The sequence below is a fragment of the Malus sylvestris genome, chromosome 1 (assembly GCF_916048215.2).
Source record: "Malus sylvestris chromosome 1, drMalSylv7.2, whole genome shotgun sequence".
Taxonomy (NCBI): Eukaryota; Viridiplantae; Streptophyta; class Magnoliopsida; order Rosales; family Rosaceae; genus Malus; species Malus sylvestris.
This window is the reverse complement of record NC_062260.1, coordinates 3,912,123-3,984,211: the sequence shown is the minus strand read 5'-3', so window position 1 is coordinate 3,984,211 and position 72,089 is coordinate 3,912,123. Positions and strand designations below refer to the sequence as shown.

Here is a 72,089-nt window from a genome sequence, read left to right as displayed (position 1 = left end):
TCGGAGGGCGATGCCTCTTCAATTTTTAAGCACATAATCCTATTGGGAGTCTGGCTCTCGAGATTCGAAGAGTGGTGCCTCTTCGATTTTTAAGAAAGCAATCCTGTTAGGAGTCTGACTCTTGAGATTTGGAGAGCAGTGTCTCTTCAATTTTTAAGAAAGTAATCCTATTGGGAGTCTGGCTCTCGAGATTCGGAGGGTGGTGCCTCTTCGATTTTTGAGCACGTAATCCTATTGGGAGTCTGGCTCTCGAGATTCGGAGAGCTGTGGCTCTTCAATTTTTAAGCAAGCAATCTTGTTGGGAGTGTTTTCTCGAATGTGAGTAAAGGTTGGGCATTTTTGCCAGTCTGCCTTGCCACGGGGCACGGAGGTTGACACACATTGGGACTTTCTAGTTATCAAGCAGTGGTGCTGTTCCTTTACCCTTGTGGGTAATAATAGGGTAGCTGGACCTTCAAAATTTATGTGTCTAACCTTTGTCAGAGATCTTTGGCAAAGTTATCTGTGGTACCCGAGGAGTTGATGTTGCGTGTAGAAAGTGGTGCCCCTTTGAAATCCGGAGAATGATGCCTCTTCGATTTTTGAACCAACGGCCCTGTTGCCCTTTCTTTTATAAGGGCACCAATTGTGTGCAAGAAGTACATTCAGAGAGTTATTGCTTGTAGGAATTTTCCCCTTACTTCAGAGATTTATTGCACCTCATTTCTCCTTCATCATTTCTGAGAATGTATGGCCCATTCGACCGTCATTTCAAATTGAACTTTGGTGAAGAGGCAGCCATGCCTTCTAAAGACAACATATGGCGCCCATCCTTCTTATCCCCTACTGGTTCTCTTACTGTTGGGGACTCTGTGATGAGAAATGATATGACCGCTACGGTGGTGGCCAAGAACCTTCTCACTCCTAAATATAACAGACTACTTTCCAAACGGTCTGATGAGTTGGCTGTTAAGGATTCTCTGGCTCTCAGTGTTCAGTGTGTAGGTTCTGTGTCTAATATGGCCCAATGCCTATTTGCTCGAACTCGCCAAGTTGAATCATTGGCGGCTGAAGTGATAAGTCTCAAACAGGAGATTAGATGGCTCAAGCATAAGAATAAACAGTTGCACAGGCTCACACATGACTATGCTACAAACATGAAGAGGAAGCTCGACCAGCTGCAGGAATCTGATGGTCAGATTTTACTTGATCATCAGAGGTTTGTGGGTTTGTTCCAAAGGTATTTATTGTCTTCGTCTTCTAGGGCTGTACCGCGTAATGAAGCTCCAAATGATCAACCTTCGGTGCCTCCTCCTTCTGGGGTTCTGCCTAGTACTGAGGCTCCGAATAATCACCCTCTGGTGCCTCCTCTTTCTGGGGCTCTGCCGACTGCTGAGACTTCTCTTGAGCAACCTTTGTGAAGGCTCCCTCTTATTTGTTTATTTTGATTCATGTATATGTACATATTTGTAACTTATCGGAGATATCAATAAACAAGCTTTGCTTCATTTCAACGTATTGTGTTAAATACACCAAGGTCTTCTTCACTAAGTTCTTTGAATTTTTCCTTTTGTTGAATCTTGTATGTTGAAGCTTTGTGAGTAAAGCATGTAGGTTTAGGTAGTGCTCCCTTAATTTCCCAAGTGAGGAAAACTTCTCGGTTGGAGACTTGAAAAAATCCAAGTCACTGAGTGGTTGTGAGACTTCCAAGTATCAAGGTGCAGTAGCATATGGTAGGAGTCCCCCAAGTCTCCGATCAAAGGAGTTGACGAAGGAGGTGTCTTGCTATTAGCCAAGTTTCCAAAGTAACAAAACTTCACCATTTTCCTTTCTAAGTGGTAGCCGAAAACTCCTCCTTCATATATATATTTGTTATGAAAGTTGTTAGGCCCAAAGAAGATGAGGCCTAGGCATTTTTTTTTTTTTTTTGAATTTTGGATATTTTTTTTTTTTCGAATTTTCGAATTTTCGAATTTCTGTATTTTCGAATTTCTGAATTTTTAAATTTTCGAATTTCAGAAAAAAAAAAAAAAAATATATATATATATATATATATATATTAAGCTTTATAGGTGAAACTTTGAGGTTGAAGCTTTGTTGCATACCATGAATTGATTTTGCTTCACACTATCTTGATCAAGATAGTGTGAAGCTTTTGCAGGTAAAGCTTTTGTGTTGAAGCTTTGTAGGTGAAGCTTTTGTAGGTGAAGCTTTTGTGGTGGGTGAAGCTTTTGTGGGTGAAGCTTTTGTGGTGGGGGAAGCTTTTATGGGTGAAGCTTTTGTGGGTGAAGCTTTTGTAGGTGAAGCTTTTGTGGTAGGTGAAGCTTTTGTGAGTGAAGCTTTTGTAGGTGGGTGAAGCGTTTGTGGGTGAAGCTTTTTGAAGGAAATTGTGAGATTTCATGTGGGATTTCTAGTGACTAGCATGCATATACAATTCAAAATTTATATACGAAAGCAACGGAAGCATGTTATCAAATAATATCAAAGCTATAGTCATGCAAATCCCCTTCAAGATGCATAGGTTTATGTAAGATGCATCAAAAACAATTTATTGAAGAACAAAGTGTAGGAGTTGTTTTATACCTCTTGATCTAGACTTTAAACCAAGGATGGACCACCTCCAAGCCCTTTGTTGTTGGAACTCCTTGAGCCTAGCCTCCCTCCTTGCCTCCTCCACTTTGTTAGAATGAGTGCTCCTTGGTTCTCCTTAAGTCTCCAAAGTTGAAGACCTCTAAAGATCCTCACCCACTAGAGTAGTGAGAAGGATGAAGGAATAACCAAAAGGGTGAGAAGATGATTAGCTAAACCCCCCTTTGGTGGCCGGCCCTTTGAGTGTTGAGAGAGATATTTTCTTTTTCTCTTTTGTTGTTTTAACACTTCAAAAAACCCTAATGAAACTTTGTTAAGTTCCTTTTATAACCAAAAAGAAACAAGTCAACATTTGACTCTCTCTCTCCCTCCTTTGGCCGGCCCCTTTAGTGTTGTTTGGGCTTTGGGCTTTTATTATTTCAAGTCATCATATGCTTGAATAAAAGCCCAATGGGTTTAGGCCTAATGGGCCCAATTAGACCCGAACTTTCCTTTAAGCCCAAAACGATCTTTTATCGCTTTTATGATTTCTTTAGACAATCTAATTAATCACAACACTTAATTAATCCAATTAATTATTTCCATCATCCATTAGTTACTCACTACAAGAGTGTATTGGTGAACAATCATTTTAGGTTCTAATTAGCAAGGCAGTGAGGTGATTGGCACCAATCCAATTGATTATTTTTAATCCAATCACTTAGTGAATTAAAACTTACTTTTAATTCACCTTCTTCTTTGACGACTACATTTAATCATCTAGAAGAACTCACAAGTCATGAGTGACATCTAACCATATATCATGGCTACCCAAGTTAATGTAGAATTTGTTCGAAGAACCTATTCAGTTGGAATTACAATGTAATTCGATCCTTCTCTAAAACAATACTCTCAATCACATTACTAGGGTATGGATATATTATGTCAAACCCCTAATGTGATTATTCCTTCTTATATGATTCATTTGAGTCGTATAGGAACGCTTTCCTTTATTACGCTCGATACTTCGGCCGAAGATTCCCGAATCATATCTTAAAGTATTCATCCTCTCTTAACGAGGATTAGAGATTCCTTGTTGTGCATTCACTTGCCTCCATGGCTAAGTGGCTTAACCCCAACTATGTCGTGGACACCCGCGGATGGAGTGACTTTGACATAATCAAAGATCAAGTACCTAACCACAAGACAACTATGATGCCTCAGGTCAAGGGACTACTTACATTATTCCAACCATTAGAGTTACTTGCTTGACATGTGAGTAGACCTCCATGCAAGTACTCTCGTTCGATTGTGTTCAGTGAACTCATTCCCTTAATGAGCACCTACATACCTGTCTTAGTGTCACTACACGAATGGGACGAGACTTTCCATCCTTCCAATTGAAGCGGACATAGTATGTACCGGTCTATGCATTGTCAGTATCCCTCCGACAATCCTATGACCAGGAACCTTTTGGACATGATGGTTATGTGAAGAAGGTCTCTGTAGTCTAACATCATTAGATTACTTCTTCCATCAATCCATTGTCCATGGATTCACCATTTAGGACATATATCGTGTGTTGAGATAGTCCTAATTAGTATCTTTGCCATTTGATGTACAAGAATCATCTATACATCCATTCATTGTCCTGAAAGGTTTCTTCCAAAGATTGACTTTTAGGGCATATTTCCAACAATCTCCCACTTGCACTAAAGTCAATCACTAGTGTATCTCATAGATACTAGTTGAGTGAGCTTATGCTCGTAGGTTTACTTGGTTATGTATTAATCCTTTTAATTTATAAAAGGGATTTACTTATCAAATGTTTCTAAAACATTTGATGATGTCTCTTTCTTGTGTTCAAATACTTTGATGAGACCTTGATTTCATGGCTTGAGCTATCGCCCCATTACGTCGTAGTGTCCAACTAACGACCTTATGGTTTGGATTCAATCATTGGTTCTATAAGAACCCCTTCTATTCAAAACACCTTTTGAAGCAGTTTATAAAACAATATATCGCCATATATTTCGTTTGTATACTTTATACATACTTTGCTCCAACCTTGAGACCATTGTGGTACAATACTAACAATACATTCATATGATTAGTACTTCATCCATTATGAAGTTCCATTTGTTAAAATGGGTTATTTTTCACTTTGGTTAATAACCTAAGTGAATGCACGCTTCCAGAGTCCCACTCTGATGTTCCTTTCTTAAAGGCAATAATACTCTATCAGTTGCTATGGTTCTGATCCTGGGCTATAGTAATATCTTAAAGTGACAACCCCTGTGGCTTTTCACCTTTGGATATCATCTCACAAGTCCATACATGTGTCCCTTTTGTGATTTTATGACACATTCATTATAAGGGTTACGAAAGTGATTTTCTATCATATAGGAAAACACCTTCTCAAATCTTCAACATTTGAGATTTAATTTCCCCAAATAACATCCTTGAGATAGCCTTGCTATATCAATAAGTCCAATTTCAAGTCTATACTTTAAAATTGACCGTGTCACGTTTTGTCATTTTTTTCGAGTAACATCTATGTTTTATCAAGTCTATCAAATAGACTTTATTCATATCTTGTTGCTCAAATTATGACATCATTCCCACTGGCCTTGTTGTAACTTAGCATTCATTCAAAAACTTAACACTTATATTTTCTTGATTTGAATGCATATTGCTCCCACTAACTTGTCTTGGATCTATTGACAATCATTGAGATCCATTAGCTTATTGATGATGTCTTAACAATTTTGAAACTATCAACAACGCTAGCTAACACTTGGCTAAGTGAAGTGAAGTGAGGATAAGCATTTGGCTTGTAAGTCATCCTCATAGTGTCTATCATAATTTTGACACTCCTCCTTTGAAGCTAGTTTCGTAAGAGGTACATGAGGAGGGGATTGCTTAAGCACATACAATATGTCTTTCACCTTTGAGACATTCTCAATGTGACGATACCAAGCAAGGAAACGTTGGCCCCTAAGGCCCCTTTTGTCAAGTATAATGGTGGGTGTAATTTTAGGCATGTCGTTAACTACATAACATAACAGAACGTATTAGATTGTTGATTTTAAAACTACTTGATTGGGTCTTAAATCAAATAGTACCACCCACTATTTTTGGCAAATTCCACATCCCTCAATGGAATTCGAGAGTTATGTTGAACTCTTAGCGGGGTATGGGAGGCTCACCATTACCAAGCCCACCTCACGATGATACGATGTTGGTTAGCAAAAATAATGATGAGAGAATAATGCTTTAGTCATTTACAACTCTTGTAATTACCCATCTAGTTTGGCCTCTAAAGAATGATGCCTCACAATGATATGATGTTGGCACCATTGCACTTAGTTAAGTTATTCCCACCATGCTAGTTCGTGTAGGGGTTCAAGAATAGCCTCACAATGATATGATGTCGGCCATCCTCGTTGCCTACCTCACCACATCATGTATGTTCATATGCACTCCTCTTGAATGTAAGCACAAACTTTGAACTTCCCCATGATAGGGTGAAGCCGGTGTAGGAGTCACGAACGATTGGAGCCCATCATGGTGGAAGGCCTACGAAGAGATGTTCAAAGCATCTCTCGCTTATCAACTTAATATTCGTTTTGTTGAGGGAGTAGTGTTGGGCTACATCAATTTTATTTTAATCTTATTAAAAGAACTTTGACGTATCACAACCATTGGTCCAAGTTAATATGAATTAGTAGTATATAATACTCCCACTATTTCGATGAAACAAGCAAGACTATATGGAACTACTAACGAATGCATTGCATCCTCATATGGACTATATAGTCATATTAGGTCTTAGGATGATTATGAACCGTTTGATTTGATACAACACGAGCCTTGTGTTGGACCTTGAGTCTAAGGTAGATAGTTGTTGATTTTAGTTACGCGTTTAATCTAATTAAACCGTTATTTCCTATTGGGCGTTGGACCCAACTATTCCAATTTGCATACAAATAAACAAATAAGAATACTTGAAATAAAGAGAAGGGTTTATGCCCTTTTACAACACATTAGATGGACTTATGTCCATTTACAACAAATTTGAACTAATCAAATTACATTCAAATCTAAACTACTTAACCCAAGCATTCATAATGTAAAGCGGCCAATCACACAGCTCAATTATCGAGGCCTTTGGTTCATAATCACCCTTTTCTTAATCAATCAAATTAACTAAGAAAGCAACTTAAACAATTGGTTTTCGGATTCATAGAATTGATTTAAATAGAACTAAATGAAATGAAAATCCAATTCTCATTCAAGAGACAAAACCATTTTGTTCTCATCATCTTTTGGGCCGAAAAACAATGACCACAACAATTGGGCCATAAGGTTAAAACATAAACTTTTGGGGTCCTTTGTAAAAACACAAGAGTCCACAACTTCATGTAATTACAACTAGAACCCAAAAATTTCAACAATAATAAAAACTTCATTAAAGGAGCAAAACAATTTGTCCTTTAGCGTTTTTGGGCCTTAACGTAAAAACGCAAACTTTTGGGTCAAAGTGCAAATACACAAAAGTATCAAAACTTTATGTAATTGCATGAAAGCCCCAAAAGTACCCCCACTAAGGGGTGGCCGGTTTTGGTAGTGAAAAAGGAGGGGGGGAAAGGTTTTTGGTGAAAAATTCAAAATTTGAAAGTGTTTGGTGCAAGTGGATAGGTAGGTGAGGAAAAGGTTTATTGGGATGGGTTGTAAGAAAATGTTTTGTCAAACAATAAAGACATAAATCATCCATCACCAATTAATTATAAACCAAAACTTTATGAAAAACACCAAACATTTTGAATCAAAACTCCAAACCTTTTTGTTCTTGGTAAGAACATCAAGAATATTGAAGAACACACATGAAAACTCATAAGAGCTCCATGAATGTTTTCACACAATAAAACTCAAATTTTCACTACACAAAAGAGGGTTAACATCCTAGGGTACTTAGGGGTTCCAAAAGTCACTTTAAAACTTTTTTAACAAGACAAACATGAACCCAAAAATCCACCCTTTGGATTTGGCCGAATTTCCCAACATACATGGCACCAAATTTTAGTTCCAATATTCATGCTTAAATGAACTACATCTACAACATTTGAGATGCTAAATTTTCAAGCAAAATTTATATTCAAAAGCAAGAATAAAGCTTGTAACATTTACAACATTTAAATCACAAACCATGAAAAACACAAAACCCAAAAGGATTCACCAAAAACTAGACCTAGGCTCTTGATACCACTTAAAGGAAAAATTTTGTCCTAGCTAAGAACATGTGAGAATATTTGAACACATATGCAAACTATTAACACATTAAAGTAGGCATGCATTCAAAAACAATTCTAAAACCCATGACTTTCAAAACCTAGTGAATGGTGAACCACAAGACTCTTTAACAACATTAAAGAGAAAGAAGGTTTTAGAGATTCATTACCCTTGAAGCTCATCCTTGTTTACACAAGGGATTCACCCAAGTGGAGGGCCTTCAAGTCACCTCCTAGCTCCTTGGATCTTCCTTGTGATTTTCTTCCTTTTGATGCTCCTTTGCTCCTTGAGGATGAGAGGAAAGGATCTCCAAAACACCAAAGATTTGGTGTCTCTAAGTCTCCACACCAAGGATGAGGTGTGAAGATGAAATGGATGACTTAGAGAAGAAAAGATTGCTAGCTATATCTTCCCTATGTGGCCGGCCTCCTTGTAGAGAAAAAGAGAGAAAATGTTTCTCTTCTTTGTCTCAAGAAAACCCTAATGAGAAAAAGCTATAAAGATGCTTATATATCTCTTTTCTTAGGTGAGTGGCAAACTTGCAATTAAGCAAAACTTCACACTCCCCTCACTATGGCCAGCCTCTTTTAAGTGATTGGGCTTATTGCCCATTTTGTTTTAGTTGTCATACAACTTAAACATAATGGGCCTTGTGGACCAAAACACTTTTGGGCCCCGAAACCCAAAACCAACTTAAAAGCCCAATACGAACCTTTCATAAAATTAATTAACTAATTAATTAATCTTGACCATTCTCAATTAAACCATATAATCGCTTATCCATCTCATTTATATTTCTTCACTTTCACCCTTACTCGGTGTACGATCCATTAGGTTCCAATTAGCGAGGCAGTGGGCGATTGTTACTCTTAACGATCGATTGTGAATTGAAACTACATTTCAATTCGCCCTTTGATTATGATTAGTGTTTGCTAATCTTCAGGGCTTCCACAAGCCATGAGTGACACCTAGCAGCATGTCATGGCTACCCAAGCTAAATAGAATTGGTTGGAGAACCTATCCAGTTACAATTACAATGCAATACGGTCCTTCTCTAATACAATACTCTTAATCACATTGTTTGAGTGATAGTTTGTATCATGTCTACTATCCAATGTGATACTTCTCTGTATGATTCAATTGAATATGATTTGGAACATACTTCCTAAGTCATATTCGTATGCTTTGGCCAAAGACTCCCGAATCATATCTTAGAGTATTCTCCTTCCACCATGGAAGGTTAGAGATCCCTTGTTGTGCATTCATATGCCTACATGACTAGATAGCTTGACCCAACAATGCCGTGGACACTCTCGATGGAATGCCTTTGACATGATCAAAGATCAAGGACCTAACCATTAGACATCTATGATGCCTTAGGTCAAAGGACTACTTTGTATATTGCAACTAACGAGTTCTTACATGACATGTATGTTCGAACTCTCTTTTGATCATTGTTCAGTGTACTTGATTACTCTTTCAAGCACCTATGTGTTTGTCTTAGTGTCCAACACTAAATGACTTGAGACTAGTCATACTCACGCTTGAGTTGACATAACACATACTAACCTTAGCGGATTGTCAATGCCCAATTGGCAATCCTATGGCTAGGAACGTTTTAGGAATGAACATAAGAGAAAGGTCTCGTTAATCTAACTTACTTAAATCACTTCTCTCTTAGATCAAATACATTCCTTGGATTCCCTTATTGCTTAAACACATGATACAATAAATAGTGATTAACAATAAGCTTTGCCCTTCATTAAACATATAATAGTTTAATACAATAAGTATTCCAAAAGCTATTACATCAAATGAGTGGCTTTGTGGGCATACTTCCAACAATCTCCCACTTGCACTCAAAGCCACCTTCCCATGTATCTAATACCCATCTTTTCCATATGGCGGTCAAGTTGGATTTGAGACATTGGCTTTGTCAGTGGATCTGCTACGTTATCGGCTGAGTCAACCTTGAGGATGTTGACTTTCCCCTCGGCAGCATATCTTCTAATGATATTAAAGCGCCTGTCAAAATGCTTGTTCTTTTGATGAGATCTGGGTTCCTTGGCTTGAGCTATCGCCCCACTATTATCACAGTACAAAGTTACTGGTGATGGAATGGTTGGAACCACTCCAAGTTCAGTAATGAACTTCTTCATCCAGAACGCTTCTTTGCCGGCTTCATCTATAGTGACATATTCAGCCTCTATCATGGAATCAGTAATTACATCTTGTTTCTTGCTTTTCCAGCTGACAGCCCCACCATTTAGAGTGAATATGTATCCGGAGTTGGAACTTCTATCATCGACGTCAGATTGGAAATCTGCGTCTGTATAAGCTTCTACTCGCAACTCTGTTGCTCCTCCATAAACGAGGAACATGTCCTTAGTTCTTCTTAAGTACTTAAGGACCGTCTTGACAGCTGCCCAGTGTTCTGATCCTGGGTTAGATTGATATCGACTAGTAATGCTCACAACATACGCGATATTAGGCCTTGTACATATCATGGCATACATGAGACTTCCTATGGCGGAAGCATAAAGAATAGCACTCATCTGCCGTATCTCTTCAGGAGTCTTAGGTCCCATTGACTTAAAAAGGTGAATTTCATGTCTCACATGAAGAAGACCTTTCTTAGATTGTTCCATCTGGAACCTACTTAGCACCTTATCTATGTACATAGATTGGGATAATCCAATTAATTTTATGGATCTATCACGATAGAGCTTTATCCGAAGTAGATGCATCTCCCAAATCTTTCATGTGGAAGGTTTTGGACAACCACACTTTTACAGAAGAAAGTATTGCAGTGTCATTCCCGAATAGTAATATGTCATCTACATATAACACTAGGAATACAACTGCATCCCCAACGACCTTTTGATAAACACAATTGTCGTCTTCATTTTGAGTAAAACCAAACGTTTTGATTTCAGTATCAAAACAAATGTTCCAGCTCCTGGAGGCTTGCTTAAGTCCATAAATGGACCTTTGAAGCTTGCATACCTTAGTCATTTCAGACTTGGACACGAAACCTTCGGGTTGAGTCATATAGAGCTTTTCTTCTAGGTAGCCGTTCAGAAAGGCCGTATTCACGTCTATTTGCCATATCTCATAATCATGGTACGCAGCTATAGCAAGCAAAATCCGAATGGACTTAATCATGGCTACAAGAGAGAAGGTTTCTTCATAGTCAATCCCTTCTCTTTGCCTGTAACCCTTGGCTACGAGTCTAGCCTTATAAGTCTCCACGTTCCCTTCAGCGCCTATCTTCCTCTTGAAGACCCATTTGTTTCCAACAGGTACTATACCTTCTGGAGGGTCTACAAGAGTCCAGACCTAATTTTGATACATGGAATCCATCTCGGATTTCATGGCCTCTTGCCATCTTTTTGAATCAATGTCGGACATTGCTTCAGTGTAGTTTCTAGGGTCTTCCTTTGTGTCATTGTCACCTAGAAGGTGCAATTCCCCAAAGTCATTATCTAAGCCATACCTCTTAAGTGGCTTGCTAACCCTTTCAGATTTACGTGGAGCTAGGGTTCAGGAACAGGGTTGTCAACTTGTCGAGTGCTTGTTTGTGGTTCATCATTAATCTCATTAATTTCCATCGTTTTACTTATAGTTCCTTTGAGAACAAATTCTTCCTTTAGAAACTTAGCAGTTCTGGCGACAAAAACCTTTTGGTCGTCAGGATGGTAGAACTCATATCCCATAGTTTCTCTAGGATATCCCATAAAATAGCACCTAACTGATCTCGCTTCAAGCTTAGTAGCTTCAAGCTTCTTGACATATGCTTCACAACCCCAAATCTTAATATGATTAAGACTTGGCTTTCTTCCATGCCATATCTCATAGGGCGTCTGTGAAACTGACTTGGAAGGTACTCTATTAAGCAAGTAAGCTACTGTATATAGAGCGTATCCCCAGAATGTTACTGGTAGATCTGCGGAACTCATCATAGAACGAACCATGTTCATCAAGGTTCGATTTCTCCTTTCAGAAACTCCATTAAGTTGTGGAGTTCCCGGTGGAGTCCACTGTGATATTATTCCACTCTTTGAGATAATCTAGGAACTCGCTACTTAGATACTCTCCCCCTCGATCTGATCTTAGGATCTTTATCTGTTTCCTAGTTTGCTTCTCAACTTCATTCTTGAATTCTTTAAACCTTTCAAAGGATTCTGACTTGTACTTCATAAGATACACATAGCCAAACCGAGAGTGATCGTCGGTGAATGTGATATAGTAGGTGAAGCCTCCTCTCGACGTAGTAGACATAGGTCCACATACGTCAATGTGGATTAACCCTAGAATTTCAGTGGCACGCTCTCCTTTCCCAGTGAATGGAGATTTGGTCATCTTCCCTTGAGTGATAGTGTGTATCATGTCTACTATCCAATGTGATACTTCTCTGTATGATTCAATTGAATATGATTTGGAACATACTTCCTAAGTCATATTCGTATGCTTTGGCCAAAGACTCCCGAATCATATCTTAGAGTATTCTCCTTCCACCATGGAAGGTTAGAGATCCCTTGTTGTGCATTCATATGCCTACATGACTAGATAGCTTGACCCCAACAATGCCGTGGACACTCTCGATGGAATGCCTTTGACATGATCAAAGATCAAGGACCTAACCATTAGACATCTATGATGCCTCAGGACAAATGACTACTTTGCATATTGCAACTAACGAGTTCTTACATGACATGTATGTTCGAACTCTCTTTTGATCGTTGTTCAGTGTACTCGATTACTCTTTCAAGCACCTATGTGTTTGTCTTAGTGTCCAACACTAAATGACTTGAGACTAGTCATACTCACGCTTGAGTTGACATAACACATACTAACCTTAGTGGATTGTCAATGCCCAATTGGCAATCCTATGGCTAGGAACGTTTTAGGAATGAACATAAGAGAAAGGTCTCGTTAATCTAACTTACTTAAATCACTTCTCTCTTAGATCAAATACATTCCTTGGATTCCCTTATTGCTTAAACACATGATACAATAAATAGTGATTAACAATAAGCTTTGCCCTTCATTAAACATATAATAGTTTAATACAATAAGTATTCCAAAAGCTATTACATCAAATGAGTGGCTTTGTGGGCATACTTCCAACACCCTGCCGCCCTCATTTTGTCTCCAACGAGAGAGCTGGCTGGTCAAATTCATGAGGAAGCTAAGAAGTTTGGTTATCAGAGTAGGGTGAAGATTGTTGCTGCTTATGGTGGAGCTTCAATTTCTCAGCAGGAAATGTGTCGTCTCCTATAACAATCCATCGGAGAAGATAAGCACTCCATCTTCTACAAATTATTTCTGTTTATTTAAATATCTTATTATTATTTATATTATTTATTACATATTTGCCCGGTGAAGATGCCTATTACATATTTTATATTATTTATGTTGGATAAGCACTCCATCTCCTACATGATTGCTGACACTTCACGCACAAATTATTTCTATTTATTTAAATATCTTATTATTATTTAATATTATTTATTACATGATTGCTGACACTTCACAAAAGCTTTCACTATTGCTAATGGAGTAATAAAGTTGAAAGCGGAGCTTATCTCCACGGATTGAGTATCTTTACTTATAGTGAATATATCCCAACTTTTGCTTTAAATCTTCCCCACAAATAGCATGATGATACCTTTACTTTTTTATTTTTTTTTATTTTTTATTTCCTGAAAGTGGATGTCAGTTGGCAGTCGAAAATATACAGCGAGTCTGCACGGTGTCTTTATATCACACACACTAGGAACAGCATTACAGGTTACATACTAGTTGTTCACGCGCTGCTTAATTATGTTATAATATCATTAGTCTTTGTATCTTATTAATGGTTTATCACATGACTATTTTCCATAACAAGCAACAAGTCTGACCAAATTGGATGTCAACAACTTGAATAAAAATATAATATATATATATTACTCATCACCTAGTGACACATATTTAACCCAAGTACATGTGCAATATTTATTCAAGGCCTAGAATATTGTGACTGCCTTTAAACTATGTCACTTGTACAATATGTGATTTACCACACGACTGAATAAATTATTTATTTATAGAAGGCACATAGTACAATATTTTACCTTGACAAACTTTGTCAATTTGATTTATTTATTATACGGTCATACTTATACTGTCATTTATTGTCAGGAATTATTGAGCAACTAGATCCACTGATCAACATTGTTGCTGATTAATGAAGTCTACTAACTCATAGATTGATGAGCCACGTGCTCATGGTGATCTCTTGTCTGACCGGACACCCACTTGCTTGGACATTCGCTTATTGGGACACCTATGTGCCTGGACCTAACTTGATGACCTTACATATGACCCCGACTCAAGATCCGACACATAAACCCAATATGCGAACCGACAAGCGGACCCGAGTCATGTTGAGAATCAACTCATAATGAGTGCATGTCGACATAAAATAAATACTTGCAATGAGGAATACCACAAGCCGAGCCACCTCGCAGCGAGCATAGCCTCTAGTCGAGCCGCCTCACAACGAGCATCGCCTCCATCTGAGCAAATGCCACGCCGCGAGTATAGCCTCTAACCGAGCAGCCTCGCAACGAGCATAGCCTCCAGCCGAGTAGTCTCGTAACGTGTGATACCTCTAGCCGAGTATTTCTTTATGTTGAGCATTGCCTTAGGTTGAGTACTGGTTCAAGACATCTAGCCACTTCGGCCCGTACATGGATTGGATTTGAAGTCTCCAGCCAAAAGACTCTCTTGACTGAAGACTTGGGGGACTACTGTTGGTACCACACATATTGGGCCTCAGACCTTGACACATTAGGCCTCAACATTTGGGCCTCATTACCCAGCCCATAATTATGAAAAGGAGAAGCCCCTTATTCTATAAAAGGGGACTCCTCCCCCCTCACAAATGGGACTGGGTGAATCCAACAGAGGGCAATACCCTTACAAACACAACAACACTCTCTTCCTCTGGGCGACTCCCCTTGAGCTTGTAATCCATACATACAGTTACAGAGAAATACAATCAACATCAGTGTGGACGTAGCCCAAACATTAGGGTGAACCACGATACATCTTTGTGTTCTTAGGCGTTTGCATGATTCACGGTCGGATTTACATTGTTCCAAGACCTTCCGGTTTTGTGCATCAACAACTTTAAACATTCTATAACAATAGAATGTATATGGGAGACATAGTCTATATACATGGGATGGAAATCTATAATGATAGATTTCAAGATATAATTGGATTATCTCAATCGCTATTGATAGACGACAGATGTAGGAAGTTTCTCGAATAATAAACTTCAAATGAAAGGACAATTCTAATTAAACTGGGAAATTGCTCTTCTAATAGGGAATGTACCCTTTTGACTCCCAAAGAAGCATAATGCGTAAATAGAATTCTTTATGCTTACGCAGAAAGGTGATTTATGTATTTCATATTGTATGAAAAACTTTGACATGAGTTGTACCAAGAACGGTACAAGATGATATCAGTGCAAGCCCAATATCAGAACCATGGCAACTGTCAAGTAAGTCCTTAAGTATTTAAGAAATACTAAAGGATAGATTCCTCAAGATTGAGGAAGAATTAGAGTAACACAATGGAAGCATAAATGTATTAGATTATGAATCTAATGTCGTATCCATCATTGGATGTCTCATCATTATAAATGAAGAGATAATTGGATATCTCTTTATTATGACTAAAGAGATATTTGGGTGGAAACATTACAAGTATTGACTTTAGTGTGTTCCATCATGCAAAATATATATCGCCATATAGAAGCTTACAAACAATGTTGTTTAGATGGGAAAGTTCATTTATGAACTCTCCATTCGGTTCCAACCAAAAAGTGTCTCTAGTGTATCGACACTACGACACTAATGGGTCGATAGCTCAAGCCAAGGAATCAAGGTCTGATCAAGATCCAAACTCAAATGAGAGATTGAACCACATGATTGACGGTAACGTCGTTATTCTCAAGGTTGCTTCTATGGATAACATATAGATCTCCATTGTCTAGGCCTACTACTCAGCCATTTTTTAAACGAATTCAGAAGAGGTATCATCACTGATGACCAAGCTGATTGGCTCTAGTGCAAGTGGGAGATTGTTGGAAATGTGCCATAAATCCAATCATATGATGATACATTACGGACATTTCACTTGTTAAACTAATCTAGTTTAATATAAAGGGCAAAGATTATTGTTTGAAGTCATCTCATATAAATGTTATATGCTTAAACGATAAGTCCAAGGAATATGTAATTTGGAGAATGTGATCTAAAGAAGTCAGATTCATGAGACCATTCTCTTTCGTATACATATCCTAAACGTTCCTGATCATAGGATTGCCAATTGGGCATTGATAGTCCATTAAGATCAGTACATGCTATGTCTTCTCTTAGGGAGAGTGATTGGTCTCGAGTCATTGGTATGACTGACACCAAGACAAGCATGTAGGTGCTCAATAGAGAATGAGTCCAGTGAATGCGATCAACAAGGAGTTCTCATACTTATGTCAAATGAGAACTCATGGTTGGGATAATGAAAAGTAGTCTTTTGACCTGAGGCATCATAGTTGTCTTGTGGTTAGGTCCTTGATCTTTGACTATGTCAAAGTCACTCCGTCAGAGGGTGTCTATGGCATAGTTGGGGTTAAGCCACTTAGCCATGGAGGCAAGTGAATGCACAACAAGGGATCTCTAACCTTCAAACCGTTTAAGAGAAAATACTCTATGATATGATTAAGAATCTCTGGCCAGAGTATGAATGAGATTTAGGAAGTCGTTCCAAGTCACATTCAAGGTAATCATATAAGTAAGAGAATCACATTGGATAGTAGACATGAATAAACTATCAAACCAAACAATGTGGTTAAGAGTATTGTATTAGAGAAATATCGTATTGCATTGTAATCCTAAACTATATAGGTTCTCCACCTATTCTGATTAGCTTGGGTAGCCATGACATACTACTACGTGTCACTCATGGTTTGTGGAAGTCCTAAAAGTGTATAATCACTGAATGGAGAATTGAAAGTATGTTTCAATTCACAATCGATTTGAAGAGTTCTAATTGTCCACTGCCTCACTAAAAGGAACCTAATGGATCGTACACCATGTAAGGTAGAGATTGAAGAAACAACAGAGATGAATAAGGATAATTAAATGGTTTGATTATTTATGGCTTGGATTAATTAATATGTTAATTAATCAAACAAATAAGTTCGTTATAGACCTCAGGTGAGTTTTGGGCCACAAGACCCATTTGGGATTTGAATGTCAAGCCCATTAACTCAAGTTGTATGACAACTTGAATACAAAAAGGGCTTGAAAGCCCAATAAACCCTTAAGGCCGGCCACATTAAAGAATGAAAGGTTTTTGTTCTTTTGTCATTTAAGTGAAGGGACTATATAAAGAACTTTATAACCAAAATTCATTTAGGGTTTTCTTTGAGGAAATTGGAGAGAACATGATGCGTAAATTAACTAAACACACAAATTAAACCCTCTTGTTGACAATTGTAGTATGGATAAGTAGGGATCGTTCTGGACCGGGGATTAGGAGGGATTGCTAATCTACTTCTAAACTGACTCAAATAACTAAAAACAAGTTACAAACACTTAACAAGACTCAAAGAATGCAAAACTAAATTTTAAAACACTAAAACAAACCAAAAGACTCAAAACAGCACAAAAACACTCAAAACTGCTTTAAAAACACTTTCTGGGCAGTTTTGAACTCGAACCCTAATTTGGACGAAATTGAGTTATAACTTGAACCAAAACACTTAAAAACACAAACTAAAGTACTTTCTAACTAATATGACTCAATAAAGTCAAGGGGGTTTTGATTTTGGACGAAATTAAACCTGCAAAACAGATTGTAAATTGAAAACAGATTCTAGACGAATTTGGATCAAACTATGGATGATGGGCTAGCTAGAGGGTTCTTCTCCACACATGACACACTTGCATACAAACCAATTTTCAGTTGTTCGTTCAATAAATCATGAAACTAAACACCCCAGGTTAATTAGGTCCGCTTAAATTAACCTTCAAGTTCTCCTTAAGTTATTGAATTGGATGGGAAAGCGCATACAACAACTCAACACATTCTTCAAAAGTCCTTTACGTGAAAAGCACAATAAAGATACAATCAAAGATCATTAAGCAACATGAGAACTATAAGTATTGACGAGGCACTCGTTACTATGATGAGCATGAAACTTATGCCAAGAATTCATTTAACGCGATCGTTTATAAGCGACCTCCACTACTTGTGAATATAAGTTTGTAACTATTAGGTGAAACTCCCTTATATTCTAGCATCATATTCATGCATGAAAACTAAGCGTGCACTCTTAACAAACATACACGAATACGTTATCAATCAAGCAGTTAAACGAATTGAATTCACAACTTATGAAATCACAACCAAAAGTAATCAATTCATATTGCAAGCATGAACATGGTTTCGAATTACCCCCTAACTAAGAAGGGCTTAGTTCCTCATAAACGCAAAACAAAGATACATAAATTTAGACGTTGAAAACAAAGAATGAAAACATCTAGAAACGCTCCAACAATCCAACGTCTTGAATGGCAAGCACGTCCAAGGGTCTCCTTCTTTCTTCTTTGCTGCGACACAAAGGTGTTTGGTGATGATTTGTGGTGAATTGTGGTGGTGGATGGGTGTAGGTAGGTTATGGTGAAGGGTGGAATGGCTGATTAGAAGAGAAGAGAGTTGCAGCATAAAGGGGTTTATTTATAGGGATGGGAAAGTCCTAACCCTAATTAATTTAAGGAAACATAATTTCAGCCCAAATCCATAAGAAAAAGGCTAAGGAAAATCAGAAATCAAGAGGGGAAAAGGAATGTGGGGTGCGGCAAAGCAAGGGAGAAAGGGAAAGAGAATATGTGGCAGATTTTGGAAGAGAAAGGGAAAGGGAATTGCGGCAAGGAAGGATCCTTGCAGATTTGGTGTGGCATGGACTTTAGGGAAGGTTTAGGGCTTCTAGAAGCATTTATTTAGTGTCCTAAAATATTTAGGAAGCCTCCTTGCAGCTGGAACATAGGTGAATTAGGATTAGGAAAGTTTAGAGCCAAAGATGGAAACCTTCACAAATGGAAACCTCCAAGAATAGAAACTTCCAACTTTAGAAACTTTGGCTTCCAATTTTGAACACTTCGTTCTTTATTTGTCTTGAATCCAATTCTTTACATCATCATTCAATCCTATGCTCATTTGATCTTCAATTTCGTCCATCTTCTTACCTCCAAGCATATGCAATCCATTTGATGCCCAAAAACTGCTCCAAAAGGCTCCAAAATGCACATGTATGCATACTTTGTCCTTAAAACCTGAAATTGCATGAAAATAGCTTAAAATACTAAAATTACTAAGTACTAGCAACGTAAATGCAAGGAAACAGGCTAATTAAGTCGCATAAATATGCTCCTATCAGAACACAAGCTCTCTTTTCTTCTAAGAGGCTGGCCACCCTAGAGGAAATTAGCTAGCAATCTTACTTCCTCTAGGTCACTCATCTCTTCATCAATGCTCTCCTTGGTGTGGAGACTTAGAGGTTCTCTATTTTGGGAACTTGGAGAATCCATTCTACCATCCTCATCCAATAAATCCATGGAGCTAAGAAGTAAGGAATGAAGGCCCTATCTCTTGGGTGATTAGCATTTGCTTATGCATAGAGGAATCAACAAAAGTATAATATTTCTCAACTCACTTTGTTCTTGAGTTGAGTCTTGGTTCACCACACTCACTAGGCCTTGAATTTCATAGTCAAGTTTTGTTTTGCGTGCATACAAGCATGATTCCGTCTTTTAATTGTTAATTGCATGCATAGATGTTGCTCAAATGAACTAGTTATCACAAATATTTCTTTCCGAAAAAATGTGATTGTTAGGGTACAAAGGTAAATAGTGGTAGGCGGCGACAACGGTGATGGTGAGAGTTGTGGTGGCATTAGTGGCAACAATGGTTATGGTTGTGGTGGTGGTCACAAAGATGGTGGTAGTAATGACGGTAGTGATGTTAGGTGATGGCGATCAGTTTATTCTCAAGGGATAAAATGTGCGGCGATGGCGATCAGTTTGTTCTCAAGGGATAAAATGTGCATGGAAGAATAAATAATGTCATATTTAAAAAGTAATGATAATATTACAAGAATTAAAAATATTTATTAAAAGCTTAACTCTGCTTCTTATGTTTGGAGGCCATTACTTTTAAAGTAAACAAGATATTTGAGTCTTACCAAACACTTATTATTGTTTGGCTTCAAGTGATGCATCTTTTGGTGAAAAAAAAAAAGTAAGATTAAACGGGGCCTTTGAACCAAGGCAAAATAAAAATTAAAACAGATGGTGCCATGAAATAACAAGGATAAACTCAAAAGTAAAATCTTCCATTGAAACAAATTACAAAGAAAGATGTTTAACAAGTTAGGGAGCCGCTACTTGCAGTCCTTAAAAATCTGATCACGCACTTCTCCCTAATGGAAAAAATTGAGGGAACAGCAGGATGCTATTTCGCAGTGCTAATAACAATTCCCTTAAGTTATACTCCGAAAAGATAAAACTCTTTTCATTTGCTTAACTACCAAGAAAAATTTACCTTGGCCTAGTCTATAATTCTATATCCAAGGGCCAAATAATGGGCCAGCTCTATATGGAATTACAATGAAAGGCTCAAAGGAAAAACTAGAAGAAAATTGGAACGACAAGTAAAAGGTTGAAAGAGGAAAAACAAAGAAGAATTAGGAGCAAAATAAAATCCCAATTCGGATTGCTAGATGGAAGCCGTTAACGTCTATAACGTCTAAAACAACGGCTCAGAGAAAATGTTGAGTAGGGTACTCTTGCTCGTATCCGTTATAGTCATAATATAGCCTCTCCCCTTTAGCAATATCACGAGTAGCAACCAAAAAGACCCGACATTCACCATTAACACTGTATCTCACGCATTTACAATTCTGCTTCTTTTTTCCTTCCCTGCACAAAAGTTGTTACATTTTAAGCACAGCGGATGCAGACACGCTCAATCCAATACATCCGAACACAGAAATATATAGTTTTATCATATGAAGTTCATTGGAGGCCACAAACAACTAGTAGAAAGAAAAAGTTATTAGGCTTACAAGGTATGATTGTTGATGCCGTTGATAAATCGAGCAATGTTTCCGCGTTTATCCGGGCAGATGACAAGACTTTTAGATGGTTCAGTTGCTAACAGAAGGGTCATCATACTGTCACAATCGTCATTTTCCCGATGCTTAATGTAATCAACATCACCCGTGTATTCAGCAATAAAAGTCATATCCTTCATCTGCTCATCAGCCTCTACTGTAAAACTACATAAAAATAAATGAATAAATTCAACACGAATCTAATCAATATGCAGGTACCATATATAATTCGGGGGTTAATTACAGTAATGTTCTCTGAACTTGATCCTGTGTTTGATTTTCATCTCTGAATTTTGTGTGGCATTTTGGTCATTTATGTTAAATCCATCCATTTTCTGTTAAATTTAGGAGGAAATAGGACTTTTTGCATCCAAAAACTTTAATAAAACAGAAAAGAACAAAAATTTCAAGTCCTTCCTAAGCTCCTATGTGGGAAAGATCCAGATATACCCCCTCTCAGTAATTGGGAAATTGATTGAAATTATCATTTTACAAATCCCAATTGCTGAATTAATCAAAATCAAATATTGACGACATACTGAAAAAATTGACAGCATATCAAGAAAAAATTGACAATGGATCGATCAAATACGAAAAAGTGATCATTCAACAATTCGGATTTGTACGTTGATCATTTCAACTACTTTCACAATACATTTTCCCTGAAGTTAAAAGAAAATGGATGGAGTTAATAAAAAGGACCAAAATGCTACTCAAGAGTGAGTTTGAGGACGATATACAACAAAATAAAGGATCAAGGACGAAAATGAAACACGATTACAAGTTTAGGGACCATTGCAGTAATTGACCCTATAGTTCAATGCACCACAAAACTAATAAAGGCCTTCAGTCTTCAGATGAATAAAAAGGTTATATAAGAGGGCATTGTAATATCATTTAAGATATTGTTACCCTTCACATGAATTAAAGATTAATGCTGTAAGAGGAAGGCACCACAAAGTACTATGAGATAAGTTACCCTTCGTGTGAATCAAAAGCTACTTTAAGAGGAGGGCATTCGCCTCTTTTGCACATGGTTCTGCAAAGCTCCAATGTCTCGGTATCTTCCTTGGAAAGAATCTAATAGAAAGAATGCCAGTACTTAAATCACATGATGGAGTTGATAATCAGTTGGCCCTACAAATGGCTATATATCTCGAGAATAAGAGATAGAAAACCTGCATGCCACCATCTTCAAACTTGGACTGATTAGCAGATCTTGGAGCCATTCCGGGCATGTAAGCGAGATCATCACTGAATTCCATGTGCAATGCTGTTAAAGCAGAAGCCAGGGAACCCATTTGTTTCAGCCTTTGAGCAGGATCTTCTGATGAAACAAATGGAAGTATTCTTCTTCTTCTCTTCTGCAACACTAATGATCCTGAACGCCTCCGGCGTTTTCTGGCATCTATTCAAACAATAACAACCAAGTCAGCAAACAAAATAAGCACAGTAATCAATTTTAAAATTTATTGCATGATGCAAGAGAGAAACAACCTAACATCTTTGATCTATGTGACAGCATACCACATAAGACAATTCACTGAAAAAGTCAAATATTGTACACGGCATAACCTATAAAATATAAGAGTACAAAAGTTACAACGCTTCCTATTAGGGCGTTGCCTCCAAAATTTTAGTAGCGTGATTTGAACATAAGAATAAATAAACCTGGCAATAAAAGAAATGCATGTTCAATAGCCCTGAATAGCTCATAGAAGAATACTATACGACAATTCACTGAAAAAGTCAAATATTGTACACGGCATAACCTATAAAATATAAGAGTACAAAAGTTACAATGCTTCCTATTAGGGCGTTGCCTCCAAAATTTGAGTAGCGTGATTTGAACATAAGAATAAATAAACCTGGCAATAAAAGAAATGCATGTTCAATAGCCCTGAATAGCTCATAGAAGAATACTATACAATTAAGAGTAGAGAATGGAGATGGCTAGCAAACAGAACTGTCCTTCTAGGTTACCTGGATGCGTGTTTTAAATATGTATGTGTTGTTAGAGTAACAAGTTAAGGTTGTGCGTGACAATGTTTCTGTATCAGAACACCATTCACTTCAATCATAGCCCATTTTCATAAGTCAATTTCATTCCTAATTTGGCCTTTTTGTTACAAACGGTACAGAAACCTTAATCATGCACAAACAGAAAAGCCCACCAACTCTGCACTTCCTTTCTCACTAAGTGGAATGATCTCATTCAGCATTTCATACCCTGCACTAATAAACTAGTGAACTGCAATTTGTCAAATATATTTTAACATTCCACGAGTGCCAATTATTATTATTATTCAACACTCATAGGCACATAATGGTATTTTTTTTTTCCACTCCTATATATTGCTTCACAGTTATAAAGATACGCTGTAATGATCTTAATTATTCTCTTTTCGCGTCCTATTTTGGAAGAACATGGGAATAGATTCTACTATTAGATCAGAACAAAGAAAAGAGGGCTTTAAGAGAAACAATAAACCACTAGATTTCTAATGTGCTGGATACACCGAGGGAACTTAATCGCTATATGATATTAAAATGTTTCAATATGTTTGGTACAACAATCTTACATACTTAATAGGGCTTTTCCATTCTCTCCTATAAGTGCTTAATTTTTTTTCAATAGGTAATTGTTAAATACAAGTGAGTAAGCAACCATGAACAAGGATATTGGATAAACATCATTAAAAACATACGGTTTCCTTTTGGATAAAGTGGGGATATGTGATACGTCCTCAATACAACATGGAGACTTCCAGCATAATTGAGTAATATTTTTTAACACAAAATGGACTAAAATTATATAATTAACATATTATTCTGGTCCATTTTAACAAAAAAATGGACCAATGATATGGAATCTGCACTGTAATATGTTCACCGCAGAGTGGAAGTTTTGAAAAAGTAGCATCAGCAAGTTACATGAAATTTAATACAGAGGCCAGACAAAGTATCATATATGACAGAAAGCTACAAGAATGTTTTATTTCCTTGCTAAATTGTTCTGGATGGAGATAGCACACAAAGGAAAGCATTCCTTTTTGTCTTTTATATATCAAGTAAGGACTGTCTTACATAGAGCAGTTCATACATTGGTTAATAGTTATGCGTGAGTAAAAGAAACTTATATAGTGAATATGGCAGATTGTTGCTAAATGGAAAATTTCAGTTTCTAATCCAAGATCACACAACTAACCTCTAAACTTAAGATGAAAATATATCTGATAATGTTTTAAGCAGCACACCTTATGTCTTCGCACTACATCAGTATGTATGCATAAACAAGTACTCTAATTATTGTAGTTATGACTTTGAGCAAAATCTTAGCCAATATTACACATGCTAAAAGTCTTAACTCCAAACTAATACTATTGAGTTCATGCATTGTTAGTAGTTTTACATAAACCTGACAATCGAGATACTACCAGAACATGGATTTATTGCTTAGTTATTAATGAACTAACATTAGAGAATCTACATTTGGACAATAATGACTTTTATCGGACTTGTTAAGGGGTGATAACGAATAGACATTATGTGATACCAAAAACATCCATGGCATGTTTACCTCTTTGAAATGGGAGAAGTCGTGAATGGGAAGAGAAAGAAGGAATTGGTGTGGGATCAACTAACGCCTTAGCTGATATGATTCCTACTTTGTCAGGCATTAGATTAAGGAATTTAATGTGGAACCCACATTTTCTTTTCAGTTCCATATGTTATAGTAAAGTAAACACAGTGGAAGTCAGTAATTAGAATAATTTCAATACCCATGCTCTGGTAAACGCATGTATGCCAAGAATCGGGATAATTTCAATACCCATTCCATCAAAGTACACATACCATTAATACATCATTGAGAAATGTTATGACGTTTTTGTTAGAATCAGTATAACAGAATAGTTAACTGGCGTTCTAACGAGTTAAGCTTTTCATCACTGGTATACCAAGAAAGCTTTTCTAATTATTCAACTCTAAACTCAATCTCATTTACGATCTTCATCGTGTCCTCACATTCTAATTTTGAACTCCCTATCATAGAAACATTATGAATCCAATGTCTTCCCTTGTCCTTAATTGTCATGAAGCTTTGAACATCATTAACAAATATAATGATCACGAAACGGAAACCTATGGGAATCGCAACCACGAAAACCACAATCGCCATTGAGTACCATATAATGTACCGGAATTTACCTTGAGGAGAAGCACATTCGTCTTTGGGGTATCGATCACTGCATTTCTGAATCCGGAAAAAATCAACAATTTTTTTCTGCGAGAAACCTGAACCAAAACCAAAAAAAAATGAAAATTTATAAATAAGAACATGAATGCAATTGTAACTCCACAAAAAGAAAAAATTAAAAAAATAAAAATAAAAATCCCCTACTTCTTACTCGTCTGTGTCCGGAGCAGGCAGGGCAGAGCCATGATCCAATAGGGACAATGGCGACGATAGGCCTGAGGCATTTCATGTGGAAGCCTCTATCGCATTTATCGCAAAGAAGCAGCTCGTCGGATCGGTCACCCGACCCACAATGCTCGCAGGTAACGTCGCCATAATCACCTCTCTCCACCACCGTGAATTTAGCCTTCGCCATTATCTCCGCCATGGACTTCATCTTCTTCTTCGGCGGCGACCCAGGCGGCGAAGGCTGGCGCGGCGCCGATGTCCTCCGGTTGAAGCGGATAAAAAGGTGAGCTGGAGCAGCTGCCGCAGCCGCCGAGGAGGTGGTGGCCGGAGCCATTACGAATTCAGGTAAATGCTAATTTTTGTTGATTGAAGGCAAGGAATTAATTAAAAATAAGAATGACGGAGGAGGAGGAGAAGGCGGAGGCGGAGGAGGAAGAGGAAGATTTTGGTTGTTGGTATTACGGAATGCTGGTCTCTCCTCTCGCGGGGTTTAGGAAGAAGGGGTAGGAAGGTACTGTTGATGATGACGTAGGCAGGCTACGCTAATGTGATCTGAGTGCGTGAACGGTAATTAAAGTGCGCACCTTCGGGAGTCGTCTTTCGCTATCCTTACATGGTCACATTTAGAGCAGTTCCAGCGTGGCAACCCCCTCTCTCCCCCCGGGGCAATAAACTATGCTATCCACCCAATGAACAATAAATGTCAGTACATGCCCTTAATGAACAGTAATCATAACCGTTGCACTCTCCCCCGGAGCAATACACTATGCTATCCATCCAGTAAACAGTAAATGTCCTTAATGAACAGTAACCGTCACCATTGCACTTCAATAGCCATAGCAATAGGTAATAAAATATTAGTATTTTTTTTATTTATAAAATAATACAAAATAATTTTATTTGTAATTTCGGATAAGATTTTTAATCGTTCTCGTTGCGCCACATGTCATAATCCGAAAAAGACAATTATTGGTGATGGATTTCCGATAAGATTTTTAATCGTTCTCGTTGCGCCACGTGTCATAATCCGAAAAAGACAATTATTGGTGATGGATTTCCGATAAGATTTTTAATCGTTCTCGTTGCGCCACGTGTCATTATCCGAAAATACAATTATTGGTGATTGATCACGTCGCGCTACGTGTCATAATCTGTTTACAATCTTTGAGGGTAGATTTCCGTCATATTTTTAACGAATGACGGCATGCCACGTGGCATTATCTACAACTTAATTCTTTCTGAATCCTCCATATAATCCACCATACATCCTCACAAATCTCACACCAATTTTCTCAAGATCTCTATCATTATTCATAGTTTATGCTTCATTCTTCACCAAATTCTCTATCATTATTCATAGTTTCTGCTTCATTTTTAAAAACAATTTTTTTACAAATCTCACACCATCCATCCTCACAAATCTCACACCAAATTCTCATTATTCATAATGAAAAGGTATTTATAGAAAGGTAAAAACAATTTTTTTTTTTTTTAAATCAAATTTTTTTTTTGGATTTTTTACAAATTTTTTAAAATTTTTATTGAACTAATTAATCTCTACCATTGGATTTTAAAAAAATTGAATTCCAACACTCCAGATTGTGCCATTTGTCACAACGGTAACTTTTCTTAATTTGAAAACTTTTTATTTATTTATTTATAAAGCAGAATAATATCAACCGTTGATCTCATATCCAACAGTTGATATTAAATAAGATTTTTTTTATTACCGTTGTAAATTGGAAGATCCAACAGTTGATATTAAATAAGATTTTTTTTTATTACCGTTGCAAATCGGACGGTCCAATTTAAAGAACCGTTGAGATCGAACGGACCGTGGGAAGCCATGTGGCTTCCCAACGGTAACATTGGCAGACTGCGACGCGGGCCCAAAGTCTGAAAAGTTGTCGGTTGACGCACCCCCACGCGCTGGTGAGGCACACATGCCTGACAGAAAAAAATAAAAACTTGGGCCGATGCCAGGATGACGTTAGACCTGGCGTCACATCCACTCAGGCTCTCGGGCTGGCAATTCCTCACAGGCCTGGTGCTCGGGCCCGCACTGTCCCTCGAGCTCCCAACGTTGGAGTGTGTCACTCTGGCTCTCCGGCCCTGTTTGGTCCACTATCCCCCAAGCAAACTCCCACGGTGGAGTTGCTCTTAGGGTGAATACTATCCGGTTCGGCTTGGTTTTTCTCTCAAATCATAATTGGAATTAAAAAATATCAATGATTCAGTTTGATGCGTTTTTACTTAAATTTATTATTAAAATTATACGGTTCGGTTCACATCGATTTCGGTTTGATTCATGTATGTTTATGACTCTAACTAAAAAATATATACATTTCGAGTCTTCTACTTCCAATACCAACACATTCAACCACAAATTCAAGCAAATTATCTAGTTAAGTGTAAATAAATATTAAATTATAAATTTAGACACCAAAATATTAAAAAAAATCGTCTAAGTTACCACATTAATAATGTTTTTGCTTTAATATGATAGCACAACTTGATCAAATCCCAATTACTCACTGGGGAATCTGTTTCCTCTCATCCCCTAAAACCAACAAGAATTGCTAATTACAACTTACAACGCAACAGCCAAACAAAGATCCCCCTAAATGTGATATATACTGACCCAGCACCCACTACATACTTAAAGAATAGGCCCTAATCAATCCATTAATTTATAAAAAAATAATAATAATAAAACAATAATTTATATTAAAAGCAGTTTGGGCTGGTTTCTCCGATTCTTAGTTTTCCCAAACCGGAATCAGAACCCGTTTGAAACGATCTGGTTCGGTTTTTTGTCCTGATTTTGATTTTGATTTTTTTTGTCAACGCAGTTTTTTTCGGTTTTTTTATCGCGGTTTTCTGGTTTGGCAGTTTTATGGCCACCCCTTATTACATTGTAGCCGTTTGTAATTGTAGTGACTGAATTTATGTGAAATTTTTGTTAAAAGAGAGAAAACAAAAATGTAATCTAATACAAATTTCAATTGTTGAATTAATTAAAAATTAAATACTTTTACATATTTATAAGAAAGTAATAATTTAATCAGAACTTCTTTTTTCTCTCAAAGCTAAGAGTTATTCTCACTTCTTGTGTGAGGCTTCCAAACCCAAGAAAACCCAGTGGCACCGGCCCTAGCTTCGGTCGAGGTCAGTTGCCATTTCCTTCATGCTTTCTTTCTCTTTTGTTTTCCTTGCTTCTACTGTTTTTTCTCCCAAATTACTACTCGAATTTGTTATATTCCTCTGCCCCCAATGGTATTACTCTTCCTGGCTCTTCCTTGCTCCGATCTTCAGCCATGAATCCTACTGAGAGTGTGCGTAGAGTTCCAGTGTATCCACCGGCTCGGGTGTTTCCAACACCACCACTTTCTCTTTGTTGTCTACCAGTTCCAGCAGTGTCATTCGTGGGTTTCCACGAGCTTCATACTAATAGTTGGCTTCTCTCGCTTAGTTGGCGGCTATCCCTAGCTTATGGTTGTGCTCAAATAGCAAATCAGGGTTGGATGTGGCATCTATTGAGGCAGCGCTCGGCGGTGGACAAGGAAACAGACGAATGGACTTGAACTGGATTGGTGGAGAAAGTTGTGGAAAGTTATGGAAGCTTCTGGTTTCGAAGGCTTGGTGTCAAGTTTGAGCCTAACTGTTTTTGGGCTAATTTTGTGTTTTCTAGTGTTTTAGGCCTATTTTTGTTTGTTAATATGTAGTCTTTGGGCCTTGGTTTGCTTGTATGTTTGTGTTTTTTTTTTTTTTTTATGTTTAATAAAATATCCTTTTACCCAAAAAAAAAAAGTAATAATTTATTGATAATACGTTGATGATCTATAAGATTGGAATTTGATCATTTGAGCTACAGAAATTTAAAAATTAATCATTTCAACCATCTTCACAAAACATTTCCCTCATTTGAACACAATATAATTCAAAGACATCATTTGAACACAATATGATTCGAAGACATTTTATGTTTATTGGAAATAGGGGTGCAAATGAGCTAAACCATGACGAGTATTATGGTGCTCAAGCTCAGCTCAGTATTAAGGCATGCCTAAGCTTGACTTGAATGATATTTTCAAGCTTGAGCTTGGCTTGTTTGGAGGCCTGAAATCCATCTTTTGTTTGGCTAGACGTAATCAAAATTGAAAACTAATATAGGTAAATAAATAAATAACATAATAATTATTGCAGGACATTTATGTCCACTCACTAATTGGTGTAACCATTAGGCAATTGATTCCTCTATTTAATAGGTCATTGATTCCTTAACTAATTAGAAATTGATTATCCGAATTGAATTAGGCATATGTGTATAATTTTATTGTATAGTCACATCACTAAATAGAGGTGGCTATGCCCCACAGTGTAACAGATTCGAAATTCTCTAATAAGAATTCCCTCATTCTCTCTCAAATTATTTTCCTCTACAACATGTAATCAACACTTTTACGCTTGACGGAATCAAAATTACAACAATATTCCCCCAGAAACCCTAGATTTTTTTTTTTTGCAGCCCATTAGCCGCAAGGAAGAAAAATCATAAAATACTTCCAAGTTGTCGTAAAAAGCCCTATTCCAACAAACGAGTTCATTGTGAAAGGGCATTTTTACTGCAGAAGGCCAGCCTCTTCAAAATACCTATGTTGCTACAGTCCTTAGCCGCAAAAGCACTTTGGTTTTTTTTTTTTTTGGTAGAAAGTGGAAATGCATTCCAAAACACAGCAAAAGCTGAAGTACAACTGGAAAGCCCTACAAGGCTAACAGGATAAACACAACAAAAGGAGTAGCGAATACAAGTAGACACTAATATAACAAACCAAGCATCATTCCCTACTCCAATAAGCCACCTACAAAGGAGGACAACGCAATCCATCCTTGTTTAAGATTCTAACCAACGAAGATGGAGGTCTGTCAATCCTACATTCCTCGCTCATCTTCGTACCCACATAGGTTGCGACGAAATTTGCCGCTTCATTCGCTGATCTTGGCACCCAAGACCATTTACAAATCTTCCCAACATCTTTAATGCAACTGACAATGGGAAAAAATTCCCAGCTACAATTTTCCTTTTCTGCATTAAGAGCCGAAATTACCTGCTTTGAGTCGAACTCTACAATTATCCAAGGATAATTCCTTTGCTTTGCACTTAGACAACCTTGAAGCACCGCCTTAGCCTCCGCTATCCAAGCAGCGCATACTTTCTTCCTTTCTATGCTCTTACATCTTCCTTATGAGTGTCTAATCACAATTCCCACATAACCTTCATTACACCTAAGTTTCCAACTTGCATCAACATTCACTTTTATCATTTGCGAAGAGGGAGGAGACCAAGGTATCATTTTGCTATGATTTTCCAGACCCAGGGATTGTTGGATTCTTGTCAATTCCTTCGCCGTTCGGAAAATCGAACAGTCACAATTGATAGCATGAATGGTTTGAGAAGGAGATTGATTTTGATGATTAAAAACTGCTTTACATCGAGCTTTCCATATATGCCAACACGTGAAAGCCATTAAAGATATAGATCTCTTTCTATCCTCTTTTGTTGCATAGCTCCCTTTCATCATTTCCTTCAACCAATCCTTAATATTTGTCACTAAACATCTATCGATATTATAGCCAAGTCGACCCCCAAACCAAACCGGCTCCACCCATGGGCACATAAGGAGCATGTGCTCCACAGTCTCCTCATATTCATTACAAATTGAGCAAACCGATGATGGAGCACATTTTTTCTTGAATAAATTAGCCTGCGTTGCAACTACCCATTTCACTACTCTCCAAATAAAATTCCTAATATTTGGCGAGGCCTCAAGACTCCAAATCCCCTTCCACACTAACGGATCAATCGTGCACGAATAAGATGGCCGCTGCACCTGGCTCTTTCATTTCTTACTTCGAATCCATCTGTAACCAGACTTCACAGAATAATTTCCTTTCTTTTCCATTGGCCAAATCATATGTCATTAGATTCAGAATCTCTTACATTTGTTGCTTCAATTGCCAAACACTCCTCCTCTGAAATTAAATTCTGAATAGAGTTTAAGCACCAATTTCTAGTGTCCTCCTGAATAATTGAAGCCACATTCTAATTTTTATCAACACACACTCCATCTAGAAGACTCGGATGTCCTATTGTAGTCTCCGACAACCATTTATCAACCCATAACTTGGGTCCACTCAGGACCTGCCAATGGGCACCCTCCCTAAGTAACTCCCTACCTTCCAATAAGCTTGACCAAATCCAAGATGCTCACCCTCCCTTTCTTGCCTCAAAAAAAATGAAACATGAGGAAAATATCTCGCCTTTAGCACTTTAACCCATAAAGCATCAGGTTCATGAATAAGTCTCCAACATTGTTTTGCTAGTAAGGCAAGATTGAAATCTTTTAGATTTCTAAAACCCATTCCCCCTCACCTTTAGTATATCTCATTTCTTCCCAGCAAATCCAATGTATTCGTCTTTTCTTCTCTTTCTAGCGCCACCAAAATTTTGCAAGCGCTGCATCAATTTCTTTGCATAAATTGTTAGGAAATTTGAAGACGGACATAGGATAAGACGAGACAGCTTGCGCCACCGCTTTAATTAAGATTGCTCTGCCAGCCTGAAAGAGCCACCACTTCTTCCATCCTTGAATCTTCCTCAAAATCCTTTCTTTAACATACCCCAAAGTTTCATCTTTTGAGCATCCCCAAAGAGCCGGAACACCCAAATAACGGCCAGGATCATCAACATTAGGCATTCTCAAAATCCTACACAATTCCTCCCAGACCGTCTTTGGTGTATTAGCTCCAAAATAGATAATTGACTTTTGCAAATTAACTTCTTGCCCAAATGCTTTACAATAAGCATCAAGAATCTTGACTACATTTTGACAGTTACTTCTTCTTGCTTTCAGAAAAATCAACGTATCATTTGCAAATAATAAATGAGAGAGGCAATGCCCATTAGCACAGAGCTTCACCCCTTCAATGTATCCCATATCAGAGGCCTTTCTCAGTAATAGAGATAATATTTCACTCACAATAAGAAAAACATATGGCGAGAGAGGATCACCTTGCCTTAACCCTCAGGATGGTCTGAACCTCCTCACAGGTTGCCCATTAATTAACACCAAAAACTCCACAATTGTAACACAGCTCATCACCAAATCCACCCATTTACTGTCAAACCCCATTTTCACCATTACTGCCATAAGGATATCCCATTCTACCCGGTCATAAGCTTTGTTCATGTCCAATTTGATTCCAAGCTCGTAACTCTTCTTCACCTTCCTAAGCTTTAAGAAATGAAAAACTTCATGAGCTATAATGATATTATCTTGAATTTGCCTACCTTCCACAAAGGCATTTTGACTTGTAGAGATTATTTTCACATGTAAAGGCTTTAGTCTATTAGCCGAAATTTTTTAGAGAACTTTATAAGAAAAGTTACACAGACTGATTGGGCGGAAATGGCTTACCAACTCCGGATTCTGAGTTTTGGGAATTAGCACAATATTTGTTAAGTTGAGCCTTCGTAGGCTTATTCTTCCATTCATAAAATCAGCTTTCATCCCATTCACCTCCTGCGAAATAATATCCCAAAACGAATGATAGAACACACCTTGAAACCCATCAGGGCCTGGAACTTTCAAAGTGCCCATTTGAAAAACTACATCTTTAATTTCCTCTTCTTCAATATTTCTGTTAAGAATCTCATTCGTCTCCGACGTAACAATCGTGCTAACACAATCAAGAATATCTCCTCAATCACGTTGTCCGCCAGTAGAGAAAAGTTTCCGGAAGTGATCCTCCACCATTCTTCTTATCCATGTTTGATTATCAGCCCACTGTCCCTCACTATTACAAATCTTCACAATTCTGTTATATCTCCTTCTTTGTACAGTTGACTGATGGAAAAAGGCAATGTTAGCATCTCCCGCTTGCAGCCACCTTATATGAGATCGTTGTTGCCAGAATAATTCCTCTTGCTCTTCTAATTTATTGATTTTCTCTGGATGGCCTTCATCTCCTCCACATTATTCTCCCACTTGATTTGCAAACTCCCAAGTTTCTCATTAAGCATATTAATCTCTTGTCTTCTTTCCTTAAATCTCCCCTTACTCCACTCCTTCAATTGCTCCTACATATCTTTAGCTTCCTCAGCCAAGTGTTCAGCCAATCTCCATCTATTTGATTACTCTAACTTTTCTGAACCACTTCCTTACAACCTTCTTCTTTAGCCTAAAAAACCTCAAAACGAAACAGCCAATGCCCCTTTACCATCACCTGCTCCGTGTTTACAATTAAAGGACAATGATCAGAACCTCTAACCGTGCCATAAACCACCATCATGTTAGGCCATTGAAGTTGCCACATGCCATTGACTAAACATCTAGCAAGTCTCTCTTGTATGAGTCTATTATTTCTTGTTGCTCTCTAAGTGAACCTTGGGCCACTAAACCCCAGATCAAGAAGCTCCATTCTTTCGATGGATTCCTGCATAAATTTGGATTTAATACATGATCATTCATGTACTCCAACTTTCTCATGCTCCCAGATTACCTCATTCAAATCTCCCCCACAAAACTATGGCATGTTTGTAGGCTCCAACATCTCAATCGCCCACTGCCAAAATCTTGATTTTTCTTCTTTAGGGGTTCCATACATCCATGTAGCTTGAAACCAATCACATTCTCCCACAATACGCACTCTTGTATGTATTATATTATTTGTGGAAAATAAAACATTCACCTCAATTGGATCGTTCCCCATAGACATAGTCCTCTAGCTATCCCAATCGGTAGGACATCAACACCTTGTCTGAAACTCATCCTCCTCTTAACATCTTCCATTCCATGGCTTTTCATTTTTGTTTCTGAAAGAAAAATGATGCGAAAATTAACTTAACACACAAATTTAACCCTCTTTTGACAATTGTAGTATAAGTATAAGTAAGGATCATTCTGGACCGGGGATTAGGAGGGCTTGCTAATAATCTCTAAACTAACTCAAAAACATAAAACTAAATTTAAAAACACTTAACAAGACTCACAAGACTCAAAGCAAACTTAAAATACTCAAAACAGCTTAAAACAACCAAATAAACTTAAACTAGACACTAGGAATGACTTTGGACGAAAATTGATTTTTACTTGAATCAAAACATTTAAAACACAAATTAAAACAGATTTGAAACACTTTGAAACAAGAAACAAAAAGGGGGGTTTTGATTTGGAGGAAGTTGTAACAAACAAACAAGTATGAAAAACTAGACAGATTGTAAAATAAATTGAGAAATAAGATGATGGATGGGATAGCTAGAGGCTTTTTCTCCACACATGATATGTATGCAAATAACTTGATTTCTAGTTACTACTTCATTGAATTATGAACGACAATGCTCCAAATTAACCGTGACATTACTAGTTAACTCTCAGATTTTCCTTGTTTTATTGGATTGGATGACATCATTCGACAACCCAAAACATTCTTCAAAAGTTCCCTACATGACATCATAATAGAGATACAATCAAAGATCATTACGTTTAAGGAAAATCATAAGCATTGACAAAGCACTTGCAACTATGACATCATGTCGCTTATGCTAAGAATTAAACTTAACGCGATCGTTTATAAGCGACCTTCACTACATGTGAATATAAGTTTGTAACGATTATGTGAAACTTTCTTATATTCTAGCAACGGATTTATGCATGCCAATTAAGTGTCGACCCTTAATTAACAAATACAAATAAGTTATCAATCAAATAGTTAAGCCAATTGCATTCACAATTCAAGAGTTCATAACTGGAATTTATCAAATTATATTGCACACATAATCATGGCTTTGAAATCACCCCTAGCCAAGAGGGGTTTAGCCACTCATATTTACAACAAAATGAAAGGAAATGAATTTAAACATTAGAAACAAAAGAAAGAAAACACCTAAACGCTCCAACGATCCAAGTTGGACAGCAAGCACGTCCAAGCATTTTCCTTCCTATCCTTTGCTACGACACAAGGTGTTGGTGAATGTTTGAAGGTTTGTTTGTATGGAGGAATGGATGTGAAGATGAATGGATGTGTTTGGATGAAGGTTGTGTTGAAATGGGAGTGAATGATCTAACCAAGTATCAACTCCATTTATGTTACACACACTTCCTTTTATAGAGGAAGTGCATGGCAATGGAAGGGAACATGGAGTGGTGTAGCAATTGAGTGCAATGATTCAATGTAATGATGCATGAATCTGAAATGATGGAGGGAACAAGGAATGGTGTAGCAATTGAGTGCAATGATTCAATGTAATGATGCATGAAATCTGAAATAATGAAGGGGACAAGGGTGATTATGCATGGCATGGGTGGAAAGGTGAGTAAGTGGTGAATCAATGAGTGCAAGGAGGTGAAAGGATATTGTGCACATGGTAGACAAAGGAAAGGAAGTGGAATGATGCAACAAATGAGTCAATGGAGGGAACATGGATGATGATGCACGGCATAGGAATCCAAAGGGAGTGCAATGGTGGTGCACGACAATGATGGAAAGGTGAATTGTGGAGTGACACCCCTTTGTGGCTGAGCTCTTTATCATTTTCACATTAATTCTTCTTTATCTTTAACACATTCCTAGCCTCTTTAGTTTTCAATTTTGTCCATCCACCTTGCTCCATGCATGTGCTATTCATTCCAAGCCCAAAACTGCTCCAAAATGCACAAAAATGCATTTTATTGCTTTATAAGGCCCATGGACCTACAAACACACGAAAATAGCTTAAAATATATAATTAACTAAGAAATAACAACATAAATGCATGAGAACAAGCTAACTCAGTCGCATAAATATGCTCCTATCAAAAAACCATAGAGGGTCTATATTTACGTATATACCCATGTAGGGCTCGAACTACAGTGTCCGACCCAAGACCATGACAGTTCCAAAGTATGTAGATCATGGCGACCTTGCAGCTGTTTCAGGCCAGCCGCCACCGCCTTCAATATTTACCCCAATATCACCCAATCTGACATGAACCTTATGAAGGTTCTCCGCTTGATTCATATTCCATTCCCCTTCCAAGTAACCTTCTCGTATGCTCAACCCTGCAGTTCTCGCTCTTCTACCCCTCCCTCGCCTTTTTGCCAAGCCTCTTTCTCCCATTTTTTTCTTCTTTGTAGGCGACTGGTAAGTATTGATCCCTCTGCCCTCAGCTTTCCTTTTTAAACCGAACCCACCAAATACAATTTCTAGCACCAACTAACCCAAGTGAGCTCAATATGCACTTCATGGTGAGGAAGCTACTAAACACAATCCTAGATGATGAAGCCAATGAGTACCAGAAAGCAAACACCCTTATTTTTATTCGAAATCACATGGCAGAATCCCTGCAAATAGAATTCCTAGCTAAGGAGGACCCGAAGTCGAAGCCTTAGTGCACTTTGATTAACAGAAGCTGATATTCAACGCCTCAAGTAAGAAACGATTGGCATAATCTCCGCTTCCAAGACTTAAACTATCGTTGAGTATGTCTCCGAAGTCGGTTGATTCTAAAGTTTTGTGGTTAAGAACTCATTGATTCTAACCTATTAGAGAAGACCTATTCCACCTTTAAAGAATCGAATATTGTCTCTAACAGCAGTACCGAGAGCAAAGGTAACAAAGGTTCTCAAACCTCACATCGGTTCTCCTTCTAGCTGAGAAAAACAACTTGCTGATGCAAAATTATAAATCTCGACCTACTGGTTCCAATGTTGTTCCATTGCCACAAGTTAATGTGAATGTTTCCAAGAGAAGGAAAAGGAACCGTGTTAGTAGAATGGTCATTCGTCCCAGGTCAGAAGAACAACAAGGGGAAAGGTAAGTTGGTTCAAACTAAGGGTACTGACCTTGCAAGAATTATAGGAACATTAACGATAAGGCTAATAGTCCCGAACCAATAAACAAGTCAATTATTTGCTTCTTTTGTGGTGGAATTGATCACTAGGCTCACACATGTCGATGTTGTTGATTGATATCACAACCGTAGTCAGAGAGAAATCAACCGAAGTTGTCCAAAATGACATGGCTTGAGTCGTTTTGAATTTCATGGAGCAAGATGACTACTAATGGATGTGATTGGCATGTAGCCAACTTAGAATTTTCCTTAATGTCTTCAGATAATTTCTTTTTTATTTTCGGATTATTGGGCCATTTTGAGCAAACTATTGGTTTTTTAACCCCTTTATGGTTATTGTTTTACTTCTTTTGGATTTCAGTTCTTGAATAATTTAAGTCAACAAAGTTTACCCTGAAAACTTGTTGTGTGACTTAACTTAAAATTTTCATATGCATATGTTCCATGAAGTTGATCGACTGGTAGACAATGCTATCACAAACATTGTTTAACATAACCACATTTATTCCCTCAACTTCATGCCTACTGAATCCTCGACAATAGCAATCCATGGCCCGACACTATTGATAAAAGGGCATGTCAAAAGCCAATTCGTGTTGCCCAATGGTACTTTGCTTACTAGTAATGAGGCCTTATATTCTCCTCGTTCTGAACAAACGTTCTTGAGTTTTAAATACATTTGAGCTGACAAATTCTATTGTGAAATCATGGAAGAAAATGATGTTGAATTGTGAAACTAGGCTTGGACTTGAATTCGTAAGGTCAAAAGGATGAGAATGGTGGTGGTTTAGGGGTTTTTCTATGTTTGTGGATGGGTCTAGAAAGGAGAGACGATGTCAAGCAGAAGAGTGATGTTGAGAGAGAGAGAAAAAGGGAGAGAGAGAGAGTGATAAAATAATGTTCAGCAGAGAAAGGAAAGAAGAAGATGAAATGGACATATTGATTTTAAGCACAGTTGTCACATCTTGGCCCGGCCCCCCACACATCCCGGGCTCGACTCCACCATAGCACAATATTGTTCGCTTTGGGCCCCGACCACGCCCTTACGGTTTTGTTTCTGGGAACTCACACGAGAACTTCCCAGTGGGTCACCCATCTTGGAAATGCTCTCGCCTGAACTCGCTTAACTTCGGAGTTCTGATGAAACCCGAAGCCAATGAGCTCCCAAAAAGCCTCGTGCTAGGTAGAGATGGGAATATACATATAAGGCTTACAGGATCCTCACTCCTGGGCGATGTGGAATCTTACAACAGTGCCCCAGAAAAATGGTGGATCCAAATTCACATTGATTTATCAAACATGATAATATCCGAATAATAGAAATTAAGCAGGGGGTGAAGTAAACTGTGCTTATGAACAATAAAATAGTTGATTTTGAGATTTAGTTAAGATTGAATTTTGTAGTAAATAATCTACAACCACATCATTTGGTTTGGAAATTTGATTTAAAATTTTTGTCTTCCTATCATTAACCATGTTAATCATATATTGAATTCTTCATCTACAGAGGAGTCGAATATAAAACGTTTCCCTCTAAATTAAACAATAGCACCAAGTGGATTATAAAAAATGACTAGGATGATCTCTCCTCCTTTTTCCATCTCCTCCTCTCATAATCTCTATTTTGTCTTTCTCTTTTTATAAAAAAAATTAATATAAACTGTTGACATGATTTAATCATGACCGTTCAAATAGGTGGAGAAGGAAGGGGAGAGAAAAAAAAGAAAGAAATGAGATAATCCATTCTCCTAAAAAAAAAAAACTTGTAAACACATGATTTTGACTTATGTGTATGGGACATAAAAGAATAATTTATTCAATTCCCAGTCAACACCTGTGGCTAGCTACCCATGGTCAATAGTGCAGTGCAGGCCAAGTCATTGGAAAAAACACAAAACGAAAGAATTGTCTTCGTTCCTATTAATTAGATTTAGCTGCCCTACAGTCATTGATTATTCAGCCCAACCCACTCCGCCAGTTGCTCTCTCCCTCTCCAAAATTCATACTCCCACAGAATTGAAGAAGAGAGAGAAAATATGAACCCAGCGCCACCAGCAAGGCCTCCTCCAACACCCAAAAAGGAGGTACAACTCCAAGGTCCACGCCCTTCCCCTCTCAGAGTCAACAAGGACTCCGTCAAGATCAAGAAGCCACCGCCACACCCCCACCCACATCCACACCCAGCATACACCCAGCATCCCCATCCACCTCCACAGCCGGTGGTGATCTACTCAGTCTCTCCCAAAGTTATCCACGCCACAGAAAACGAGTTTATGTCCTTAGTCCAACGCCTCACCGGCCCTTCCACCTCTCCGCCCTCCTCCTCCGCCGACGGCCTCTCACCGGCTGCAAGGCTCGCCTCCGTACACAAGACAAGCCCTAATTCTTCAACCTCGGATTACAACAAGGTCGTGGCCGGCGCCGCCACCACTAGTACTAGCATTGACGACGACTTCATGACAAGTATTTTCAATAATCTTGAAGCTCAAGGAGGCGGAGGAGGAGGAGGGTCAGTGCAACTTGACGAAATGGGTCAATTTCCGGGCATATTGTCTCCGGCGCCAGCGTCTCTGCCGGCGGTCCCAAGTGGGTTATTCTCACATCAACATCAGCATGACGTCATAAGCAGCCCAATGTTTAATAATTGGATGGGGATGGCCAATAGCCCTGGGCCGGCTTCTGCTTTGGTTTCTCCCAGCCCCTGCTCATGGGACCTCTTCAACCATTTCTTACACTACGTTTGATAATTCAACAATTTGCTGCCCGGTCCTCAGTTTCGTTGCATTTTTACATTTTAGCAATTGTAATTAATTTGTTACTCTCAGCCCCAGTCTTTGTAATCATTTTGTAATTCAGATGGAGTTTTACAAATTTACTCTAATGATAATTATTCATTTGAATTTCGCTATTTGGATTAGTTTAAACAAAAATATCGCTGAAGTGGTTGGTTAGGGCATTCGTCTTGGACTGTTCAACCCAGTTGCATATGGCTTGTAAAAGGACAGATATATGCCTACATTGTCATATGATCACTACAGTTCACTGTTCGGAATCCGTATCTACCAACAGCTCTACAAAACCTCAAAAACGATGAGGCCAAATGGAAATTTCAAAATTCAAAATTCATTTACCCTTACAATGCTGAAGACCGTTCATCAAATAAAGAAAAAGATGCCGAACGCTGGTGGTACGTTGTATCCTTTGACGTCATACTGTTCTTCCCATGCTGGTCACTCTCGAATCATTTTGAACTCGCATTCTGACATTTTTCGGACTTAGAGCTTCAGCGGTAAACATCCTCCTTATAAATTAAGGTGCCAACCTTCTCCCCCTTTATGGCTTTTGAGATGTTACCAGGTTTGTTCAGATTGAACACAACAACTGCATCATGGGAAAGAAACAACAGCATGTTCAGCTCACAAGTATGGTTGCAAAATTTTAGATGCTTGTCTAAACATACCAGGAATTTTGTTTGTCTGGCATAAGGTAATGGCGGTCATGTCCATCACCAAAAGATCTTTCGCCATCACCTCTTGATATGTTAAATTCTCAAGAAGACGGGCATTCGGGTCACACCTTGGATCGTTGTCATAAACCCCGTCAACATTTGTAGCTTTCAACACTACCTCTGCATTGACTACGCCCACAATTGAAAGCAAAATGATAAGTTTGAAACAAAAGAAAATACTTCTGTAGCTTTTAGCCCTCTGCATTGACTGGATAAACGATTGATATTTGCCACCATAGACAAGTTGCAATTCAGTAAATTTAGGACTAGATAAATACGAGAAGACTTGATATTAATCAGTACATTTGGGAATATTCAGGACTACTTACTTTCTGCACCACGAAGCGCTGCAGCAGTATCAGTGGTGAAGAACGGATTTCCAGTTCCAGCCGCAAAGATTACTACTCTCCCCTTTTCCAAATGCCTTATAGCTCTTCGACGTATATAAGGCTCTGCAACCTCAGACATTCGAAAGGCAGTCTGCACTCGAGTAGGGATGCCGATACTTTCCATTGTTGCTTGAAGAAATATTGAGTTCATGACAGTTGCCAACATCCTGAAAAAATGATATGAACCAGATCAAGTAATCACCCAATGAAAGGAATTATGTAAAAATGCAACTGGAAAAAAGTCTACACAGGTGACATCAAACAACACTAAGGAATTTACCCGATGTAATCAGCAGATGATTGGTCAAGACCGCCGCTTCCCACCCAGGAAGATCCACGGAAGATATTTCCCCCGCCAACTACAATTGCAACCTGAAATACTTAACTAAGATTACTAAACCATACAGAACACAGTAAACTATGTTTTGGATCATGAGCAAACAAATCTCACTAGTACAATCTGTTGAGCACTTTACGGAGATTACTAAAACATTCAAACTATTCCTGTTCATGCTATCCCTGCATTCTGTTGGATATTTAAATAATAAAAATAACCTACAGTCCCATTCTTATCATGAAGCATTTCCCAGACTGCACGTTCATCCTCACATAGATAATTCTTGAATCCCCAAATTTCACTACGTTTAACTTTATAAACAGGTTACAGTAATGACCAACATCACAGGTAAACAATATAATGAGAAGAATACGACCTCTGTGTGTGTGCCCTTGCCTTCATGTACATAAAAGGAAAAGGTCATGTAAAGTACAGTTCTTTAATGTCAAGTGTTGAGCATTACCTCAATGCCAAGGCGAGTCACAGATGCAACCTCCCTTGCAATTTCCATTGTTACCTAATATTATCAACGGGCCAAACTGTTCATGTTTCAGAAACCAATAAGAGAAGGATAATTATCATAGGATGATTTAAGAATTTATGAGACCTTTGGGTCAATAGTCTGTGTATGATCTCCGGCAAGTGCCTCTCCGCTAACTTTAAGCAAAACCCTTCGCCACTTATAAGATGGTCCAGACGAGCCATTCCCATTCATTGTCACCCCAAAGGGAGCCATAGATGATATTTGAGTATGACTGTTCAAAAGATATGAAGTTAAAATGGTAGATATTAGAGCAATGGTATCCAAGCCAACACTACCAAACGCTACTACTAGATGAAAAAAAGGCATTGCCATTTTCTCACACAATTCGACAACCAAGGAAAGACAATTTTCTTACACCCCTTGATATCTATCCCAAGAACAACAAGATATGAAAAAGCAAAAATGATTAAATCATCCAGGGGAAGATCCAGGGTTGAAGAACAGACTGATTATTATATATCCTGCAAGATTGGATATTTGACAACAAAATCAAGTGTAACTGAGGAGCATGCGAGTTAATTAAGGAACCACCAAGTGAAACTGAAATCGCTGCACCCTGCACCCAACAGTCTGTTGATACTTACTAAACCCTACCAGTAGTTTACTACAAGTAACTTTTAGCTAGAGTCAGTTTTTTTTGGTCGAAAGCTAGAGTCAGTTGATAGTTACATTCAAGGACCCTTCATTCCGACAACAAAACTGAAATTAAGCGGCTACCCATAACAATTTACAGTAATAAAAAATACAGGAAAGTCATGTTCTTGTAGCGGCATACCTGCGGTGATTCACGGAGTCGGAACCGGAGCCCATTTCAGAAGATGAGCAGGTAACCGCCGCCAACCGCCCACGTGGAGGCTGTTTACTCACCGGCACACCATTGTAAGCGCGCTTCAAACAAGTCAGAGGCGGACATGAAAAAGAAGAGGAGGAGGTGGAAGAGGAGACAGAGACAAAGGAGGAGGGCGAAATTGCCGCCATGAATAACTGAAAGTCAAAGTAACTTAATTTAGTTCTCCTAGCGCCAAGCTGTAGCTGCTGCTTGACCAAACCAAGCAAGATAACATGCCTCTCTCCCTTCCCTCTCGAATCCGGATCCTCGCCGGTTCCTTTTTGTGAGGATTTCGGAAATCCTTAATCATGTTCGGTTATCTTTATCGTACGGTCAAAAATTATTTTAAATATATTTATTTAAAATTAAACACAAACATTACTTGATAAAAACTAACCACACAATGTACAATAAATGAACACAATTCATAAATCCCCAAGATCCACACCAAAAGATGCAGAGAGGATCCTATTGATTTTGGCAAAAGTCCTACCTCAATAAAAAAAAAAGAAAACTAATAAAAATGATTTGAAAACTTAAAGTTTTAACGATAAGGACAAAATAAAGGTAAATGAATAGTATTAGAATTGACTTTTTAATATAAAAATATGATTTTTTATTAAAAAGTACCGGAAACTTTTAATTAAAGTTATCTAAAAAAATGTTTTGAAATTCCACGAAACATACCTCATTTTCCTTATTACTATATTGCCCTTTGAATAAGTAATTTACCCTTTGTAGGCCTATGCAACCAACAAAAACTTCCACCTTTGGATGAATAAAACTCAGTTCGTTATTGACGTTATTAACCTATTAGAATACAATTAATTAATCCGAAATCATTTTTGTAATTGTAGCCTGTCATATAGGAATGTAATTTCTAATTGTAATTAGTGAATGATTCCTATTTTTAATATGAATTTATATAATTCTATATTAAAATATTTTCTACACATCAATACAAGAAGTTATAATTCTATATGATGTTACTCGTCTAGATTTCCTTAGGTCCTAGGGTTTTCTCTCATCTCCTCCTTTCGTTGCCGTCCCAACCAACAAAACAAAACAAAAACATTTTTGTCGTCCCATGTCCATTCCGCTCATGGCGTCCTGTTCTTCCTCTCTTTGCGGCCAAAACAATGCGAACTTCGTCAAACTTTTCTACCTCCAATCATATTGTTTGGGTTCATCAACTCAAAAACCTATTTTTTTTGGTTAACTGATAAAGTGGTTAACATATATTTCCCATAACCAAGAACTAACTTACTGTGGTATCCCGTGAGCCCAAAGAATCCTCTCAATTCTTTCACATTGGCAAGAATTCACCAATCCTAACTGGCTTGAATCTTTGCAGGATCAACAGCTACCCCATCTCTAGAAACAATCTCTACTTTGGCCAAATATACACTTTTTCTTGTTCACATATAATTGGTTCTCATGGAGTAACTTGAGGGCCTTGTACAAATGAGACAAGTGATCCTCCCAAGTTTTTTTATAAACCAAGATGTCATAAAAAAATACTAGTATAAACTGCCTGAGGAAGGGTCTAAAAATGTCATTCATTAAGTTTTGGAAGTGGCAAGAGCATTAGTGAGTCGAAAGGGCATGACTAGAAACTCACAATGTCTCTTACGAGTCATTTCAACATATGCATGATTCAATTTAATCTCATGATATCTTGATCTTAAGTCAAGCTTAGAGAAAAATTGTACTTCAAACAATTCATCAAATAGGTCATCAATCAAATGTTCCCTATTTCTTCTTCACCAACGACACATAAAATGAAAATGAGTCATGGCTAAGCCTGATGAAACCAGATTGCAAAAGCTCTTGCACTGCCTTCTCAATTTCAGTATTTTGAGCTGGACCATAATGGTAGGGCTTGATACTAGGTGGCTTTGCTCTAGGAACCAATGGAGTTTTATGGTCATATATATGCTCTTTGAGGAGTACCTCAGAGGGAAGTACAAATATCTCCTCCAAGTCGCCCAATAGACCTTGCAATTCAGAGAGTTGTTGAGAATTCTGTTGTGCCATACGTTGGGCCTCACTGCTTGGCCCATGATGTACGTAAGCGGGGAGACTCAAAAGTACTCGGGATCCCAACAGCTGTGTTAGAGTGAAGCCGTAGGTGTTCATACTACTTGTCTTAAGATGAAAGAGTTATAACTGCTGTTCTTAGTTTGAGACGACATATATAAGTTGTATTTCAGATGTAGCTAATATTTTGAATGCTCATCTCTTCTTTCCGAACATCCCTCCGGGGTATATTTTATTTGGTTGGGATGGATTATCAACGCGAGGCGTCTTCAAAATGGTCACGAGTATCGGTTGCCTTTGCAAGCTCTTTTGTTGTTTTCTTACATGTAGTTTGAAATGCAGGAGCCATGGCTGCTTCACGACTTCGATGAGGATTTTTATGGGGAGGAACTGCATCGTATTATAGTCGGCTGCATACCTCAATTTGTCGTCCCTGTCCTGTCATCGATCTCTTTCTAATATTTGGGTGTGAAATGAAACAGGCCACTTTCTCATCTCTTGGGAGCTTGATAGAAAAGATTCACCAGGACAGACGAATTGTTGAGTAAGCTGTTGATCTTGCATTGTTCTCAAAATACAAGGACGATAAATAGCTCAAAAGCTGTAGGTAAGGATGCTTTTGAAGCGCGTTTTCTATACATGATTGGCTAAAACAATAATTGAAATTGTACAATATGAGTATTCATTTCTGCTCTGCGAAAACGACTCTAGTCCTATTCTGGCTGGGACGACTGTGTAATTGTACGTATTTCCTATGTTGTCGGCGCCAAATTAATATTCACAAAAAAATGTAAAGATTGAAAAACTACATAATTAAGCCACCTACATCTTCATGGGCACTGCCACGGACGCTCGACTGACATGAAAAAACATGGAAATGTAGGGACTTAACTCTTGTTGCGTTGTGTTGCGTTGCGTGTTGATTCAGTGAGGTTGGAGCCAGTGCAGGGTGATCCAAACCAACTCTTACAATCTGACTGGCAATCCGTAGTTATGGAATGTCCTGATTGTTCCGTCACATCCAGCTGTTGCAATGACAAGCCCCCATGGTTCTGATTCAGCGGTGTGATTGAGTGCTCTATTGTGTTGCTGCTGCTGACGATGGTGAACTTGACGTTGCCGGTGACACTGACCATTTTCATCTCGTATGACCGGTAAATCCCATAAAGGCAGAGGAAGTTTCTCTTCGGGCCAAGTTGCAGAGCCACCCCTGCACGGACCATTTAAGAAAAACCAATTTCCAAGAGAAAAACATTCTGAATCTCTGCTTCCTGGAGCAGCCTCCAGATGGCCTGGTGTTTCCAAGCTCCTTTGTTCTCTTCTCATGCCTGGCCAAGGTACCGCGACAGACACACCTTCACATAAGAAATGCTCACAGGATTGAACAGATTTTGTTTGTTTGGATGATGATGAGACACACGGCTCGTCATAGTCCCACAAATAAACATGTGAGTCCTCTCCAACTGAAATTATATGTTTCCCGCTTGATGTAAAAGAAGCTGACGTCTGACTTCCCGACTTTGCAAGACCTGTTACATTCAGAAAAATCTAGTTATTCAATGAATGCTTTCATTAACCGAGAACAAACACAATGTACTAGTAAGATGCAAATTTGAGCATATGCTGCAAGAGAATGGGGCATCATATCATCTACCCAAATCAAGATATGGTAAGCATCCACACCTTTGTATTTCCTTGTAAGTTCTACTCCGTCAAATATACGGACTTTCGAGTCTTCTGATGTTATCATAACTCTCTGCGACTTTTCCTGGCAAAACTGGGCAGAAAATAAATCCTAATGAATGAATGAATCAGAAAAATAACATCTTATACAAGCGTGGCGGAAAAGAAAATTTTGAAAGAGCTTTGAGTGCAAAACCTTGATGCCAGTGATTTGGTTGCCAGAGGTTTTCTTCCTACCATGAATACGCATTCGCACAACCAGCTGAAGATAGTCCCCTGTCCAACCACAAAATGGGTTTAACAACTCCCCAGGTGAGGAAAATGCAAACACTTGAATATCAACACGAAGATAACAGGAATTTTATGTACCTGATGCTTCATAGAAGTGGCAAGTGCCTGTAACGGAACCAACCACGAAACCCTACTTGCGCAGCAGAAAACCATATGGTTAGCATCATAGAGGAGAGAACTCTCAAGTTTGTAATCTTAGTAGCAGTGTAATAAAATCATGGCTAATCAGGTATTAAGAATCATACTTTTCCATCTGGTTGATAACATATAGCAGTTATAACATCTCGAACATCAGCCCAGTCAGCAACTCGGTTATCAGAGAGTCCCCAAACTCGAACTTTCCCATCTATCGATCCACTTATGAAATAATTGTTGTTGACAGGATTGAACTGAATGCACGTCACTGGTACCATTTAAACATTTGAACAATTACATTTCAGATTATCATATCATATACAAATTTGAGGGAAAATAAAAACAGAACTAGGATATTTATTTTTATCCTTACCATAGTCATTGTGATCGAAAACATTTAGGCAGTCACCGCAACTAACATCCCACAGACGAACAGTTTTATCCATGGACGAAGAAAGAAGATACTGCAATGAGCATATATATAAATTAACATCAGTCACAAGCTGCAAAGTTGTGAAGATGATTATATATCAGTCAACGAAATAGGTAACGTTACGATATACTCACATTTGAACTCGACCAAGCCAGGTCTAACACATCACTGGAATGGCCATGAAACTCTTGCAGCGGTGACTCCTGAATTCGAAAACCCTTTTCAGGAAAGATCACGCGATAACCGGACTTTATTTTCTTAAGTTTGCCATCAAAGTTCCCTTGAGGTGTTAAGTAGGTACAAGAAACATCTGTTAATGTAACACGCCAGATGCATACAATCCCATCTTCACCGCCAGTTGCGAGATACTGGCCATCGAGACTAAACTTCATCACCCCAATGAACCCCTTGTGCGCATGAATTTCTTGCCCGCTGCATAGTGCAGTGAACTCCATGCACTTCTTACCATTCTGCTTGACCATCATCCTATTTTGTTTCGGTATTTCAGTATCTGGTTTCGATACCTCTGACACAACTTTACCTCCTCTTCTCTTCCTCTTGTTTATAAACTGTTTCCACCAAACTTTCGTCTTCTTTTCACCCTCCTGTGAATTCCAACATTCTTTTTCCGGAGCCTCAGCTTCTCTCCGAGCAGAACCCGTAGCAGAAGGTGAAGCAATATGAACTGCATCGTGAGTCCAGGCCAAATTTGAGCTACCTTGTATGTTACTATCCAATGTATTGTACATAAAGTTTGCTTGATGACGACTAGAAGACGAAATGCAAGAGCTTGGGGAAGCTCCACTGCATTCCGAAACTCTTTCCAATCCCATATCCACAGAAGCAAACTTTGCAGAATCAAACTCAACTAAATCCATTTTTCGCAGAAAACTCTCCCGTCTCTCCTTAACACTTGGTGGCTCATTCATCCAAATTTTGTACTCCTCACTCGCTATGAGTGATCGTGCAGGTGACAAGTCCTCCGAGTCGAAGAACACATCATTTTCTTCATCATAAGATTGATCAGAGCTCAGCATGTCTGTCACTTGAGGCCAAAGTTCCACATTTCCTCCAGACCCTCCTCCTTCACTCGAAGTTGCAGGCAACCTTCTTTAGTAAATAATAATCCGCAGCAAAGTCCCCAGTTCACGGACCGAGTTTTTCTCGTTAACTATGCAGACAGGATGAAGCATCCACATTCCAAAGCAAAGCAATTCAACTGAATGATATTAAAAACACAAGCATGGATAAGTACGAGGAACCGAACTTGACGACTCCAAAATAGCAAACAAAATATCAACACTAAATTTAAATGAATTAATTTGGCTAATTCTTTATAGTTACTGTTATAATAATATTAGTGGACTTGAATACACCCAAAACTAAACTAATAAAATAAAATAGAAAGACGGAAATAACCAAAGGCCCTGAAATGACGGAGTTAGAATACCAAAGAACATCCGATAACTATTTCGTTCTCAGTTTTTAATTTTCGTCGTTTGGTAATGAAAACAAAAATTTTAACTAAAAGCCAATATTGAAAACTTGTGACTTTTTCCTTTTCGGTTTAGAAAAAAACACAGCTGATTTTTACACACTCTGTTTAGCTTCTTACATGCCCTTTTAATTTTCGGTGACTTAACAAGGCCAGTGTAAGAAACTATAAAATGTAAGCGTTTATGATTTTTTTGTCAAAAAACGACAAAACAAAAACTGACTACTAAAAACGACGTACTAAATTAGTAATAGTTTATTGAGATACAGAATAAGGGTCAGAACGTAGAAACAAGCGTAACAATAGTATTAGTATAGTATAATAATTAGTATTACCTCCTCCAGCTCCAGTGGTGTGTTTGAATGCAATGGAAGCAAAGCAAGATGAATTGAGATATTGTTGAATATGACCGACCCCCCTGTAATTGTGGAGTCGCTGCTGCAAACATTTCAACAACTCAGCTAACACTGCTTTATTTGTATCCAACCCAATACTCTGAACTCACACACTCAAACTACAAATAGAAAATGGCGGAGGAAGGAAAGGAAACAGCTGCAAATTCTTACTCTCTGAGTTACCAGATGTTTGAATTTTGAGGCCTCGAGATCCCAACTCTTTTAAAACTCGCAACCAATCTCTCCCAATACTATTTTCTCTTGTTTGTGCTTCTGTGGGCTGCAGCCACTCTACTGCTCCTGTCTATTATACTTTTACTGGTGGTGCTGCTGCTGCTGCTCTCTCCTTTTTCTTTCTGCTTTTTTTACACCCAGCAATTTCTGCAATTGCAGAATTTTTTCGTTTAAAATTCACAAACCCCAGAAATCAATTTAAAAAATTTAACTGTAAATTTTCACATTTATATAGATAGAGATGCTACATAAAAACCCAATTAAGTAATATAAAATAAATTAAAAACCCAATTAAGCACGATGAATTAAATTCAAAATCCAAGCTTTTTGATCTTTTGAGTATTTATTCTTATGGTCCTAATAGCGTATTATTTGTGTTTATTTGCTTAAGTTCCAAAGAGTGTCAAATGTATGCTTGTTTGTTTCCATAAATGGCAAAAATAGTCCAAATACACTCTATAAAGAAAAATTGTGTAATTTTTGCACACGCAATAAGCTATTGATCTTTTGAGTAATCATTCTTATGATCTTAGTAACGTATTATATGTATTTATTTTTTTAAATTTCAAAAAATGTCAAACACACATGCTCGTTTATTTCTATGAATACCTAAAATAATCAGAATACATTTTAAATAAAAAATGTCAAACACACATGCTCGTTTATTTCTATGAATACTTGGCAAACGGGTTGTGTCTGTCGTGTTCGTGTCGTTTTCGTGTAACACCGGTTATCTTAACGGGTTGTATTGTGTCACACCTGTTATCTTAACAGGTCGGGTCACTTTACCCAACGGGTAAAGTGACCCGACCCGTTATGAACTGTTAAGAAAAATATATTTTTTTCTTAAATTTGCACATACCACACTTTGCCACATAAATATTACTTCAAAACATTAAAACACATAATTTAATATATATATATATATAATTATATTATATAATTATTTTAGTTTTTAGGGGTATAAAATTATTAAATTAATGTATATAATTATTATAGTTTATTCATACTTTCATTAAGTATAACATAAGATTTTGTGGTATCCACTAGTGTAATTTTTTAAATTGAATATCGAATTCATTCATTGTATTCATATAGGGTCAATGAGTATAGCTGTAAAAAATCATCAAAATCGGAGTTAAAATAACCGTTAAATTGTGATTTTTCATTTTATAACCGTTGAAAAGTTTTGTCTCGTTACTTGATCTCTGAATGTTTGTTATTTGCAATTTTTGGTGTATGCGATCTTGAAGTATATACAAACATGTTTGATGGTTGGATCGTTGAAACTAGTTTCGTAAAATGCGTATCTCATCAAAACAATAGATTCACTAACACTTAAGAATTTATTCATACTTTCATTAAGTATAACATAAGATTTTGTGGTATCCACTAGTGTAAATATTTTAAATTGAAGATCGAATTCATTCATTGTATTCATATAGGGTCAAGGAGTATAGTTGTAAAAAATCATCAAAATCGGAGTTAAAATAACCATTAAATCGTGATTTTTCTTTTTATAACTGTCGAAACGTTTTGTCCCGTTATTTGATCTCTATATGTTTGTTTTTTTACAATTTTTGGTGTATGCGATCGGGAAGTATTTACAAACATGTTTGACGGTTGGATCATTGAAGCTAGTTTTGTAGAATACGTATCCCATCAAAACAATAGATTCATTAACATTTAAGAGTTTATTCATACTTTCATTAAGTATTACAAGATTTTGTGGTATCCACTAGTGTTAATATTTTAAATTGAAGATCGAATTCATTCATTGTATTCATATAGGGTCAATGAGTGTAGCTGTAAAAAATCATAAAAATCGGAGTTAAAATAACCGTTAAATCGTGAGTTTTCGTTTTATAACCATCTAAAAGTTTTGTTCAGTTACTTAATCTCTGAATGTTTCTTTTTTTTTCAATTTTTGGCGTATGCGATCTCGAAGTATATACAAACATGTTTGACGGTTGGATCGTTGAAACTAGTTTCGTAGAATGCGTATCGCATCAAAACAATATATTCACTAACACTTAAGACTTTATTCATACTTTCATTAAGTATAACATAAGATTTTGTGGTAACCACTAGTGTAAATATTTTAAATTGAAGATCGAATTCATTCATTGTATTCATATAGGGTCAAGGAGTGTAATTATAAAAAATCATCAAAATCGGAGTTCAAATAACCGTTAAATCGTGATTTTTCGTTTTATAACCGTCGAAAAGTTTTGTTCGGTTACTTGATCTCTGAATATTTGTTTTTTGCGATTCATTAATGATGCAATCTCGAAGCATATACAAACAAGTTTGATGGTTGGATCGTTGAAATTAGTTTCGTATAATTCGTATCCCATCAAGTTCAATGGTATATATATATTTATTAAGTATATTTAAATCTATTTATTTTGTACGTATAATTATTATAGTTTTTTGGAGTATAAAATTTAATTTAAAAAAAATATATATAATTATTATAGTTAATATTTTGGGGGTATAATTATTATAGTATATATAATTATTATAGTTAATTTAATATATATATAGGGTTATAAAATTATTAAATTAATATTCTGTTTATCGTGTATCGTGTTACCCACGTGTATACCCGAACCAACCGGTTATCTTAACAGGTGCTTATCGGGTTACCCGATAACGACCCGATTCGTTATCGTGTCGACCCAAACACCTGTTAATTTCGTATCGTGTCGTGTCGGGTTATCGGGTCGTATCAGAAATTGCCAGACCTAAATTTGAGTAAGAAATAAAGAGAAACAACAAACCAAAACGTGTCAGCGTGTAGAGGATATACTCTCTAATACCAGTGACCCTATAAGAAAAATACAAAGTTTGACCACTAAAAAATTAAGGAAACTTTAATAAAAAGCTTCCGGTACTATTTATTTAATGAAAAATCACATTTTTACACTGAAAAATCAATTATGGTACTATTCATTTTACTATTTATCTTGTTCTTATCGTTAAAACTCAAAATTTTTAAATCATTTTTATTAGTTTTTTTTTATAAATAAATTGATGAAATTATAAATAGAAAATTACAAGCTGTGACTGCGACAAGTATGTTGAGTGGGTAGCCACTCTAGTAACTGCTTGATAAAATGGCAGAGGTATAGCTGAATAGCTAGCTCCCTCCCTAGAGACATCGATTGCTCACAACACTGACACCTGTCTACCACCCACCGCATGTTACAACTCACAATTCTATACCACCACCAAAATAACTCGATCAGTGTTTGATACCAATTTATTGTGCACTATGTTTGTTTGATCTCTTGAATTATTATTTCAATCGAAAATGGCTATATGAACTAATTTTTTTGGTAAGTTTAACTCTTGAATTATTTGAAATCAGTTAATTAACTCTTTATTGATAGATTTGATGAAATTTCGTCTACTTTGTCGTCAAATATTATGCATGATTTTACTCTTAAAAATGAATAACGTGCTGATCACAAGTCAGTATATGATTGCGGACAAAATTTGACATTAAAGGGTTAATTGACTAATTTTAAATAGATCATGGGATAATTTACCAAAAAAATAGTTCATATATTCAATTTCAACTAAGGTAATTGTTTCTGAGGTCAAACGGTAGTTTACCCTAACACACACATACAACCCAATAAGTTGGTCAATGGTTAGATTGTCGACATCCATTATAGATTGGGCCACACAAGGTATCCCTCAAATATGATTATTGAGGTGTTCCTCAAATAAATTTATATACAAGGATTTGTAAGCATGTAATTCAATATCCTAGTGAATATGGTGTTGAACTTCCACCTATACTTCCTGGATTCAAAACAATGTTAAGCTCACTTACCACACCCAACACCAGATTCAAAACAATCTAAAGCTCACTTCCACCTATGCATGTCGTGTTTTTCGTGTTCGTGTCGTTTTCGTGACATACTCGATATCTTAACGGGTCGTGTCGTGTAACACCTGTTAAAGTAAACATGTAATATGACTCGACCTGCAATCAAACCGTTAATATTATCAGGTAATATGACCCGACGAAATGTCTAAATTGCCCTTGGACATTGAGTTGTTATGTGGTGTTATGGCTAAGTTGGGTTTAAACTTAATTGGTTAGTTCCAAAGTTTTTGGAATTTAAGTTAGTAATTTTTGGTTGTGATTAGTGACCCAAATTGGACCACACACACACACACACACCCACAGCTTCCGTTGACCTTTCTCTCTCCTCCCTCTCTCGGATCTTCTTCCATTTTCGTACAACTCGTACAGACGAACCTCAAACCAAGCCATTTCTGCATAGATCGAGCTCGTGATTAGTACCATCACTTTCATCTCATCATCACGAACTCAACCATACCATTTTTAGGACTTCGAAGCTTCGGAAATCCTGTGAAAAACCCTACCCCAAAATTGGCATTGTTCATGCACGTTCAAACGAAGAGTTTTTAGAGGATTTTAAGCTCACAGGGAGCTTTAGAAGGTTTTCATGAAGCTCGGGGTAGCTCGTTGGGTAGCTTTGGACGTCGGGATTGTGAGTTTCAAGTTTAGCCGGTTTCTCTCGAATTTCTCCGACGAGATCCTGTGATCTTTGGGGCTTTAAATAGGTAAGGATATGTTCTACAAGTTAAGAGCTTCATTTTGGTACTGGTTTCATGAAATTTGGATGAAAAATGGGTGAGATATAAAGGTTTAAAATTTTTCTAGTTTTTCCGGCGACGACGACGGTCCGGCGAACCAAGGAAGGAGACGACGGAATATTCCGTCAAGTTTGACAGAATATTCCAACGGCGTCATGTTAGTTTTAACGGTATATGCTACTTTTTAACGGAATATTCCCTAACGCCGTTAGGGTTACCGTCAGTGTGCACGGCACGTGCCCGCGCATGGGCGGGGCGTCTGGCCGTGCCTTGGCCGGCACGTGGCGGCGCGTGGGTGGTCGAAAGTTTTTTCTAAAAATATGAAGATGTTCGTGAGGTTGTGTAGATCACGTTGGTATATTCAAACATCCCATTTGAGCAATGTATGAGAAGTTATTAGCTAGTATTGGTTATGTGCTTTAAATTAACGTTTTTATAGTTGTTTTGCATATAGGGGAGACTTGTCTCGAGGACGAGCGCAGTCAAGGGCGACTCGGGGCCTACGATCCGTCGACATACCAGTGAGTGGGCTTTTGGTTTTCAGTATATACTTATATACTTGATATTTTCCCAGAAAATACGTTTAAATGAAAGTATGCCTTTAAATGCCATGCATATAAATTTATATTCCGTATATGAACTAGTATATGATGCATATTATATAATTGTGGTGCTGTGGACGCTCAGGTAAGCCCAGGTGAGTTATGAATTGTGATTGTGATTAAAGTTGTGATTGAGAAACATTGAGGTCATAAACCTGCACCTAGGGTGATTGTGATTTAGCCAGAGATATGGCACATGCCTGTTTATAATGTCACCTCCCGCACCATATGCTCACTTTGGATCCAATTTAGGTGCACAGTCTTGTCGTACAGACTATCATAGGTGGTTCCGACTCATAGGTGACTAGCGATTTATCGCCCAGCTATCATGAGAGCGTAGTATTGAGCATAATTATATTACACCCAGTCTTGTCGTACATACCCTTGTAGTGGTTCCGACTTATGTGCAGTGTAGTGCCGTATAGGTCATTGTAGTGACTCCGGATAGATTGAATAATGAGCTATGAATTCAGCCGTACAGACTTATGCAGGGTTCCGGCTAATATGTTATTTTCCATGAATTTATTCTCACCTGAGTTACTTATTCTATTTTATGTTTTGGCATGACATACTTATGAATATGGTTATGTGAAGCATGATTTGAATTGAAATATACATACATATATATATATATATATATTTATTTATGATTATGTTTATATTCTATTCTGGGAAAGTTATACATATTTTACGGCGAGGGATTAGAGCATTTTAATGATGAAATGGTTTTGAAAGACATTTGTTTTTGCCCACTCACATTTTCTGTTTTGCGCCCCTGCAGGTTTTAGGTAAACCTGCGGTTGGTGGCGTACGAGGATTTCGGCGGTTCTGACATAATAAAATAATTGTAGGATATTTTCTGGTACTGTATAACTAGTACTTGTCCTATTGGACTGCACCTAGACTTTCTATGCTTTGATTAGGAGTATTTACACTTGTATCTCACTCCTAGCACTTCATGGTTATTAGTGCACATTAGTAGTTTTCGGTTTTTATTTATTCGTATATTTCTTATCTTTATTGCTTTCGCACTGTGCACATGGCTACGTCACCCTCACGTGACGGCCAACATGCTTCAATCTCGATCGGGGTGTGTGAGTTTGGTATCAGAGCCTAGGTTTAGCAGTCCTGTATATCTTGTGAATGATCTAATCATTGTGATGTCTTCTGTCAGAACTATGCCGCCTCGTAGAGAGCCACGTCACTCAGCTGAGCCTAGTTTCCCTGATATTGCTCAATTAGGGGAAGCTATAGCTAATGCCATTCAGTCTTCGCTCCGTCCTCCTTAAAGGACACCTCTTGAGACTGTGTATAATCTGAAGCTGAATCACTTCATTGGAAATGAATGACATGAGGGAGTGAAGAAGTGGCTTAATTATGTCAAGAAGACTTTCCTTGTGATGCAGAGTCAGGGGAATCTTCATCCTGATAGGTGGGTCGAGATGACTATCTGGTTTCTAGGTCCGGAGCCTGCATTATGGTGGAGATAGGAATCATATCAGATGCCACCAGAGGTAGTAGCCAATTGGGAAGTGTTTAAACAGTTGTTTCGGAAACGGTTTATTCCTCCTGAGTACATTGATCGCAAGAAACAAGAGTTCACGCATCTGAAACAAGGAAAGATGTCAGCGAATGAGTATTACAGGAAGTTCACTGATCTATCTCGATATGATCCGGAGGTTGCTGCTAATCCGGTCGAGATGCTTCGTCGCTTCAGGTTGGGTACTAAGAAGAAATGGCGTTCTATAGCGACATCGACTCCATGTGCCACTTACCAGGAGTTTTATGAGGTTTTACTACGGATTGAGAACTCAGAAAACATGCCCAGTGAAAGTGAAGATGAATAAGAAAAGAATGGGAACCAGAGATGAGATGATAAAGGTAAAGGTCAATCATCTCAGGGACCTCGTAAGACCCAGAGTTTTAACAGAAACGGTGGCAGTTCCAGCTCTTCTAGTGGAGGTTTGAGCTCTAATATGCAGAGGAGAGGTGGTAGATTTTCTAGAGGCCCGAGATTTCAGAGGCAAAGGGATTTTGGTGGTTCAGGTGCTCCTTTATGCTGCAGGTGTAATATTAGGCATTTTGGGGAGTGTAGGAGAGGCAGCAGTGCATGCTATACTTGTGGACAGATGGGGCATAGGGTTGCTCATTGCTTTTATAATCAGCAGAGGCCCCAACAACCTTCTTTACCACCACCTGCGCCGACCCAGCAAGCTTCAGCACCTAGTGGTTATGCTCAAACTGGTCGTGGAGGTGCTTATCATTATCAGGGCGACTCCACTCCTTATGCTACAGGGCAGTATCAGTACTCATAGGATCCTCATTATCAGGGTGGTTACCCTCAGTATCAAGGAGGTTCTATGCCATATCAGCCACATTTAGCTGGTGGATCCCAATGGTACCAAGGGAGATAGCCCTAGTAGGTGAAGATTGCTGCTAGCAGTGTAGGATCTTCGAGGCAGTCTGGTCAGCCAAGGCAAAGACGATGTATTCATGCTAGCAGAGATCGTGGTTGACGACAGCAGAATCAGGGATGGATCCATAACATAACATTGCAAGATGCTCAGAACAATCCTGATTTAATCATGGGTACATTAAACATTCTTGGTCATTTTGCTAGAGTATTGATTGATTGTGGTGCTACGCATTCTGTTGTTTCTCATACATTTGCTCAAGTGACACAACCTCATCCTACACCTCTAAGATATGATTTAGAGTTTTCTATGCCTAGATGGGATATATGTTTTGTGGATTGGGTATATCCAGGATGTCTAGTGATGGTGGAGGATGTGGTTATGCCAGCTAATCTTATGTCGTTGGACATTGTGGATTTTGATGTGATTTTGGGCATTGATTGGTTGCACTATAATCGTGCCAAGATAGATTGTTATGGAAAGACAATTACTTTCCATCGTCCTGGATTACCTGAAGTTACATTCGTAGGAGAGCCTAGTGGGGTGAGGCATGGTGTTATTTCTGCCATGAAAGCCAAAAGATTGTTGTAAAAAGGTTGTCAGGGATATTTGGCTCATGTGGTGTTGAATGATAATGCTCCTAGTAGTGTGAAGGATGTACGTGTGGTTAGGCATTTTTCGGATGTGTTTCCTGATGATTTGCCTAGATTGCCACCAGATAGAGATGTGGAGTTCATTGTTGATCTGCTTCCAGGTACGAATCCTATATCTTTGACTCCTTATAGAATGGCTCCTGCTGAATTAAGGGAATTGAAAGTACAGTTGCAAGAATTAGTGGATAAAGGTTTTATCCAGCCTAGTACTTCACCTTGGGGAGCTCCAGTTTTATTTGTGAGGAAGAAAGACGGAACCTTAAAGCTGTGCATTGATTACAGGCAATTGAATCGGGTAACAATTAAGAACCGTTATCCGTTACCCCATATAGATGATTTGTTTGATCAACTCTGAGGTGCCTATGTATTCTCTAAGATTGACTTGAGGTCTGGTTACTACCAGTTGAAGATTAGAAGTGAAGATGTCCCTAAGACCGCATTTAAGACTCGATTGGTCATTATGAGTTTCTTATGATGTCATTCGGGTTAACTAATGCGCCAGCTGCTTTAATGGATTTAATGAATCGTGTATTCTAGCCGTATTTGGACAGGTTTGTCATTGTTTTTATTGATGACATTATGGTATACTCTAAGACTAAAGCAGAGCATGTTAGAAATCTTAAATTTGTGTTGAAAAGTTTGAGGGAACATCAGTTGTATGCTAAGTTTAGCAAATGTCAATTTTGGTTGGATCAAATGGCATTTTTGGGACACGTCATATCAGCTCAAGGTATTCGAGTGGATTCTCAAAAAGTGGCAGCTGTGGAGGATTAAGAGCAACCTCGAACAGTCACTGAGGTACGGAGTTTTCTTGACCTAGCAGGCTATTATAGACGGTTTGTTAAGGATTTTTCAGCGATTGCTTTGCCATTGACGAGGTTGACCTGGAAAGATGTTAAGTTTGAGTGGGATGATAATTATGAGCAAAGTTTTTGGCAGTTGAAGTATTATCTCATTCATGCACCTGTTTTAGCACTCCCAGATGATAGTGGTAATTTTGAGGTCTACAGTGATGCTTCTTTGAATGGTCTGGGTTGTGTATTGATGCAACATGGTAGGGTGATTGCTTATGCTTTGAGACAGTTGAAACCTCATGAGAAGAATTACCCTACTCATGATTTGGAGTTAGCGACTATTATCTTTGCTTTGGAGATTTGGAGACATTATCTTTATGGTGAGAAATGTAAGATCTTCACATATCATAAGAGTCTTCAATATCTCTTTACTCAGAGAAATCTTAATCTTCGGCAGCGGAGGTGGATTGAGTTACTTAGTGATTATGATTGCACGATTGAGTATCATCCTGGTCGTGTGAATGCAGTGGCAGATGCACTTAGTAGGAAGACTCCAGCTAGACTTAATGCCATCTATGATTGTCATGTTCCTTTTCTTGTGGATTTGAGGTCCACTGGAGTGGAGTTAGGAGTGGAAGACCGAGAGGAAGCCTTGCTTGCTAATTTTCAAGTTAGGCCAATCTTAATTGATCGTGTGCTCGAGGCCCAGATGAATGATGAAGAGACCCAGGAAATAATTCAAGCAAGGAATCAGGGGAAGAAGAAAGATTTCAAGATTCGAGAAACCGATGGTATGCTTATGCAAGAGAGTAGAATGTATGTGCCGAATAATGCAGAGTTAAAGAAAGAAATCCATGATGAAGCACATATTTCGGCGTATGCAATGCATCCAGGAGGCACCAAGATGTATCATACCATTCGACCATTTTATTATTGGCCGGGTATGAAAAGAGAAATTGTCGAATATGTGAGTAGGCGTGCCATTTGCCAACTGGTTAAAGCTGAAAGGAAGAAGCCGTTTGGGTTGATGCAGCCGCTACCCATTCCACAGTGGAAATGGGAAAATATTACCATGGATTTTGTGTACAAACTTCCTCGTACACAGAATGGTTATGATTGCATTTGGGTGGTAGTTGATCGACTTACTAAGTTAGCACATTTTATTCCAGTGAGGGAAAAATATCCAATAAGTCGATTAGCTAAATTATTCATATCGAAGATTGTGAAGTACCATGGTGTTCCAGTTGATATTATCTCGGATCGAGATCCTAGATTCACTTCTAAGTTCTGGATAGCATTCCAGGAAGCTCTTGGTACGAGATTACTTTATAGTACGATATATCATCCCCAAACTGATGGGCAATCTGAGAGAACTATTCAGACATTAGAGGATATGTTAAGATCTTCAGTGCTGTAGTTTGGCGATGGTTGGTATGATTGTTTGGATTTGATGGAGTTCGCCTACAACAACAGTTACCATTCAAGCATTGGTATGACACCATTTGAGGCACTTTATAGGAAATCTTGTCGTACACCTTTATGTTGGTCAGAGGTTGGCGCAAGAGGCCCATGATCGACAAAAGAGCTTAGCAGACAAGCATGCCACTGATCGGAGGTATAATGTAGGTAATTGGGTATTTCTGAAGCTATCACCTTGGAAAGGTGTTGTACGATTTGGAAAGAAAGGTAAGTTGAGTCCTAGGTACATTGGGCCGTATATGATCACCGAGTGAGTCGGTGAGGTTGCTTACAGGCCTGAGTTGCCTCCAGAGTTGTCCAAAGTGCATGATGTGTTTCATGTTTCGATGCTTCGACATTATGTCTCATATCATTCTCATGTGATTCCTCCTCAACCTTTGGAAATTAATTTAGATTTGACTTATGATGAGGAACCAGTGACTATTTTGCTGTGGAAGGATAAGGAACTGAGGAATAAGACAATGCGTTTGGTGAAAGTATTATGGAGAAATCACTCAGTAGAAGAGGCTACTTAGGAGATAGAGGATCAGATGAGAGAGATGTATCCACGCTTGTTTTATGACTATTAGTGGAATGTATGATTGTATAAATTTCGAGGATGAAATTATTATAAGGTGGGTAGATTGTCACATCCCGTCCTGAGATATATTAGTTTCATGGTGTGAAATGTCTAAATTGCCCTTGGACATTGAGTTTGTTATGTGGTGTTGTGGCTAAGTTGGGTTTAAACTTAATTGGTTAGTTCCTAAGTTTTTGGAATTTAAGTTAGTAATTTTTTGTTGTGATTAGTGACCCAAATTGGACCATACACACACACACACCCACACCTTCCGTTGACCTTTCTCTCTCCTCCCTCTCTCAGACCTTCTTCCATTTTCATACAACTCGTACGGACGAACCTCAAACCAACCCATTTCTGCATAGATCAAGCTCGTGATTAGTACCATCACTTTCATCTCGTCATTACGAACTCAACCATACCATTTTTAGGACTTGGAAGTTCGGAAAACCTGTGAAAAACCCTACCCCGAAATTGGCACTGTTCATGCACGTTCAAACGAAGAGTTTTTAGAGGATTTTAAGCTCACAGGGAGCTTTAGAAGGTTTTCACGAAGCTTGGGGTAGCTCGCTGGGTAGCTTTGGACGTCGGGATTGTGAGTTTCAAGTTTGGCTGGTTTCTCTCGAATTTCTCCGACGAGATCTCGTGATCTTTGGGGCTTTAAACAGGTAAGGAAATGTTCTACAAGTTAAGAGCTTCATTTTGGTACTGGTTTCATGAAATTTGGATGAAAAATGGGTGAGATATAAGGGTTTAAATTTTTTCCAGTTTTTTCGACGACGACGATAGTCCGGCGAACCAAGGAAGGAGACGACAGAATATTCCGTCAAGTTTGACGGAATATTCCAACGACGTCAGGTTAGTTTTAACGATATATGCTACTTTTTAACGGAATATTCCCTAACGTCGTTAGGATTACTGTCAGTGTGCACGGGACCTGCCCGTGTGTGGGAGGTGCGTGGTGGTGTGTGGGTGGTCGGAAATTTTTTCTAAAAATATGGGGATGTTCATGAGGTTGTGTAGATCACGTTGGTATATTCAAACATCCCATATGAGCAATGTATGAGAAGTTATTAGCTAGTATTGGTTATGTGCTTTAAATTAACGTTTTTTATAGTTGTTTCGCATATAGGGGAGACTTATCCCGAGGACGAGCGCAGTCAAGGGTGACTCGAGGGCTACGACCTTTCGACATACCAGTGAGTGGGCTTTCGGTTTTCAGTATATACTTATATACTTGATATTTTCCCAGAAAATGCGTTTAAATGAAAGTATGCCTTTAAATGCCATGCATATAAATTTATATTCCGTATATGAACTGGTATATGATGCATATTATATAATTGTGGTGTTGTGGACGCTCAGGTAAGCCCAGGTGAGTTATGAATTGTGATTGTGATTAAAATTGTGATTGAGAAACATTGAGCTCATAAACTTGCACCTAGGGTGATTGTGATTTAGCCAGAGATATGACACATGCCTGTTTATAATGTCACATCCTGCACCATATGCTCACTTTGGATCCAATTTAGGTGTACAGTCTTGTCGTACAGACCATCATAGGTGGTTCCGACTCGTAGGTGACCAGCGATTTATCGCCCAGCTATCATGAGAGCGTAGTATTGAGCATAATTATATTACACCCAGTCTTGTCGTACAGACCCTTTTAGTGGTTCTGACTTATGTGCAGTGTAAGGCTGTATAAGTCATTATAGTGACTCCGGCTATATTGAATGATGAGCTATGAATTCAGCCGTACAGACTTATGCAGGGGTTCTGGCTAATATGTTATTTTCCATGAATTTATTCTCACCTGAGTTACTTATTCTATTTTATGTTTTGGCATGACATACTTATGAATATGGTTATGTGAAGCATGATTTGAATTGAAATATACATATATATATATATATATATATATATATATATATATTTATGCCCATGTTTATATTCTATCATGGGAAAATTATACATGTTTTACGGCGAGGGGTTAGAGCATTTTAATGATGAAATGGTTTTGAAAGACATTTGTTTTTGCCCACTCACATATTTTGTTTGGCGCCCCTCCAAGTTTTAGGTATACTTGTGGTTGGTGGCGTACGAGGATATCAGCGGTTCTGACATAATAAAATAATTGTAGGACATTTTCTGGTACTGTATAACTAGTACTTGTCCTACTGGACTGCACCTAGACTTTCTATGCTCTGATTAGGAGTATTTACACTTGTATCTCACTCCTAGCACTTCCTGTTTATTAGTGCACATTAATAGTTTTCGGTTTTTATTTATTCGTATATTTCTTATATTTATTGCTTTCGCATTGTGCACATGACTACGTCACCCTCACGTGACGGCCAACATGCTTTGATCTTGGTCGGGGTGTGTCAATATGCATATCACGTTGTCACATAAATATTACTTCAAAACTTTAAAAAGAAAAAAAAAATTGTCTTTCAAGTATTACATACTCCAAAATAAGAGCCTAATGAAAAAACATTAGTACATTACTATAAAATAGCAAATGTTCAAAGATTGACAAAATGAAGGGAGTTGTTTCAAGGTTGAGGAACCTTACACATTTTTTACAATAAAACCCTTCAATTTTCATCAATCACCAATGGAAATGGTATTGGAACTTTGGTTTTATATATCGTTTTCAAGAGTTATATTGACGATGTTTTCATTAAGGCTTTCCATATTAACACTCTCTTCCACATAAACTAAGCATAAAAAACCAAACATTGTAAACCATTCAAATGTGTTTGGTATTTTTAAATCACTTGATATTTTTATTTTTAATGTTTTGGTATTTTAAAATTACTTGATATTTTATTTTTAACGTGTTTTATAATTTTATAATCTTACTCTTTGCCTATAGTATACTATAAAAATAAATAAATAAAACTTAAAATTTTAAATTTATGTAGAATAATAATACACTATGCATATTAATATACAATACATACTATACACTATGGCTATTGGATTTTGTAGTAGTTTAAAAATTAAAATCATCAAACTAACTTTTTTCTTAACATGTCAAAACGGGTTACTCACGTGTCACCTTTATGTAAACATGTTAGATCCGTTATTAATGAGTTCTTATCGTGTGACTCGATAATGACCCGGATTAGTTATCGTGTTGACCAGAAACTCGTTATTTTCATGTCGTTTATGTGCAATGTAAGAAATTGTTAGGTCTAACCAAAACTGGACGTTTCTCAATATATTTTAATTATTAAAGGTTTTGTTAAGCCTGACCTAATTTTTTTGTGGTCACGAAATATTTTCAAGGAAAAGTTAATAGCGATAATGGTTTATAATGACCTTACAGTCGAAGAGCATAAATGTTTCTATCCACTTATGCTATAATGTTCATGAACCTATGCCGAAATTTATATTTCAATTAAATCTCTTAATTCGAAGTATACAATTAGTGTTTAGCTTTCCTCAACTCTTAATGTGGATACTATCGTTAACTAAAAAAAAAAAAAACAAAAGGTATGTTGGTTATTGTAGTTACCAAAAATTACCGCCGCCTGTTGAAGATTTAACACGTGGACATAAATATGTTACCGTCTATTGAAGATTTAACATGCCCACGCTTGGCTTCACACTGTTAAGAGGCCATGTCTCGGGAATGTAGGAGACGAGAGTCCTTTGTCGAGTTCGCGTGTTTTTTTTTTTGGAAGCAGGGATACATTACCCGGGCAAAGATGCCAGCAAATACAGAGAAAGCCCACAACAAGGCAAGCAAACAGGAAAGAAAACAGAAACAGCGAACAGAAGAGGGAGTTACAAGGAAGACATAATAGCCAAGCTAGCATGTCGCCCCCTCCACTGCGCCCCAAAAAACCTTACGGAGGACAGGGTAAACCATCACAATGGAGCACAAAAACCAGAGAAGATGGGGGTCTATTGACCCATGAAACATCGCACATCTCCACACACCGATGCGACGCCAGAGAGTCCGTCGCCGTATTGGCTGATCTTGGAATCCAAGACCAGCGACAGTCCTGGAAAGACTCTCATAACCTCTTAGCTTTCACTAAAGAAGGAAAGGCTTCCCAACTGCCCATCCTAAGAGAAACCGAAAGAGAGCTCATAGAATCTTGGGAGTCAGACTCAACGATTACCTTTTGAAGTCCCAGAGCTAACCCAAATTGACAACCCATAGAAATGGCCATTGCTTCAGCAGCATTCACGCAAGGAGCCGTGATACAATGTCTGATTGTAGCCACGAAGGAACCCCCAGCATCCCGCAGAACAATGCCAACGAAACCAGCACGCGTTAACGCTGACCAGCTGGCGTCAACGTTAATTTTCGTGTACTGCAGAGGAGGAGTGGCCCATCTGGCCTTCGGAGTAGCCACAGTTCGACGGACATGGAGGTCCGGGTTCCTACGGACAGTTTCAAAAAAAGCACTAGCCGAGTTGGAAATAGCCCACAGCACCTGAGAGGGATTGATAAGGCTGTTATTATACACAAAATTGCACCTGGCTTTCCAAATGTGCCAGCACGAGAATGCAACAAACGAAAAGAGGGACAACCTGTCATCATTTGGACCGCCAATGACATTTGAAGCAGAAATGAACCACTCCACCCAGTTCGAAACCTCGGTCCTCGCAATCCGGAGATTGAGAGCACCACCAAACCAAACGGGTTCCACCCAAGGGCAAAATAACAATAAGTGCTTGACAGATTCTTCCTGATTATGACAAATGGGGCAATTTGGATAAGGCATATACCGTTTTTTAAACAACTCATACATCGTAGGGAGAGCACCATGGAGGGATTTCCACATAAAATGTTTGATCTTTGCCGGTACTCTAAGTTTCCAGATAAGCTTCCAAACCCGGCTTGGGATAACAATGGGAGCACGGGAATGCAAAGCCATCGGGAGATTGAAACGGGCATGCACCCAGTGATACCCGGTCTTCACCGAATACTGCCCATTCTTGGTCCCCGGCCAAATGAACCGATCCTCACTCCTCAAATCACCAATAAAAGTATCCCTAATGGCATTGAGATCCTCTGTCGGAAGAAAAGGTTGGAGCGAATTAAGGTCCCAGGTGCAAGAATCAGGGCAAATGAAAGACCTCACCCGAGTATTCAAGGTAACCGACACCTCACCACCAGGGGTGGGATGACCCAGCGGGATGGATGGAAGCCACCTGTCAACCCATACCCGCACTCGCTGCCCATCCATGATTTGCCAGTGGGCCCCCTTCAACAATAAATCTCTACCCACCAGTAAGCTGGACCAAACCCATGAAGCACGACTGCCCTTTTGAGCATCAAGAAAGGAACAGTTAGGGAAATACCTGACTTTAAGAACAGACGCCCATAAAGAAGTTGGCTCCATAATCAACCTCCAGCACTGCTTAGCAAGAAAGGCATCATTAAAGGATTTGAAATTTCTAAAACCCAAACCCCCTGCAGATTTAGGAAGACCCATCTCTTTTTTGGAAACCCAGTGAATTTTCCTCTCCCCATTTTTCTGACCCCACTAGAACCCAAAAATCAAAGAGTTTAACTCATTGCAAATAGAGTCCGGGAACTTAAATAAATTCATCGGGTATGCCGGAATGGCTTGGGCAACAGCCTTTATCATCACTTCTTTGCCAGCCTGAGAAAGCGTACACTGTTTCCACCCCTGAATTTTCCCCAACAAACGACCTTTCAAATAAGCGAGACCACGGGACTTGGAACGGCCCCAAATGGCAGGAAGACCAAGATAAGAACCTGGGTGAGAAACCACCGGAATGCCAAGATCACACCCAAGATCAGCCGCCACATCCATAGGAGTATTAACACTGAAATACACACACGATTTCTGAAGGTTCACCGCCTGACCTGAAGCCGAGCAATACGATGCCAATAATCTGCTCAAGTTGTTGCAATTAGCTTTATCAGCCTTCAAGAAGATCAAAGTGTCGTCAGCAAAAAAAATGTGGGAAATAGGCGGGCCGTGGGTAGACATTCGAACACCCTGTAGTTGATTAGACTGAATGGCGGTACAAATCATTTTGGACAAAACGTCACTAATCAAAAGAAACAGATAAGGGGAGAGAGGGTCTCCTTGCCTTAAACCTCTTGAAGGAGCAAATTTGTTGCCGGGTTGCCCATTGAGAATAACAGCAAAGTTGACAGAGCTCACACATCCCATGATGAGCCGACGCCACATGGGGTGAAACCCCATCTTCTCCATAACTGCATCTAAAAAATCCCACTCCACCCGGTCGTAAGCTTTGTGCATATCGAGCTTGATACCAAGTTCAAACTTGCTCTTAGTTTTCCTGAGTTTTAGGAAGTGGAATAATTCATGAGCAATCCCAATATTGTCCTGGATCTGTCGGCCCCAACGAATGCATTCTGCATGGGAGAAATGAGGCTCGGCAGTAAAGGTTTCAGTCTATTAGTTAAAATCTTAGATAAGACTTTATAGGAGAAATTACATAAACTAATAGGTCTGAAATGGGAAACAGACTCCGGGTTCGGGATTTTAGGGATGAGAACAATATGGGTCGCGTTGAGCTGCCGAGGACAAATTTCACCGTTAGACAATAATAAGACAAGATCATAAACATCCTTAGCAATATAATCTCAAAAGGAATGGTAGAACACCCCTTGGAATCCGTCTGGCCCCGGGGCCTTGAAACCACCCATTTGTCGGGCTGCCATCCTAATTTCCTCCTCCGAGATAGTTCGCGTGTTAGATATGCATAATCTAACATAAAGGATTTAGCCTGGCATGGTTGGATAAGGAGTTATCCTATGGAATCAGCAGAGAGAATAACAATCCCTATGGTCTCGGCCCAGTCACAGGCTACGATATCTGATGGAGTTGTCTCTCTAAGTGGGCCTTTTAATTGGTGCCTAAGTCCCCCAAAATAAAATGTCTAAAAGCTTAATGGGCGGGATTGCGAGTCTCAAACCGATCACTCAGGGAATATCACACATTGCCCTAATGATTCACTTTCAAACTTAGACTTGTTGCTCTATATAAACATGATCATCGACCATGAAGAGGTATCAGTTACTCTACCAAGAATCTAGAGCTTTAAGAAGTATTCATTATATTCACGAAGTCGAACTTAAGCATCAAAAAGCTCTTGACGCACACCACACTTGTGTGACCAAGTCTAACATGTTTATTCCTTTCTTGGTTGTAGAGACACTAAAATAATTTTACGGTTGTGTGAAATTTGTTCCCCACAATCATACAACGCATAATTAACTTTGGAATAAGGATCATCTCCGGATCCTCTTTGTGAGGATTCAGGAGATTCGTATATCGTGTTCGTTCATCGTACATTGTGCGGTCAAAATTCATTTTAAATTTTATTATTTAAAATTGAACACAAACCATATCTGACGAAAATTGACCGCACGATATATGATGAACGGACACAATTTACAAATCTCTCGGATCCTCACAAAGAGGATCCGGAGAGGATCTGGATTCTTAACTTTTGTCTTTATTCCATGAGAAAGGATAGTAAAATTCAAGTTGGATGATTGCTTCATTTTCCTCTCATTTTCCCATAAGATATGTAACTTTTTCCCAATCATGAACTTACCAAACATTAGAAAATAAGTGATTTCTCATTGTCAAATCCTTTTACATGTGAACCAAACACCTAAAAGTACATTACACATGAATGGCCATCTCAAGCTTAATGCCAAGGAAAACTGGATGGCAATTTAAATTCCTAGTTTATATAATTCTTAGTTTATATACTAGAAAATTTTGTGACAATATTTTCCATTTATAATAGCTAATTTAACTAATTGAGTCCTTTTGATAATCATTTAATCTTTTATATTTAGGTTTTTTTTATGTTTTATGTGCTTGGGATATGGAGAATTTAAGTCTATGATAGAAAGGAGAGATGAAGAAGAGTGAGGAAAGCTGTGGATAAGGGTATACAAAAGGTAAACTAAAAACTAAAACGGAAATCGAGGAGAAGGTACACAAGAGTGGAGGAAAGTTATTTATTTATTTTTCTTTCCCTTCTTTTTCTCAGAAGGTCACAAACATACTCATATCTAAGAGACAGAGAGGTTCTATAGTAAACTGACAAAGTGTGAGCTATAGGTGTATAAGTGCGAGCTGTGTTGTTGCTGCTTAACAGAATGCTGTAATATACGCATGAACAAAAACTAGTAACCAATATTATCGTAAAACAAGCCTGCTGCAGGCAAGCATGAAATTTATCTTACGTTTTCGAATATGCAGTAGGATTTAAGAATTATAGTTCAGAGACTCACTGAAAATTTAAAACAAAAAAACAAAAATTGAAATTACCGACCTCATGAACAAACGAAATATTGTAGTGCTAGCTTGTGTTCTACTGGATATATTTTCTTCTGCAGTCGACGACAGCTGAACTCTGTCAACACCATGATTGTGCTTCATGTAGAATTATGTATACACACACACACATGAGAGAGAGAGAGAGAGAGAGAGAGAGAGAGAGAGAGAGAGAGAGAGATTGCATGATTGGTGTAGTATTTGGCAATCAAGTTGTGGTTTGATTGTATTTGAAAATTATTGGAACTTTTTGAGGCAGCTATAAGATTTGGTACCTAGTTGTTAGTGGCATATCTCCGCTCTATCTTCCCTCGATTTCCTCTCATTAAAGGCAAAAGGTGCACGCCTATTTTAATACTCCCATTTGCAGATTATTGCATGCTTCCCATAATTTATTTGTTTATTTATTTCAGTTTTCATATTATGGAACCACACGCATGGAAGATCACTATCATAATAACATGGGATCGTTAATATCAACATTTACACATACGAATAAGTATATGTATTGGACAAAGAGCTCAATATGCTATTATTTTGATTTAGTTTGATTTTTGAAATGGATAATGCTAGGTAAACTAAAATTTTTAATCAAATTTGTAAACCAAATGATGAGTCATTAATAGGAAATAAGCACGTTAGTCAACACTTAAGTAATAATCAAATCATCAATAACCACATCATTTGGTTTAGAAAATTTGGTTTAAAAATTGGGTAATGCTAGGGAGACCAGATTTTTTAAACCAAATGATATGATTGTAGATGATTGGATGATTAATTAAATGTCGATTAACGTATTTGTGTCTTCTTGATGACACATCATTTGGTTTAAAAATTTTGATCACCCTAACATTATCCTTAAAAAAAAAAATTTGATATCTCTTGCATTACCCTTCCGAAACACATACCCTTGACTTTTGATGATTTGTTTCTCCATGAACTGAATATACCACCCCAACTCAAGAGTGGAATTTCCATTTTACAAGTAATGATGGTGGTATTTCATTTATCATCACAACACAAATACAATTGTCAATTGAATGCATTGTTTCGACGACTAAAAAATTTATTTGAAGTAAATTTGCGCAAACAAACAACTAGAGTAAACCCTCACATGCACGCAACTACAAACGCTACCAAAACAAATCTGTTGCAAAAAATTATGATTACAAGAGAACTATAGATCCTGATTGTGTGTTTTTCACTTGTATTTTCATTCTCATGACGTGAGGTCTTTGTAGTATAAAGAATAAAATGACCTAAAGCAACCACATCCACATACCCTCTTGTATTTTCCATTCGGACTTTTGGAATTTGACTATAAATGCACATTCTCCAAAGCCGACAACGATATATATCTTACCTTTCCTATATCTTTGTATTGCTGCAGTGGCATTCAGTCTCTTGCTGGAGATTGCCCTGCTCTAGTATACGATTCAATATTCATTTCCAGCTAATCTATATAATTAGAGATATATGGTCCTCGAGATCACGAAGATCACCTCCCTTAATTTAATTAATTAATCATCGTTGGAAGATAATCGTGACTATTATTGAGAGCATGTGATCATATATGTTGCATACCTAATGGATGATTATCCTTTTCTATGTTTCTTTTTCTTTTGATTTTTTTTTGAAATATTATGTTGTAATTTAAGGAGAAAATTGTAGCAATGGTCATTCAACTAAAAATCCATGACCATTAGTCTCATTACTCATTAAAACGTGCAGCTATGGTCTTTTTCGTCAACTCCATTAAAATTCCGTTAAAATGACTCATGTTGGAAGGACCATTGCTACAATGGGGGTCAAAGTTGAGGGACCATTGCTCTAATTAGGTTAAAGTTGAGGGACCATTTCTTCAATTGGGTTAAAGTTGAGGGACCATTGCTACAATTTTTTTTTTCATTTGGTTTTCTATCTTTGCCCATTGATTCAGCCTCACGTGCGTGACATGTGACTTATTTTGACTAAAGTTTTAATGGAGTTGATGAAAATAATCATAGTTACTCGTTTTGATGAGTTAAGGGACTAATAATCATGAATTTTTAGTTGAGGGACTATTCCTCTAATTGAGTTGATATAATATTTATAATGAGTCGTTCAATTATTTAGTTTCATTTGAGGACCATCCCTACAAATAAACTTTTAAACAAGAGATCATTGTGAAATGTTTCAAATAAACAAATGGTTTATCATAAGAGTATTTCTTGACATGATCTTTAAATAAAGATTAATAATTAAACGATTTTGATTATACGGAGAATATATGTTCCCAGGAATGAGATATGTGCATTTAGGTCGATGACATGCAAGTATTATCCATTAGGGGTGTGCTATCCACACACCCCATTTTATTTCTCACGCACTCTTGATAATTTATGTCCGTTGATCTTCTTCAATTCATTCGATTGGACGACCGAAAATTAAAAAGGTGTGTGAGAAGTAAAATAGGGTGTGTGGATATCATACCCCTATCCATTATTGTAATTATCTCAGCTTACCCTTTGGACTTTTTGGGGTAGGGGTGGGGATTTAGACCGTACGAGAGGTGTGGTTTGACCTTACGGGAGTTTTTACCTAAATGGAATAGAAGGGACAACTAACTCCTTAAACATGTCTAAATAAAACTATATAGTATGGACAACATTGAGAGTAAAATAAAAATTATAAACATGGCAATAAATTAAAAGAAACGCACTACAAGAAGCTTCGACTTTAAGCCGACAAATTACTTTGTCGGCAAAGAGTCACCGACGAAAACGTTTGTTGGCCATTTCGTCGCCCAAAGTATTTCGTGCAAAAGTTTTGTTGATGAATTTTGGTATTTCGTCGGCTAAAGGTTCAATTTTTTTTTTTCAACAAATTCTTTTTGTCGGTATTTACATCTTTCCTAACATATATTTCATTGGTATAGGGCTTTTAAGCAG

The 72,089-nt window shown here is 38.0% G+C and overlaps 5 protein-coding genes across 7 annotated transcripts; 1 reads left to right on the top strand and 4 right to left on the bottom strand.

The window, feature by feature from the left end:
• Positions 1-20,279: 20,279 nt before the first annotated feature.
• LOC126616795 (probable Histone-lysine N-methyltransferase ATXR5) lies at positions 20,280-26,142 on the bottom strand. The gene is made up of 6 exons (XM_050284947.1): positions 25,476-26,142; positions 25,283-25,369; positions 22,252-22,481; positions 22,053-22,153; positions 21,026-21,238; positions 20,280-20,879 (listed from the first exon to the last, which is right to left on the bottom strand). The coding sequence occupies exons 1-6, from the start codon at positions 25,831-25,833 to the stop codon at positions 20,720-20,722; spliced, it is 1,149 nt and encodes a 382-aa protein (XP_050140904.1). The 5' UTR covers positions 25,834-26,142; the 3' UTR covers positions 20,280-20,719.
• Positions 26,143-31,990: 5,848 nt separating this feature from the next.
• LOC126629463 (uncharacterized) lies at positions 31,991-33,160 on the bottom strand. Its single transcript, XM_050299510.1, has 3 exons — positions 32,978-33,160; positions 32,609-32,794; positions 31,991-32,506 (listed from the first exon to the last, which is right to left on the bottom strand). Exons 1-3 carry the CDS (start codon positions 33,158-33,160, stop codon positions 31,991-31,993), a joined length of 885 nt encoding a protein of 294 aa, XP_050155467.1.
• Positions 33,161-39,244: 6,084 nt separating this feature from the next.
• LOC126629494 (protein MKS1-like) lies at positions 39,245-40,289 on the top strand. Its single transcript, XM_050299558.1, has one exon. It carries the CDS (start codon positions 39,426-39,428, stop codon positions 40,131-40,133), a length of 708 nt encoding a protein of 235 aa, XP_050155515.1. The 5' UTR covers positions 39,245-39,425; the 3' UTR covers positions 40,134-40,289.
• Positions 40,290-40,351: 62 nt separating this feature from the next.
• LOC126629491 (uridylate kinase PUMPKIN, chloroplastic-like) lies at positions 40,352-43,284 on the bottom strand. Its single transcript, XM_050299544.1, has 7 exons — positions 42,943-43,284; positions 42,231-42,378; positions 42,087-42,140; positions 41,567-41,658; positions 41,227-41,453; positions 40,850-41,026; positions 40,352-40,770 (listed from the first exon to the last, which is right to left on the bottom strand). Exons 1-7 carry the CDS (start codon positions 43,143-43,145, stop codon positions 40,673-40,675), a joined length of 999 nt encoding a protein of 332 aa, XP_050155501.1. The 5' UTR covers positions 43,146-43,284; the 3' UTR covers positions 40,352-40,672.
• A 2,289-nt stretch (positions 43,285-45,573) lies between these two features.
• LOC126620964 (uncharacterized WD repeat-containing protein C3H5.08c-like) lies at positions 45,574-69,426 on the bottom strand. 3 transcript variants are annotated; one of them, XM_050289337.1, is made up of 10 exons: positions 69,158-69,426; positions 49,640-49,849; positions 49,409-49,511; positions 47,713-48,797; positions 47,519-47,609; positions 47,256-47,413; positions 47,089-47,140; positions 46,916-46,995; positions 46,720-46,813; positions 45,574-46,565 (listed from the first exon to the last, which is right to left on the bottom strand). In XM_050289337.1, exons 4-10 carry the CDS (start codon positions 48,613-48,615, stop codon positions 46,003-46,005), a joined length of 1,941 nt encoding a protein of 646 aa, XP_050145294.1. In that variant the 5' UTR covers positions 48,616-48,797; positions 49,409-49,511; positions 49,640-49,849; positions 69,158-69,426; the 3' UTR covers positions 45,574-46,002. The 3 variants fall into 3 exon arrangements, with proteins under 3 accessions (XP_050145294.1, XP_050145435.1, XP_050145357.1); XM_050289478.1 differs by having other exon boundaries at positions 49,409-49,508; XM_050289400.1 differs by having other exon boundaries at positions 49,652-49,849.
• Between the last annotated feature and the right edge of the window lie 2,663 nt (positions 69,427-72,089).

Coding starts and splice junctions, on each gene's coding strand:
- LOC126616795 (XM_050284947.1), bottom strand. CDS start 25,833: ATGGCTCCGGCCACCACCTCCTCGGCGGCTGCGGCAGCTGCTCCAGCT. Junction 25,370..25,475: donor CGGACACAGACGAGTAAGAA/GTAGGGGATTTT, acceptor GTTTTGGTTCAG/GTTTCTCGCAGAAAAAAATT. Junction 22,482..25,282: donor CGAATGTGCTTCTCCTCAAG/GTAAATTCCGGT, acceptor TTGTTTGAATAG/ATGCCAGAAAACGCCGGAGG.
- LOC126629463 (XM_050299510.1), bottom strand. CDS start 33,160: ATGGGCACTTTGAAAGTTCCAGGCCCTGATGGGTTTCAAGGTGTGTTC. Junction 32,795..32,977: donor AAACTCAGAATCCGGAGTTG/GTAAGCCATTTC, acceptor CATTTCTTAAAG/CTTAGGAAGGTGAAGAAGAG. Junction 32,507..32,608: donor TGTTAATTAATGGGCAACCT/GTGAGGAGGTTC, acceptor TTACTGAGAAAG/GCCTCTGATATGGGATACAT.
- LOC126629494 (XM_050299558.1), top strand. CDS start 39,426: ATGAACCCAGCGCCACCAGCAAGGCCTCCTCCAACACCCAAAAAGGAG.
- LOC126629491 (XM_050299544.1), bottom strand. CDS start 43,145: ATGGCGGCAATTTCGCCCTCCTCCTTTGTCTCTGTCTCCTCTTCCACC. Junction 42,141..42,230: donor CACAGACTATTGACCCAAAG/GTCTCATAAATT, acceptor TGATAATATTAG/GTAACAATGGAAATTGCAAG. Junction 41,454..41,566: donor TCATCTGCTGATTACATCGG/GTAAATTCCTTA, acceptor TCATTTTTTCAG/GATGTTGGCAACTGTCATGA.
- LOC126620964 (XM_050289337.1), bottom strand. CDS start 48,615: ATGCTGAGCTCTGATCAATCTTATGATGAAGAAAATGATGTGTTCTTC. Junction 47,610..47,712: donor TGGCTTGGTCGAGTTCAAAT/GTGAGTATATCG, acceptor TGCTCATTGCAG/TATCTTCTTTCTTCGTCCAT. Junction 46,814..46,915: donor ACCAAATCACTGGCATCAAG/GTTTTGCACTCA, acceptor TTTTCTGCCCAG/TTTTGCCAGGAAAAGTCGCA.